This window comes from Phoenix dactylifera, chromosome 5 (assembly GCF_009389715.1).
Source record: "Phoenix dactylifera cultivar Barhee BC4 chromosome 5, palm_55x_up_171113_PBpolish2nd_filt_p, whole genome shotgun sequence".
Classification (NCBI taxonomy): Eukaryota; Viridiplantae; Streptophyta; class Magnoliopsida; order Arecales; family Arecaceae; genus Phoenix; species Phoenix dactylifera.
The window spans coordinates 13,993,051-14,061,043 of NC_052396.1; the positions used below are offsets into that span (position 1 = coordinate 13,993,051).

Consider the following 67,993-nt stretch of genomic DNA (forward strand, 5'->3'; position numbering starts at 1 on the left):
ACAATGTGACAGGATGGCACCAAAAGTAAGGCATTATTTGTTTTCGCTAACAAGTGGTTAAAATAGGTCCCCTGCAGTTCAAGGCGGTGTGATTCCACGAGGCTCCCATTAGATCTCCATTCCACTTGGGAGTGGCAATCGAGCCTGATCGGATTGGAACAAATTATATACAGCTGGATTCGATACAAATCAGACCATAAAGTTTCATATCTGAACTCAATCTATTTATTAAGTAGATTAGAAATAGAAATCTGAGCTTGTCATATTTAAAAAATAAATAATTCGATCCGACTTGTTTAACTTATTTAAGAAATAAATAATTAACCTATTAATCTATCTGTAAAACTTATATAATCTGTTAACCAACTTAATTCAATCCGATCGAATTATTAAATAGATTAAATATATCAAAATATTAAAATCTGAATCCGGTCTAATTATTAAGTGTTTTAAACAAATCAACTTGTTTCCAACCGAACTTATTTGGCTCCAATTGAAATCGGCTTATTGCACGTCGAACATAGGTGGAACATAGTTTGCCGGCCGTAATTCCACTATTACCCTTTGAACTCCCGAAGGAAGGAATCCCAAAGGCCAAAACCAACTGGTCTCACGTGAGAACCCTTTCCACTTCCCCGCGGACCACCGCGACTCTCGCATACCGCAAATCCCTCCCCAAAATAAAGTCCACAAACGTGTCGTGCACTGAGCCGCGTAAACAGGTGGTGTAACTCATCCGCGAGGAATCACACCGAGGCTAATGACTTCGATAAGCGTGACACATGGGGCCGGCGATGTGCCATCACCGACTTCGAGATCCGTCCACCCGAGGGTAAGCGCTGGGGGGCCCACCAGTGACCACCTCCCTACGTACGAACTCCTACGTGGTCGATTGTTACTGGATGTTCGGAAAGGCGAGGCCGCTCCGTGGCCCCCACCTTTAATGTTTATTTCTTTTCCTTTAGTCCTCCGACACAAAAAATTCATCAGGAACTCAAAATATCACTCAAAAGTCGCTCGACTGATGTGGCGCATACTCATTGGTTCGCTCCCAAGAGTTCGTATCGGGAAGTGCGCCATTAAGTAAAGTAAAGCGAATGGTGCAATGCATCTGAGTGACTCTTAATAATTCCCATCCTTCATCGCGTCGGTAACGCGTTACTACGTCTGTATATGGACCCCACCATCCACCAAAGCAGCAAAGCTCTATATGACACCTTGGCTTTCGCCATCCTCCCTTCATCTCGAATCCAAAGAGGAGAAGAAGCGAGAAGAGGCTTCCAGCAGAAAGCCACCGAATTAGCTTTATTTGTTTCATAGTTATCAGTTGGTGTTTGTGAGTGAAAGTTGGGAGGGATGGCGGAGGAGCAGAAGCAGGAGGTGGAGGTGAAAGACCGGGGCCTGTTCGACTTCATGGGGAGGAAGAAGGAGGAGGAGCAGGAGGTTCTGGTCGCCGGAGTGGAAAAGGTTCACATAGAGGAGGGGAAGAAGGAAGAGAAAGAGGAGGAAAAGAAGGAGAGCTTGCTTGAGAAGCTCCACCGGTCTCACAGCTCCAGCTCTAGCTCGGTAAGTCCACCGCATCGTGGAACCCTTCTTGCTTTCTTTTGCCCTTCTCTTTTTTTTTTTTCTTTATCTCACCGCATATTTAGTGTTCGTGTTGTGATCTTGCCAACCATGAAGTTTTCTGATCTAATCTAAGTATAAAATTCCCTTTTGTTGTTGTTATGGTATACATGCAGTCAAGTGAGGAGGAAGGAGGTGAGGGAGAGAACAAAGAGAAGAAGAAGAAGAAGAAAAAGAAGGGATTGGTGGAGAAGATCAAGGGGAAGATCGGCGGCGAAGAAGAGGAGAAGCCGGCCGTGGTCGAGCAGGAGGTGGCGATCGCCGCTGTGTCCTCCGAAAGCGAGGACTCCACAGTCAAGGTGGAGGTGGTGGACGAGAGTCTCAAAGTGGAGGGAGTCCCGGAGGAGGAGAAGAAAGGTTTCTTAGAAAAGATCAAGGAGAAGCTCCCCGGCCACCACAAGAAGCCAGAGGAGGCCGCCGCCCCGGCCGCAGAGTGCGCCGGCCAGGGGACGAAGGAGCACGAAACCGATCATGGACATGAGGGGAAAGAGAAGAAGGGCATACTAGGGAAGCTCATGGAGAAGCTGCCCGGCTATCACAAGAATGGTGGCGAGGAGAGTGAGAAGGCCGGTGCTACCCACTAGAAGGAAAGCTTGATACATATCCTTCTTAATGTTTGTTTTTGGATGTTTTTCTCTATCATGATGTATGTTGGATTGCCACTGTTTGTTTGTTGGTATTCTTAAGTTGTTTGTTTGTTGGTCCATCTTGGATGTGATATGATTAGGTATGCTCTTGCTTTTTGTTGTTATTTTTTGCCGCTAGGCAAGAAGGATACCCAAGTATTGATATATATATATATATGTACTTGTTTCATGGTGCATAAATGCCTACTAGTGATATAATTGTTTGGTATTGTTTTTGTTCTAGTCTAAACATATATAGACTGTGACAAGTTAATTAATGTGTCTTTTTCTTCCTTACCATGTTTCATGTTCTAAAGTGGGCGTCTTTTGAAGCATACTCAGCTAGCCAGTGGTCAAGATACTAGGCTTTGGTTGCAAGCAAGAGGAAAGGTAATTTGATTTTAACGGGCATAGAAATAGATCTACATTCCCAAAAACTTTATGCATGAATACAACTTTATGTTAGGTACGAACATCGCTGTAGAACAAATAAAACTTTATGAACATATGTCCTTAAAATTATTAAAATTTTCTATTTAATTATGTTTTCCTTGAGGGAGTATATACATTAATCAGTCAGGACAAGCGAACAACCATAGCATGAATAAAATTAAATCACCAAGAACCTTCGTTATTGATCACTATGAAGAAGACTAATTTACCTGCTGGGGAAACGGTTATAGATAAAATCTAGGGTGGAGAAATGCTATAATATATCATAAAATCGGGGGTTAAGCACCTTGTTCAGGAGAGCTTTGGCTTGGTAATCAAACATGATGCCTTGCTACAGCATGGCCAACCTTGAGAGCACAAGAGCACATTGAAATAAGATTCCGAACCAGATACTCAAACATGATATCCAAAGCTTGGGAACAGATGCATCTCAATGATCACTGCTACATCTGTGTCGGTTCCATACTCACTAGATGTAACAATTCAGGACCTCACCCAAAATGGCTAGCCGGAAGTTATTATTTGGGTTTCTTGATCCTGTATAAGTATTCAAGATCTACCTAGCGAATAACCGATGTGGGACTAAACACATGCCCGTGCGAGTCCTCACATACTTTTCCGTTCAAGTCCTGACGTTCTCGTCAGGCTAAGGGTTTAAATCTATTCAAATCTAATCACAAACACCACGATTGACCCGTGATCAGCTTCGATGGATCCGTGCTGCAGTGTCCCCTAGTCCACATAGGTTATGGGCTGGATTTTCTCTGATACCATTTGTAACAATCCAGGACCTCACCCAAAATGGCTATCCGGAAGATATTATTTGGGTTCCTTGATCCTGTATAAGTATTCAAGATCTACCTAGTGAATAACCGATGTGAGACTAAACACACGCCCGCACGGATCGTCACACTAGATTTATTGGCATATTTGGTTAGGAGGAGTTGGGCTGGAAATAGGAATAAGAGACTTCTATTTTAGCTATGTGATTGGGGGGATCTTATTCTGTATCTGATTCTGATTTCAAGAGGGAATGTCCCAATCTCTTATCCGACTTTTTCTTAGTACTGAGATTTCATTTCGATTCTGATTTTGATTCTGGTTACAGACTAAACGCATTCATTCTGATCTCGTAGACTTGGGATGTGAGGAAAGGAAGAGTTGGAGTACGATCAGTGGGATTCTTTAGTCAAATACGACCATTGCTTTTTTAAGGTAGAGTAGGTTAGGAGTAGAAGCAACGGTTGGCAACAAGAATAGCGTAGCCAATGTAGTCTTGTAACTCCAAAAACAGTGAAAGTAAAATAATAAAACATGGACAGAATTCTAGGGCTCGTTTGGTTCGCGGGAAGCATTTTCCTTCCTAGGAATATGATTCCTGGAAAACAAATTCCTAGGAAGAGGATGCCTAGGAAAGTACTTTTGGCATGTTTGGTTGACCATGGGAAAGTGACAAATTTTCAAGGTGCTTATGTTTGGTTGGCCATCCACTTTCCTAGAAAAGTTATATATAATTCCTATTATGCCCTTAATAAAAATTAGGTTTTTAATGCCTCTTTAATGCTTCTTTAATGCTGAAGGGACTTTTTGGGAAAAAGTAAAAATGGAGTGATTCCCGCCTCATGGGAAAGTAACTTTTCCATGTTTCTCATGGGAAAGACTTTCCCATGAAATGTGGGAATCACATTCCCATGGGAATACAACTTTCCCTTCTCTCTCCTTTGAAAACTCCAACCAAACAAGAGGCATCTTATTACTTTCCCGTTGACCACACTTTCCCCCCTCCTTTTCCTGCGAACCAAACAAGCCCCTAATGTCATCTGTTGTGATGGTAACAAGATAGAAAGGCTGCTTATAAGAGTCGATCTGTCGATGTCACTCTGTCGAGCTTTGGCATGCTTTCTGAAAAATATCACAAAAGACAAAACCATCATCAACTAGAATCCGAGGAAGAAAAATGGATTAAAAAAAGAGAAAATTACACGAAGCATGAGAATCAAAACAAATCCAAGATTGCTGCAAACTTATGTCCACAGTGGAATCTCCCACTCTTCTCATCTACTCGCACGAGAAGCCTAAGTCCATCTTTCCAATTTAGTTAGGGTTGGCAATCAAGTTAGACCCGATCAGATACGGATCGGGTCAAATGTCGGTCAGATCAAAAATTCAACCACCCAAACTTAACTTGTTTATTAGATAGATTAAAAATTCATATCTAAATTCGGCTTGTTTATTAAACAAGTTAAATTAGGTTAAATGGATTAAATAGGCTAAGTAGATTTTTAATAGATTAAATAGATTTAAACAGATCAAATAGATTTAAACAGATCAAATAGATTAAGCAGTTCGAGTTAAATAGGATAAAAATAGGTTAAGTAAAATTTAAACATGTTAAATAAATTTTAAATAGATTAAATGAATTGGGTTATAATTCGATCTAATTATTAAATAGATCAAAATAGGTTAAATGGGTCAAAGATCTAAATCTGAATCCAATTCATTTAATAAATAGGTTTAGATAAGTTGACCTGGCTACGACACAAACCTATTTATATTAAATCCGAAATGGATCGTTCATAGATCGGATTGATGGATTAAGTCATAAATTGTCCTCCTAAATTTAGTATGTTTTAATACAGAAAAAGATGGATGCGGAAATAGTTTTTTTTTCCTACAACAAATGAATATATTCAAAAAAAAGTCAAAAAGTAACAAGTCTCAAAGAACAAGATGGAGGATTCGAGAGACAGTGCAGTATTGGGTGGGAAAAGGGATGGATGCGCGGTCAATAAGCTGTTTGTTAACTTAGTATTGAGTAAAAAGAGCATGAGATCGAGGCTAAACTGTGCTACCGCTCATTGGATCTTGGATCCGACAATTCTGATAAAACCAATTGCTTAAAGCTTCCAGCGGCATCACCTCAAGCTATCTCAGCCCTTCCTATCACCTTAGTCAAAAAAGTGAGATTAAAGGTGGGATGACGGTACAACCGAGGTGGTAGCACAAATGGAACGGGGTTTTGTTTTCACCGATGTGGCCCAGGTTCGAAACACGCGGACGTTGATTAAATATGGAGACCGGATACCCTTTGCTTGGACGCGCTCAATGGGAGCGCTTCTGGTACACGTGGGTAACCACGGGTCGGGAAGGGTATGAGTGTATTGTCTACCCGCATCAGACATTCTCTGGTGGAAAGATGGCCCAGTGGGGGCTGCTATGCGAGTGGGGTTAATTCTCCTCCTCTTTTTTTTAGCCAAAAAAAAAAGGAGGTGAAATTTTGATAACAAGCGACATGTGAGATTAAAGAAGTGGCTAAAAATTTTAAATTTTTTATGATAATTTCACAAAAAATTGAAGCATAAAAATATAATTACATAAATTACAATAATATACGTCAGGTATATCATCGAGTTTTAGAGAGCCGAGTCGAATATGTTTTTATCATACATGCATTTGGACCTGGAACTTTTATGAGTATATCTTCGGACCTGACATTCTGACAAAAAAAAATCTATGAGTTGGAAAATAAATTAAGTTTAAAAGAATGGTACGAGGTCAACTCAAGTATAGAGTGTTGCTAGGGTTTATTTCAAACTCTCTAATCTAATATTTTAACTTTTAAAATTAAAAAAATAAAAATAACTTAGATGATGTAATAATTTGGCTGTCAAGTGAAAATAATCTTCTTTATTAAAGTTGCTGGTTGAAAGGATTAGATCAAGCTACTTTCATTAAACTACCAAAAATTATTAGACTCTCCCTTTCTGTAGTTTGACTTCTAAATGAATTGACTCTGTTCGACTTCTAAACATATTGTTTCATCATTTTTTTCTCTTTTCTCTCTTCTCTCAAATATGTCATGTCTAGTTACTAATAAATATTACAATACAATAATTTTTCAAAATCTTTGGATAATTAATTATCGCAACATGGTAGGAGCAAAACGATGCTTGGAACATCATACGAAACTGATGGGAGGCAAAATGGATCGTCCAGCCCACAACTAAAAAGCCGCCTAGTTTCGGCCCAATAAGCGTCAAAGCTAATCGACTGAATCTTCACTTCGGCCCAGAGTCAGCTCAACTTCGGGACTCCGCCAAAAGCCCCACCAACTTCAGTATTCGCAGACTCCTCCGACCAAGTTCGGGATGCCTCCAGTATTTGCCGACCCACCCCGACCAAGCTCGGGGCGCCTACCTCAGTAGTACGCCCCGACTCTCGAGCTCGGGGCACTCCACCGAGCATACCTCGAAACCTGAAAAGCCGAGCTACTCTCAGCACTCATCAAGCCGACCTCGCCAAACGCATGATGCGACCTTTCAACGAGCTCGGCCTCGCCAACGACCGCACCCACATGCGCACCTACGCCCATATACGTGGCCGTACATTACCACACTACCGTGCCATGTTTCCATAATCGGCCTTTAACAGTTAGACGACACCTTGACTACTCCGGCCATACCCTGTTATGACTGTCAACACCCTACCATTCTCAAGAACGGGCAGTACTACACGCCACCAACCAGCCTAAGCTGCGCGCCATCCGGCTCAGAGCCACGCTCCCTCATGATGAGGGCCGACAGTGCCTCTGCCATCTGAACCTCTCCACCGGAACTATAAATAGCTCGGTCAGGTAACTTCTAAACAACCTTTTTTTTGGCTGGACCAAATTGATCCCACTCTAACTGGATTGTCGGAGTGTCCTCACCGGAAACACCGGTAAGGCTTTGTGCAGGTCTGCGGCCGTCACACAGGAGGTAGCTCCCGTCTTCTTCTTTCATCCAATGGCGGCTTCCTCGACTCTACCAGCGTGGTTACCCTCAGGCTAAATTTGAACCACAACAGAAACAAAAGCAAATGCAAACATGCAAGAGCTATTTACCCATGTAGCTAATGACCATTTAAGATGCTGGTGCCCTTAATTTCATCCCGAATGCTAGTGTTATATTGGCTATTAGTTAAAATTTGATTCACCTCACTTAAGAGGACTTAAAATTCATAGTGTAACCAGTGCTTGCAGCCACAATAATAACCCTAATCTGATTCTTAAGTCTTTCCATATCAATCTCATCTCATCACATATCCTTCCTCATAAAGGAAGCATGGTTCCAAATAATTATAATCTAATTTAAAATCAATTAATATACGCATTAAAAGATTAGAAGTTTACATCCAAAATGACATAAAAGAAACCCTAAAGACACAATATGATCAGAAAGACCATGTCAAATTAAAGGAACCTATAAGTTGTAACAAAATTATAAAATTAGGAGATAAAGAACATGTAGAAATCCTCTAGCGGAGAGGTCTCCCGTCTGATAGCCTCCTCTACACTTATAGGAGAAATCCTTGTGGTTTCTTTCATAAAAACCACCTATTTCCAGCGAAAATTCTCTTTTCGATAGTTATTTTTATGCAATGGTAGGTTTCTCTGAGAGAAACTACTTCCAGGTATTGTTGGGGGAATACGGCTTCCCCCCCCAGCAATATAGTAACCCCGCCTCTAAAAGGCCGCATAGCCGCCGACCTTGGACGTCCGACCTCGGAACGTCCGACCTCAGAACCTCCGACCTGGAGAATTCCCGACCCCAGAGGTCTGTCCTTGTCGACCACCTACTACGGCCGTACCCTTCCGAGGTCCGGCCGAGGGCCATATCTTGCCACTGCCCCAGCATTTATTACGCATGACCTCTGCAAACCCCCGGTTCACTCAACGATTAATGCGAATCTCCGGCCTACTCAACAATTAATGCGAATCTCCGGCTTACTCAACAATTAATGCGCACCTCCAGCTTACTCAACAATTAATGCGCATGGCTCCTATTATCTACGGACCCACGGCTCTCCACGGCAAATCAGCTCAGCGGAGTCCAGTCAACCGTGATAAGTCTTTGATCTCGGCCTTATCTCCGACATCAATGCAATGATTCACCCGATCGTGTGCCAGTCCAAGCAACATGCCGAGCCGTACGACGGTCTCGCCCCATCACATCACAGGTAAACCGACCCCCCTATAAAAGGGAACCCTTGCTTCTCAAAGGGGGGTTGGACATAGAGAACTCTAAAAATACTGTTCTCCTCTTTCTCCTTTAAACACAGATTGCCCCCCTCTGACTTAAGCATCGGAGGGCCGGCGCCGGAAAACCCGGCCACCGGCTTTTCTGCAGGCACCCCGACGGAGGACGCCGCCCGCCGATGGATCGCCACTCCCCTGTGTCCACCTGCCGCTCCCCCTCCTCGACCGACGACCGCCCCCGGGTCCAATTTCCAGCAACAGGTATCATTTTCACTTCTTTACAAATTAAAGACCATGTATCATATTCAGGTTGCCTGGAAAAGTGATCGTAACACTGGTTAAGAATCTATAGACAGAATAATGGGTTAATTTTAACTGATCAATCTATTAATTAGACAGAATCCCTATAAATAAATGATCAACATAAATATATAATATGTATTAAATATAATTGAAATTGAAGAGGCACGATATTGAACATGGCAAATCAAAGGCAGGCCATCAGAGAGAATCATCCACAGTGCGACATACACTCATGCCTAATCCAAATTGAAGTCAGGGTGATAGTTTTCAACTCAAGCTTGACCCAAGCTCCCATGCTTGCTAGGGTTCGAGTGAGGCCTTATAGGGAAATTATTCCCTACACCATTTGCAGCAATTCCTTACTTGTCAGATATTATTGTTTACACTGGGTGCACCACATGGTTGTGCATGCAACCAATAGCAGCTGTTGGTTTCTATAGGCAATATTCATTAAGCGTGTATCTTAATGCACTACAATAGAAATTGGCGGTTGTGATTGGTTGCATGTACAGCCATGCTGGTGTATAAAATGTAGGTAATAATTTATTCTCATTTATTTTTATGTGCGTCGTTTATGTGATGCATGTGGTGTAGGATATAATTTCTTATTTAGATGAACCAAGCAATTGCACCTTCATTTCTGTCATGGTAAGGATCTTAAAAATTTATTAGGTCGATCAAATTTACAGCAGATATATTTCATCCTAGATTCATGGACAATAGGGCCCAATGGTTGGAAACCCCAAAACCCTCCCATCCTCTTCTGCTCGGTTGCACCCTTATCCTATTCTATCACACTGGCCATAAACAACAAAAACCTCTCTCTCTCTCTCTCTCGCTCGCTCGCTCGCTCTCTCCCTCCCCCCCCCTCATGGAGGCAATGCTCATAAACCCCTCTCTTTCCCACCTCAAGCTCCCTCTTCCAAAACCGAAATCCCTTCCTTACTTCCAATTCATCGCCGCAACCTATCTCCGCCGAGGCCACCAGCGCCACGGCGGCGTCCGGTCCTTCGCCTTCCAAGACCAATTCCCGCAGCCCGCATCTCCAATCCAACCACGAGAACAGGACAAGGAAGAAGAGGACTACGGAGACGTCAGCCGGATCATCGGTAGCCGAACCGTCCGATCACCTCTCTATGGCGACGATGGCTCCGTCTCAACCTCCACCTCCACCGAGTACCTGATCGAGTGGAAGGATGGCCACGCCCCCTCCTGGGTCCGCGCCTCCGCCATCGCTGCCGACGTGGTGGCGGAGTACGAGACACCCTGGTGGACCGCCGCCAGGAAGGCCGACGCCGCCGCCCTCTCGGCCCTCCTCGCCGACGAGTCGGCTGCCCGGGATCCCGACGCGGAGGACGCCGACGGCCGGACGGCGCTCCACTTCGCGGCGGGGCTGGGGTCGGAGGAGTGCATCCGGTTGCTGGCGGCAGCGGGGGCGGACGTGGGGCGGCCGGAGCGGGCCGGCGGGGGGCTGACGCCGCTGCACGCGGCTGCGGGGTACGGGCAGGCGGTGGCGGTGCGGGCGCTACTGGAGGTTGGAGCGGACCCAGGGGCGGTGGACGGCCGCGGGAGGACGGCGCTGGAGCTGGCGAGGGAGGTGCTGGCGGCGACACCAGCGGTGGCGTTGGGGAGGCGGGCGGGGCTGGCTGCGGCGGCGGCGGAGCTGGAGGGGGCGGTGTACGAGTGGGCGGAGGTGGAAAGGGTGCTTGAGGGGAGGGGGGAGGGGAAGAAGAGGGAGTACCTGGTGGAGTGGAAGGATGGGGGAAGGGAGTGGGTGGGGAAGGAATGGGTGGCGGAGGATTTGGTGGCGGACTTCGAGGCCGGGCTGGAGTACGGGGTGGCTGAGGCGGTGGTGGGGAGGAGGGAGGCGGCGGAGGGAGTTGGGAAGGAGTATTTGGTGAAGTGGGTGGATATTGAGGAGGCGACGTGGGAGCCGGAGGCTAATGTGGATCCAGAGCTGGTGCAGGAGTTCGAGCGGCGGCGGACGGAGGCGGAGTTGCCGGCGGAGCTATCGGCGGCTGCGGTAGCCGTGAAAAAGGAGGAGGAGGAGGACGGGAAGGAATCTGGTGCACCGCAAGAGACGGCTGTAGGGTGAAAGGTTCTGTATTCCCGATTCTTCTCTCATATTTCTAGTGTAGTTTAATGGCATAACTTTGGTGAAAAGTCAAAAACTACATTTGATCAGATTCAATTCTTGTTGGTACGTGAGTGAGAATTTACAAAATCTTCCCGCATGTCATGTTGTGAATCTACCTCTTTTTTTTTTTTTGATAAATTGGATATATTGTGCCATTTTAATATAAAAAAATTCATAGAAATTAGAGAATAAAATCTCCAAAATTTATGAGGAAACGTATGTCCCATAAGTCCACAATGTGATCCTAATGTGATTAGTTACATATACCACCTCTTTGACGGCCACCACACCACTGTCGATAATTGCCATGCTAATGTCAAGGGTCTCCAAGTCCGAACTCACGGCTAGCACCGGGTCGTCTCCTCTAAGTCGCCCCATGGCTTTCACGACATCCCAAGAGCTTGAAGCCAAGCCAATGAGATGGGAAAACAAAACCTAGGAAGCCCGAGGGTCTAGCCTGGAAGCCCAAGGCTCGATAAGTAGTAGGCTTAGGCCTGAAAAGTAGATCCAAATGCCGGATCAGGATGGGCCTAGGCCTGATTAAATGACATGGTACCTTGGTCCAAACCTGGCTCAACCTGCCCGTTGAGCAAGTCTAACAATGAGGTAGATAGCCATCTAATAATTGTCAAGGAGTTCCTCTCAAAAATGATGTGGAAAGCTCTCAAAGTGATGCCGGACCAAGTTGTAAATGGAAGAAGGAGAAGAGGGGAAGAGAAGGAGGAAGAAGAAGAGAAGAAGGAGAAGGGAGGAGAAGAGAAGAAGAGGAAACGTGGGGAAAGAAATCTTTAATTCTTCATTAAAACCCTAATCAACATAAAGTTCCTTTTAAATAGGGCCCCATAAGAACAATTAAAATAAACCCCTTACATAAAATAATTCTCCACAAATAAGCCCTAAAATGCAAATAAGCCCAGAATAAAATAAACCCCAAATAAATCCTAAAACACAAATAAACCCAGAAATAACAATAAGCAAATATGCAAATAAAATGGGGACCTAGCTGATGTCCCCATCAACTCCTCCCGGGTGAGAAAAACTCGACCCCGTCGAGTGTAAATCGGGTCGGCTGTCGTACTGCTCCAGAAGATCCGGGTCAAGTGCTACAACTCAGCTCGCGAAATCCACGACACATCTGATTCGGGTCGACCTTTCCACCGAACAAGGTAACGTTGGTAGCTTCCTCTCCTGGTAGATATAACCTGCTCATCTAATATATGTTCTATGTGTTCTCTGCGTGCATGAAACTGTGGAGGTGGAGGCTCACTAGCAGGTGCTAGAGCAGGGTGATCAACAACAGTGGATGTATCAACAAAAGGGTCAGAAGGAATGAATGTTGATTTCTTGTATGGGACTAAATCTTCAATATTAAATGTCGCACTAATCCCATAGTCTTCAGGAAGATCTACAACATACGCATTCGAACTGATTTTCTTTAGGACTTTGAACGGTCCCGCACTACGAGATTGCAACTTTTTGAACGTCCCCGAAGGAAGTCGTTCAGGTCTAATTCTTACCATGACTGAATCACCTACATTTAATTCTTTATAACGGCGGTGCAAATCAGCAAAGGATTTATATTTTAAGTTATTAGAGTGAATAAGTTTGCTGATCTCCTGATGCAATGAATGCAGGTGTGAAGCAAATGATTGTGCAGACTCAGAGACTCTATGTTGATGAGACATGGGAATCAAGTCTATAGGTTGCCGAGGTTTATAGCCATTCACCACGTCAAAAGGACTCATGCCTATGGTCCTATTGACCGAACTATTATATGCAAACTCGGCAGTTGGTAACACGAGATCCCAAGTCCTAGTATGCTCACCTACCAGACATCTGAGAAGACTCCCTAGACTTCGGTTGACCACTTCGGTCTGGCCATCAGTTTGGGGATGATAGGCAGAGGAAAATTTTAATTTGGTACCCATCATGTGCCAAAGAGTTTTCCAAAAATAGCTCATAAATTTAACATCCCTATCGGACACAATAGATTTAGGAAGACCATGGAGTCTAACGACTTCGTCAAAATAGAGTTTCGCAATCCTAGAAGCATCAGAAGTCTTAGAACATGGAAGAAAATGAGCCATTTTAGAGAATCGGTCCACTACTACAAAAATGGAATCGTGTTTGGTCGAGGTACGTGGAAGCCCTAACACAAAATCCATGCTAACATCTTGCCACGCACAATCAGGAACAGGTAGTGGAGTGTAAAGCCCAGTGTTCTGTTTACGTTGTTTGGCTAATTGACATGTGCGGCACTGAGCGACGATCTTGGCCACGTCTCTCTTGAGACTCGGCCAGAAGAAACGTCTTTCCACCATCTCAATGGTTTTGTCTCTCCCGAAATGCCCAGACAGTCCTCCAGCGTGTATTTCCCATACTAGAAAATCTCTCAAAGAAGTTCGAGGAATACACAAACGGTCGGAGCGAAAGAGATAATCATCGTGTAAAAAGAAATCATCGTGCTCTCTCTCTACTCCATCTCGTAAGGTCAGGTATACATTACTAAAATCAGGACAGGTGGTATATTGTTCCCTGATCCTTTCAAAACCAATTACTTCAGTGCTTATCATGGATAGGAGGAAGATCCGTCGACTGAGTGCATCAGCAGCCTTATTCTCAACTCCAGCTTTATGTTTCAGCACAAAAGTATAGGCTTGTAGAAACTCAATCCATCGGCCATGTCGAAGATTTAATTTCTTTTGAGAATTGAGATACTTTAAAACCTCATGGTCTGAATACAGAACAAATTCTTGCGGTAGCAAATAGTGTCGCAAAGTTTGCACTACCGCATAGAATTCCTTATCATAGGTGGAATAACGCAACCTGCCATCACTTAACTTTTCGCTAAAGAACGCGACAGGGTGACCTTCTTGGCTTAACACACCACCTATGCCAACGCCAGAGGCATCACATGCGACCTCGAATACCTTAGTGAAATCAGGGAGGCGCAAGACAGGTGCTTCGGTCATCCTATGCTTAATATCTTTAAATGCTTGGGATGCCGACTTAGTCCAGATAAAGTCTCCTTTCTTCATGCAATCTGTGATGGGAGACATTATTGAACTAAAATTCTTAATGAAGCGACGATAGAAAGTAGCCAGACCATGAAAACTACGTACCTCGGCTAAGATCTTGGGCTCAGGCCAATCGACTATCGCGCTTACTTTTTCTGGATCAGCGGAGACACCCTTGGAAGACACTATGAATCCTAAGAAAATGACGTGATCAGTCAGGAAGGCACACTTCTTAGGGTTTGCAAAAAAGCTTTCTTTCCGCAGGACTTCACAAACCTGCCTCAGGTGTGAGAGATGGAGCTCTTGAGTTTGACTATAAATGAGGATGTCATCAAAGTATACAACGACAAATTTATTCAAAAAAGGTCGAAAGATCTGTGTCATCACCCTCATAAAAGTACTTGGAGCATTTGTTAATCCGAAAGGCATTACTAACCATTCGTAGAGTCCATCTTTGGTTTTGAATGCAGTTTTCCATTCATCCCCAGGACGAATCCGAATCTGGTGGTACCCACTCTTTAGGTCGATCTTGGAAAAAACTGTAGCACCAGACATATAGTCTAAAAGGTCGTCCAGCCTAGGAATAGGAAAACGATACTTAACCGTGATTTTATTGATAGCACGGCTATCGACGCACATCCTCCAAGAGCCATCTTTCTTGGGAGTGAGGAGTGCAGGTACAGCACACGGACTCAAACTCTCACGAATATACCCTCGAGTGACTAGTTCGTCAACTTGGCGTTTCAGTTCAGTGTGCTCGTTTGGATTGAGTCTATGGTGGGGAAGATTTGGCAGTGACGCTCCAGGAATGAGATCAATTACGTGCTGAATATCACGCATTGGAGGGAGTGCCTCTGGAAGATCAGTGGGGAAGACAGAGTGAAACTCCTCCAACAGAGGAACTACGGCGGCCGGATGTTCGGCATTTGACTCCACATTGATAACTCTAGCCACAAGGGCGAACACAGATGAGTGGCTTTCGATATCTTTCATTACCTCTCTCGAAGTAATGATGTGAAGTGACTCATCTTTTTGTGGTGTAGCACCCTTCTTCTCAGGGCCGGGCTCTTTAGGAGGCAATGAGTTCAGTATAATTTTCCGACCCTCGAACATAAAACTACACGAATTTGACCGACCATGAAGTGTGACGTCCCTATCGTATAACCAAGGTCTTCCTAGAATGACTTGACCTACGTCCATCGGGAGGCAGTCGCACCAAATCTCGTCTTTGTAGGATAGGAATTGAATCGGGACAAGGCATCTTTCTGAAACTGAAATGGACGTCTTATCTACCCAGGCTACTTTATATGGATTAGGATGATGGGTAGATTTCAGGCCAAGGCGAGAAACAACTCCAGACGCAATGGCATTGATGCAACTCCCGCTATCAAATAAGATTTTGCATGTTTTACCATTGATCTTGATAAGTGTATAAAACAGGGAGGTTCTTCGCCAGTCTTGTTCGATCTTTGTTTGGGCTAGTGTGCACCTAACCACATGGAGCCTATGGTTTTGGTCATTCCTATCAGTGGGCTCATTTTGGTATTCAGTCTGAACAAACTCTAACCCAGTCTTTTCGTCTCCAAAGTCATCTATAAAATCCTCAATATTTGGTTCATAGACTTCTTCGACACATTCAGTATCCTGGGTTCCTGCTTCCAATTCAGTCATTAAATAGGTCTTGGCGTTATATTGGGACGCAATATGGCCAAACTTTTGGCACCTGAAACACTGGGTTTGGTTTCTTAAAGGCGGGTTGGACCCTAATATGCCTTTTCCTTTATCAGTTGATGTACTTTGAGCAGGCACCGGGAACGTCCTAGTCGGTGTTTGGCTAGAACCGGGCTGGGAAGGATGGTTGGAGAGTGGTCTGGGTTGTGGAAGATGGCTTTGATTAGGTCGGGCTCCTGGGGGTAAGAACCGAGAGTCGGTACGTCTCACCACAGGGACTCGTAAAAAACTATCCACATCTTGAGCCAATTGGTATGCCTGGCCAAGGGTAGTAATCTCTCGGAGGATCAATTCTTTCTGGATCTCCTCGTGGAGTCCTGCTCGAAACCTAGAAAGAGTAACAGTCTCCTCTTCGATTACACCGCACCTCATGTGAAACTCCTCAAATCGTGCAATGTAATCGGCAACAGTTGAGGTTCCTTGAGTTAGTTTCTGCCACCTATCCATAAGACGTTGTCGGTAAGAGAATGGCAGATACTTCTTATTCAGTTTTTCTTTCATATCCTCCCAAGTGGTGATACGTGGAAGCCTTTGGGTCTCACGCCGATGTTCAACGTTATGCCAGTACCAGTGAGCTTGCCCAATAAGCTTCATTTTGGCAAACCGTACTCTTCTATCATCGGTCATATCGTACCACTCAAAATAATTATCCATGGCTGCTCTCCAATCAAGGTACACGCTCGGCTCTAATTGACCAGCAAATGTGGGGGCTTCTACTCGCACGATACGAAGTAGTCGCTCGTCAAGATCGCGCTGGTGATCAGGATGATGTTGGTTCCTAGGGGGATGGGGAAAAGCTACAGGTGGTGTGGTCAAACCAAACTCGGGATAAGCTGCGATTGGGGATGATGGTTCCGGAGTCCTAGAGTGTTGTACTAGAGCACGGATCTCACGTTTGAATTCGTCATGATCAGCTCGTATTGCAGCTAATTGTTCCAGAATATCTTGTATAACTCTGGGGTCCATGGTGGATAAAGGGGTCTGAGAGTCAGTGAGGAGGTACTCTCTACCACTACGGGTGGGCATATAGGAACTACTCTAGTTGGTGATATGATATGCAATGCTACTAATGAACCCTAATTGTCCAAATGTAATGCAGGACAACCTACTGATGCAACCCACTAATGCAACCTACTATGAATTCGGAAATCAGCAACTTTTCACAAAAATAACTTAAAATTAAATGTTACTAATTTGTACTTTGGTTATTTCAGAATTAAAGTAGAAAATTAGTCACTATAAGAAGTTAGGTTGCAAACACGTTTTACAGTCATTCAAAGTCTGAAAGTAATCTGATCTATGGATGTTGATGATGTCCTGACACTAAAGTGTGCTAATTTAATATTTAGATTTAATTGGTGGGTAGGATGGGTGTGGTGGAAAATGTTCTAGGTTTTGCAGTTTGACAAGAAAATAAGTTTCAAAATAGGGCTGTCATGCAAGAGAACTAGAACATATTTAGATAAGCAAGCCCAAAGGAGGAAGAACCTATTACCTGTGGTGAATGCAGTGGACCAGAATCGTCTGCTCGTGGAGTCTCGAACACGAAGTTGGCGCCGGGCAGAGTTAGCTGGAGTTTTGGACCTGTATCTACAACACAAGGCTTCATGGGCTGTTGAAATGGGCTGAAGAACACCCTGGCTTGGGCCTGAAACAGGGCCTGCGGCCAAGGGCCTTGGGCTGACGGACAGAATCAGGCCGTAGAGACGGACTGGGCTGGTGGCCTGCTGGACAAGTGGCAACAGGGCCAGACGGGAGGGTTTGGTGGAAGGCGGGCCAAGGAAGCCCGCGATGGTGGCTTGGATGACTGCAACAGGGGGTGGGGAAAAATGGAGTTAGGGGAAGGGGCTCGGTGCCTCTCGGCGAAAGGAGAAAACGGCAGGCGGCGGTCGGCAGTGGTAAGGAGGAGGGGCGGAGCTGCGGTGGCGTGCGACGGCGATGGAGAGGCGGTGAGCAGAGGGGCAGCGGCGAAGCAAGGAGGGTAGGATGCAGTGGTGGTGGCAATCGGGCGGTCGCGGGAGCGGCGGGGACGACGACGGCAAGGCGGTGCAGCTCGGTGGGGAGGGAGAACACGAGAATCGGGCGATGGCGGATCTCGGCGGCGGCAAGAGGCGGCACGGGCGGAGACGGCGAAGACGGAGCGAGGCCGGCGGAGACGGCACGGACACAGGGGCGGCGCGGCTCGGTTGACGGAGGAGAGGGCGTCGGCAGCAGAGACGGCACGGCAGGGGGCGGCGGCAATGGCGTCGGCGGCGGAAACCCTAGGGTTTCCGTTCGAAAGAAACAGAGGTTAGTTTTTTTTTTTTTTTTTTGAACCTTAACGGGTTCGGGTTATCGGTTTCGGGTTTCGAATGAAACCCGCTCCGATAACTGTAAAACCGGCACGTGCAGATCACGTGATTTTTTTTTTTTTTTTGTTGGAGACCCGGGTTATCGGGTTGGGTAACGGGTTTAGAACTGACCCGTTACCGTAACTCCTTCTTCAACCTCCCGATCGATTCGGGAGGGCGTTCCGGCCGCTTCGGCGGTGGTTGCGGAGCGGTCGAACGGAACGGTGACAGTGGCTCCGTTGTCGGCGGCGACAGGCGGCGGCTGGTCGTGGTGGTGGCCGGGATTTCCTTGTGCACGGTGGTCGGCGGGTGCGTCGACAGGGCCGAGGGACAAGGTCGAGAACAGGTCGGCGACGCTCTTCCTCTTTCCGGCAGCGGGAGTCACATGTGGCCCTTCGACGCGCTCCGGTGTCCGTGGTCGACGTACGGCGTAATATTCGTGCGGCCACAGGAATCCGGGAATCCGTCGACGATCGGCCATACACCGGCTGCCGGTGGTTGCAGGTGGTGGGGCAACGGCGACGACGGAGGGATCAAGTCAGATGGACGCGAGGGGGAAATCCGGCGCAGGGACTGTGGCTCTTTCTTCTCTCTCGGCTGCAGACTTTTTTTTTTTTTTTTTTTTTTGCTGTTTGCCTGTGACGCTTGATCCCGGACGGCTACGGCTTAACTTCTGGGAGACCGCAAAAGAACCACCGGTGGTCTGGCGGTGGGTGGTAGAGGTGTTCACGGTGGTGACGGCTGGTGGGAAGGGCACGCAGACAGGGTTTCCCTTTGCCTCTGGTGAGAATCGAGAGAGAGAGAAGCTAGACCCCGGGCGTTGGCAGATAATCTGGCTCGTGGCTTTGGCAGCAGGGGCAAAGCCGACGGCTCTGATACCAAGTTGATGCCGGACCAAGTTGTAAATGGAAGAAGGAGAAGAGGGGAAGAGAAGGAGGAAGAAGAAGAGAAGAAGGAGAAGGGAGGAGAAGAGAAGAAGAGGAAACGTGGGGAAAGAAATCTTTAATTCTTCATTAAAACCCTAATCAACATAAAGTTCCCTTTAAATAGGGCCCCATAAGAACAATTAAAATAAACCCCTTACATAAAATAATTCTCCACAAATAAGCCCTAAAATGCAAATAAGCCCAGAATAAAATAAACCCCAAATAAATCCTAAAACACAAATAAACCCAGAAATAACAATAAGCAAATATGCAAATAAAATGGGGACCTAGCTGATGTCCCCATCACAAAGTTTTTGTAGCATATGTCAGTCCTTCTGATGCAGCACATAATTCCACCATCAGCACCATAATATCAAGTACTCTGCCTTCACCTGCTACAATCAGCACACCACTAGCACTTCTAATGATGAAGCTCGCCTCACCAAAGCAGATTTATTCTAAACATTATTATCGGAGTTGACCTTGAGGAAAAATGATTCCACCACTTTTAATGGATAAATATAGTGCAGCTCTTGGTGTAAGAGAGAGTTTATGATGCAAACTATGGAGGCTCTGTATGTAATCTAATCTTCAGCCTTTTCTAAAGGACAGATAATACCACCCAACCGGGCAATGATATAATAAGATAGGATTTTTCTCGCAAATTAAAATGTTGTTACATAAATGATAACCAATAATAAAATTTTACTGCATTTTTCACTAATAGACAGTTCGTGACAAGGTACTCATTGCCATTCAAAGATAAAAATGTCAACAGAGAAAGATGCCTGAATATTTTATCCATCTCCAAACTGAATGGGATGGTTTTAGACAAAATTAAATCGGAATGGTTCCAGTGATGTATTTACAAACTAAAAACTATTCAGTTTCTTTTGTTATAATTTTTGTGATTTTTCGATCCGAAATTGAATTTGACACTAAATCCTAACCGAACCCGACGTCGAACCCAACACCAAACTCAAAACCAAATACACCCGATATTTAATACCTCATTATCTTTTATATTTAGTATAAATCCAAATTACTAATTCTCTAAGAATGGCCATCAGATAATCCTAGCCCTCTATCCTACTTAATTTGGATCATCCATAGCCCCATTGCACAAACCAAGAAAGACGATTTTTGATTTTTTAGTTTTGGTTTCGGTTTTACAATTTTTTAGGGAGAGTTATAATTTTTTATTTCAAAAATCAATCGATTTCAAAGGGCAGTAATTTCAATTTTCATTAACTATACCAAATCCACCCTTTTGACATCCCCATATGGCTACTGGAATATGTGAATGCTAACTAGCTGTTAAGAATATTTTGCTGTTTTGTTTGATTTTTTCTTAAAACTTTAATCTTCTTTCCATTTCTTAACATTGTTTGTTGAGAAATTCTTGTTCAAATTCTTTGTTCTTATATTTACTAATTATTAAACAGTGTTTATTTATTTTTTAAATACTTTTAAGATTTGTGAAAAGTTAAAGATTATATATTTATACAAAATAGATTTTTGGAAAAATGGACGAAAAAACTGTTAAATAGAAAATTACTCAACAAACATTTTAAAAATATTTTCATATTTTCCTTATTATAATTTAAAAATAAAAAAAGAAATTGCATGTGGCATTTTTTTTTTTCTTATCATGCCTCTCCATTCAATTTCTTCTTCGTCAAGTTATCTCTTGCATCCGTGAGGTCTTCCATTTTCTTTTCTAATCCCTTTCTTCTTCTTCTTCAAATTTCTCTCTTTTTTAAGAACTTTGTACTTGAGAATTCATAAAATCTAAAGAATTTTCTTACATGATAGAGCTAGAAACTCTGTACTATGTATTAGTATTGATGAACCACATATTTTAAAAATTGTGTATTGATTTATCTAGAGGTATGTATTAGTTTGCTAGATTATTAATTTACTTGGTGTATATCACCTAGCAATGTAGCGTATACTGATAAAAAGTATGTTCTGAAAACTGCATATCGATTTATTTAAAATTATGTATTAGATCATTGCTAGGTGTGTATCAAAAAAACTTGCAGCATATATCAGAAAGTCGTTGAGTATGTATCAGTTGGCCATATAATATATACTGATGAATATGCTATCCTGAAAACTATATATCGATTTATTTGGATGTGTGTATTGAGTTGCTATATGACTAATTTAGTAAGTATGTATTATCTGGTTGTATATTGTGTATTATGAACATCATATTCTGTAATCTATGTATCGATTTATCTAGAGATATGTATTGGCTTGTTATATCACTAATCTATTTGACATGTATACTCTAGTCATATAATATGTATTGATAAAAAATACTTTAAAAATAAAAAAAAATGATGGATTTTTTTTAAGATGATCACTAAAATAATATGATAAATGTGTCTGTCCCATATAATTTTTGTCCTTCCTTTTTTTAGTACAACGATGGATCGCACGCAACAAGTATGGGTGCAACAAACAAAATCAGAAAAGAAAAGATAGTGCAAAGGATAAGGCACAGATGCGTGGTCTTTCTTGGTGAAGCCTCTAGAGTGGTGAGCCACGAAGCAAACCACTTAGTCAGCATTGTTGGGTTATTCCTCCTATATTGGAGGAGACTTAGCCCGACAAATATAGGCTAAATTAATTAGTTTTAGCCTATTTGGTTGGACTTTTTTTGGCCCAAAACGTAAGGCCCATTAGGGCAACCTTTTATGTTGAGAAGGCAGGGTATGTGAGCCGTCTTCCACGAGTTAAAAAATAGAGCGAGGTAGGGGAGAAGATGCAGAATTGATATTCAACGCACAGTCTTGATCAAACAACGATCGGGAGGCGATCCGTGGTCCGATCGAGCTGAAATTTTGGCAGCAAGCTCGCAACACGTGGTTCTTCAATCTGTACGGTGTGATCGCTATTTACAGTCTTCTATCATAGTCAGAGTTTTTAGAAACGTGGCTGCTGTTTATGTGAGATCTTCTCAATTTTTCTCTCTTATTATTGATGTTTGCTAAGAATATTGTTTTTGAGATTATGTGGTGATATATGTCTCTAGTTTTGGCTAGAGAGAACAGATTGTATACCCATTATTTGTTGATAGTGGAAGATATTTGGGTGGATTACGGTCCCGTGGTTTTTACTCTCCACATTGGGAAGGTTTTTCTCATAAAATTTGGTGTTCCTTTTGTGTTTTTTGTTTTTTTGATCAGTTAAGTATTTGTGAACGCCTTGATATATATATTAGGTGGATTGGCTCTAGTTGTTTGTTTTATAACATGTTTATACAAGGTGGGAGAGTTGTTGATTCCGTTGTGTTTTAATTATCTTGTTTGTTGTTATCTCCCAATCCCAACAAGCATTTCTATTCACCTCCCTGTAGACAGTATGGTCTGATAGAAATCATACTCATCTAAGAGTCTGCGGATATCATGGAGTAGTAGCCTACAACCATCAGTGTGTTTCTAACTCTGAATCCACTCGATCACTATAGCCGAATTTTTTTCGAAAAGGATGTAGTTCGCCCCCAGCATATGCCTCGTATAGATGATGCTCTTTTATATGGCTCTGAGTTTGACAACGATGATAATTATATCGAAGATCTGTGATCCCTTATCGTTGCATTATAGTCTCTGACAAGGAATCCTACACCCTCCACCTCCTCCCCTGCGATGCCGCGGTGGAGGCCCTCTGCTCCCATTCTTTAATCACACCGCACTGCAAAACGACAGGTTGCGTTGCTTCAAAACAATGCGGTATCATTCATCTCCTTCCGTCCTCGCCACGCACGGCACATGGTTTCTCCGTGTGCGGCCCCTCGAAGTTCGCGCCTTCACGGGACCGACTCCAAGACGGAAACGCAAGCCAACCGTGTCCATGTGAGCCGTCTCACGATAAGCCACCGGCCCCCTGCCTTCGCAGAGAAAATCTTTAGCGAGACAAAGAAAATAGTGGGGCCCGCCCACCACCCTTCTCACGCCTTTGAGAGACGCCCATCATCCTAGGTTCGTTCCAAAATCCAAAACCAATTTACTTCTCAAATGCACCCCATGTACCACCAATTTACTCCATGAACTTGCTAGACTTCTATTTGGCTAGTCTTACATGGAGCCCATTGTGAAACAAATGGTAGGGAAAGGCTCAATGTAACGCTGTCCCTCTCATGCTCTTTCCGCACTCCTTCCTCTCTGGACCGCACTGCGATTGTATAAGAGCACAAGCAAAGCCTTCATCATTTGTTTCCATCACCAACACCACCATAGTTGCAAGCCCATTTAAATTCCTTCCTTTCCCTACCCCGTATCTCTCCTCACCATACACCCCATGGAGAGGTGAGAGAGAATAAAAGATAAAGGAAAGAAGAGGCCAGAGAGATCGGAGTTTAGGACAAGCTTGAAGCAATCCTTGAACTGCACATATTTTTCTCTCTTGCACCTCTCGATCTCCGTCCCCCTAGTCCATCCTTTTCACCAAGATGACTTTAGACACCGCAGCCTTTGCTCTCTTATGTTGTCTTTCAATCTCCATCTTCGTTGGTGCCGAGAGTCCGTATAGATTTTTCACTTGGAATGTTACTTTTGGAGACATATACCCCCTTGGTGTAAGGCAGCAGGTATTCTCGCTACTCTCTCTCTCTCTCTCTCACTCTCTTCTGTTTCTTTCTTCTTTCAAGGAGATCTTTTTTGTGGCACTGTCATGATCTTTTCTTTGGTGAATTTGGTGTAGGGGATACTGATCAATGGGCAATTCCCGGGACCAGATATCTACTCGGTCTCCAACGACAATCTCATCATCAACGTGCACAATAGCTTGACCGAGCCCTTCCTCATCTCATGGTTAAGTGTTGATTCCTACTTTTCCCTTATTCGTTTGTTTTTCTCCTTGTGTTTTAGTGGTTAAGTTTTGTCATTTAAAATGTTCAACTTCGCAACTTAGTACATTATTATACGTGGTTTATTGCTATTACGTACGCAGTATTGAGTATATTGAGATTTTAGATGTGAAAACTGGACTTGTTCCCCTAGGTATCCATTATGGCGTACATTGTTCCCACGTTACTTTTATGAGTTCATTCTTCCCCTCCACTTCTACACGTTCCTGTGGCTACGGGAACAAACCGTGCTCGTTAAAAATAATTACTATGATTAGGAAAAAATAATTCTGGGATTACTTTGGGCGTTTTTGAAGTATGAAACAGACTCGATCAGAGATCCGCATTGTTTAATGTTTACTTCCTCAAAAGCTGGATTTAAAGCAACACGATGGTTTACCATGCATTGGAGTTTGTTATGGTGGATCTCGTCAGTTAGATGGTTGTTGGTTAAAATCTATAAGACAAAATTATTTGTGTTGTTCATGCTTCCATGACATGATCATCTGTAAAAGTTGATATCTCTTGCCACCGGAAATCAGCCTAACCAAGATGCCAAACTGGTTGAGTTGCTAGAGGGCTCGAATGATTTGCTATTCAGACTGTAAAGATCGGTTGAAGGTCACGATGTGCTTTCGAGATGGAGAGACGGTGGTTGCTGTACTTGAGTGGCTATAGCTCCAATACTAGTTGCTGCTGATCAGATGATGCTGGAAAGTGGAGATCATGCTTGAATCTTCTCTCCAATCCAATATAAAGCAAAAATGAAGAAATCCTCTTGAGGGAGAATATCGAACAAACACTCTCCAATGCCTAAGACAGAATTTTAGAAAACAGTGGAGTTATTGTAAGAGTGGCAGAGTGGCAGAGTGGCAACATAAAGGTGTAAAAGGGCTTTAGAGCACTTACCTGGACAACCACTTGGAAATGATTAGTGTAGGCGAGGGTTGGTGCTCGTCGTCGAGAAATTCAGGCATATGGATTGGCCATCTTAGGTAGCCCATCGCATATTCCGAAGGTCACGCGCAGGCATTTCACTTGTATATCATGCTTTGTGCATCTCACCTATGCAGTTAAAGAAACCGTTCACAATCGTGGCCGAGACGTCGCCAATTGGAAAGAGAATTTGAAATTCAAAGGACTCCATGCGCCTATGAGTTAGCCACATAGTGGGCTTTGACCGGTTGATTGGGAGCTTCGACTGGTTGATTGGGAGCTTCGTGGTGAGCTTTGATTGATCGATTTGCTATATCGACTGTGGTTGGTTCCGAAGGATGTCAATATTTAAATATAGAATTTTCTGCATAACATCTTTTTAAAAATTTAAATTTGCGTGAATACCCTCTTAAAATATATATTTATTTCTGTATCCTTATAAAATACTTTTTTTAACAAATGCTCATAATATAATGATTCTTCTAATATCGTTAATAAAAACCATATTTATTTTAATTAAAAAAATAAAAATTTAAAATTACTTTTTTTGTCCCCCATTATGATCGCCTTATAAATGTTTCTTTTTGTACATCTACTCATTAAGGATATTTTAATCATTTTAATTTAAAATTGTTAATTTTTTGACTGTGTTAGATGATGTGGGTACATATGCAAAAATAAAAATTAAAAAAAGGACAGAATAGCAAACAAATATTTTACGAGGGTATATATGCAAATATCAATTTTGGAAGGAATATATGCACAATTTGATATTTAGGAGAATATGTATGTAAAAAATTCTTAAATATAAGTATAAAACACTTCAAAAATATATGTGGGTGGAATGAATGCACTCTTTCTTAAGTTCAAAGAATATTGCTAATATCCAAGATTGATGCTGGGCAATTGTGACACGAAGCTTCCTGCCACAGTATTTTTTCCAGCATCAAATCTATACTTTCTATTCACCAAAGTATTAGTTGACGTTTCCTTCTCTTTTCATTTTGTGGTTATCTCATAAAATTAGTAAAAAAAAAAAAGTAGACCATAGATGCCAGATTTCGGCCGGGTGAGATCATCAATTTTTTTGTTAAAAAATATTTTTGTTGATATTTTCGATGATAATTATGAAAACTATGGGTAATATGTATGTAATCTAATCTTCAGCCTCTTTTGAACGACAGATAACACCATCCAACTGGGCAATGCTACAATAAGATATAATATCTTTTGAAAAAAAAAATATTACATAAATGATGACCAGTAACAAAATTTTTACTGCACAAAGACAATACATGACAAGGTGCTTGTTGCCATGCAAAAGAGCAACCAAAAGGCTTAAACACAAGGTTTTAAATAATTATTCCATTATAATGGTCTCCTATTAAATCTGTTATTGATTGTTATAATGGCTATTATATTAAAATGATCACTAAATAATGGCTATTATAGTGATTTTATAATAGAAATAAAAAAAATAATAGCATTATCTTACCTTTTATCTTTTATGAAATAATATAATATAATGTTTTGCATCGTACATTCATTTTAAGGTAAATTTGAGGGGAAAAAATAAAATTTGAAAATAATATTTTGTGTACAAGAAAGTATAAGTAAAATAATAGCCATTATTTATGTCATAATAGTGCTGTAATGGAAAATAATAGAAACTGATGGAAAATAGCAGTCGTTATTATTTTTTTTAGTGTTACTAATCTCAATAACGTAAAATGGGTGGATAAAATTGCTATAATGCTGTTATAATGATTGTAATACCGTTATTTAAAACCATACTTATCCTTATACACCACTATATTGAAAAACAAAACCGTTCCACTATTTATTGAAGCTATAAATATTTAAAATTTATGAATGTTTTAATAATTAATAATATTTTTTCAAGGTTTCACTTTGAATATTACTTGTTTTACTTTTTAGTCCTTTTAATTGTTTACAACTTTCTCTTGCTATCATAATACTTTCATTTACCGAATGAAAGAAATTAAATTGTGGCCTAATATTTTCTGAAAAAACAAAAATATAACCTTTTGTCTAAAAAATCTATGCTATTTTAGTATTTCTCATTGCATGGCAACCCTACGTCCCCGAATCTATCCTTCTCAAGGATTATATTTTGTCAGAAGAAAGTAGTTATCCAAGTTCCAAAATCATCATGTAAGTAAATGGATTCTAATGCAATCTTGGGAGCAGGAATGGAGTGCAGCAAAGGAGAAACTCATGGGAGGATGGGGTCTCAGGAACCAACTGCCCAATTCCACCAGGGAAGAACTTCACCTACATTTTGCAGGCGAAGGACCAAATTGGCAGCTTCTTCTACTTCCCCTCACTCTACTTCCACAAGGCGGCCGGCGGCTTCGGCGGTTTTCGAATCCTCAGCCGGCCTCTCATCCCTGTCCCCTTTCCGGAGCCCGCCGGTGACTACACCGTCCTCATCGGCGATTGGTACAAGGCCAATCATAAAGTAAGTCTCTCTCTCTTTGTACCCTATGCATTAAGCATTTGCATTCCGATTCTTCATGAACCAGCGAAAAGAGTAAGGTCTCTAGGGTTTAGGATGAAGTCCAATCTTCCATGAACAAATCTTGGAATCCAGGCTTTCACCTTTTTTGATAAATAATTTCAAATTTAGATATAAATATATATAATTATTTAAATGAGTTCTGAAGTAATGATTTATTTTTTTGGAGTCACAATGGACCAATCTTACCGTTGTGCTAAAACTCATTCTTGAAGCCAGGTATAAACTTATTTTCATAATTTGCCTACAAATATTAATTTCCAAGTCTCAACTTCAAATTGCTGAAAACTGGAATAAGATTGAGTGGACCATTCCTTTCAAAAAAGAAAAAAGAAAAAAAAAGTTTGAGAGGACCCAATTTAACAGTGAAATTTATCTGTTGGTAGCTGAACTGCAGATCAGTGCAAGGCAGGTATAATGCCTAATTTAGGTAGAAGCTGACATAAATGTCTGCCCCCACCTGAAAGTGTGTACGTGGCAGCAGTTGGTTTGCCAACTATATTTGTAACGAGTTCTGTGGTCCGTTTGGAAGGTGGCCTAAAGATTGGAAAAAGGTTGTAGAAAAGTTACCACGTATCTGATAATAGCTTTTACTCCAGGTTTTGAGAGCCAGGCTAGACCGTGGCAAGAAGCTTGCTTTCCCGGATGGCATTCTCATTAACGGCCGTGGCCCCAACGGCGCTTCTTTTACAGTTGATCAAGGTACTTTTAAGTATAAAATTAATCTTTTTCCATACCTTTTCCTATATTATAGGTGGTCTTCAGCAACAATATAGTCAATGAGTGCATATAATGTTATACATGGTGTGCATTATTTGATGGTCGTCCATCTTCTGATGGTGGCCATTAAGAGCTGAACAACACTCTGCAGCGTAGTTGCACCCATAACCCGGCACTGAAAACCTGTTATAGATCAAATGCCGCTAAATATAGCCAAACTTTGTATCTGTAATGTTATTGGAGCCTTTGATGGTTTTGGAGGCCATTCCTTTTCATTATGCAAAAATATAATTGGATCTAAATAATAACCATTATTTAGCTTTTATTTTTTACAATAGTTTTTAGTTTATATTTTTTTTACTTTATCATAAAGAATAATAGTTTTTTTTTAAAATTCAGATATGCGTAAAAACCTGTTTGGTGAACAATGATTTGAAAAAAATCCCCCTAATATTCTGTTGTGATCCATTAATTTACATAATAATGGTTAATAGTAGCGTTAGTTATTGCTAGTATTTTATTCAAAAAAAAGATCCAGACTGAAAAATGCTCAATCCATTGGTGTGAAAAAATTTTAATGATTGATCGAGTAGTAGATTGATTAATTGACACTACTTTCTTCCATATACTGCGCTAGTCCCCGACTACGACGTCAGTTTGTGACCAAGTGATAAATGGATAGGTGATCGATAGCAATACTCAGTTGATCATGGATGCATGCCAAAGACTTGATAGAGTACATGTAAAGCTTTGCCTAGACTCAATTTGATATCAATACTCATTGGTTGATCATGGATGGATGCCAATAAGCATGACTTGATGGAGTACATGAAAAGCTTTAACTAGACTCAACCTTGTAGCTTGTCCTAAGAACTAATGGCTGTTATTTTTAATGGCTGTTATTTTTATTATTAACAAATATCATGATGTAAATACATTGAAAATGTTATTGAAACCTAGATTTTTAAGCAAATGCAATAGTATAGCTAATCCGATGAATCATATAAACTTTTTGTGCAGGCAAGATTTACAGGCTTCGGATCTCAAATGTTGGGCTCCAACATTCACTCAACATTCGAATCCAAGGTCATAAAATGAAGCTGGTGGAGGTGGAGGGCACTCACACTCTCCAGAACACATACTCCTCCATCGACATCCATGTTGGCCAGTCGGTATCGGTTCTCATCACCGCCGACCAGCCGCCTAAGGATTACTATGTCGCCGTCTCCACTCGTTTCACCACCACCACCCTAACAACCACTGCTGTTCTTCATTACAGCAACTCCAGGGAGAAAGTTTCTGGCCCAATTCCAGGTGGGCCCACCACCCAGATCGACTGGTCTCTTAATCAGGGCCGTTCATTCCGGTATCACTCCTTTGATCACTTGCTTCTTTTTTTTATTTTTATTTTTTTCTCCCTTAGAGTTCTATCAAGAAAATTAGCCATTCCATCTGAATAGAAATAATCTTTTCAAATATAGTCTTGGACATCAAGTTCTGCTTTGGTTATTATCTCTGGCCCAACATCAAGCTCATGAGTCCACTAACTGCACCGACCATGGAATGCCTCCATTTGGAATTTTAGATGTCTGGGCTAGTTAGTTGATTAGGCTTATAATGGGGTTGGGTCAGTTTGGGTTTCAAGATTAGGGTTCGGACTGAATCCTGACTGCATGCGGCTCAGTCCAGGTCAAGCTCAATTGATTGGCCTAGCCATGATAAGAGTTGAAAATATTCATTCTATATTTTCTAGGCCATTTTGATCTCTGAATTTAGAGGACTTCAAAATCGGAAGTTTAATCTAAATTGTGGATGCCTTTCCTTTTTTTATCAATCTTCACCTTCTTCTTCTTTTTATTTCTTTGCTTGTTTATTGATTTTGTTTTCTCTTTATAGCTCAAAGATTTGATGTTAGACCACGATTGCCTATCAACTCTATAACATGGATATAAATTTACTTCTCAAAAAAAGAAAAAAATATGTGCATAAATTTTGGCTCTTGTTAAGTTAACAGGTAAGTCATGTTATTATATATATTAACCTTGTATTGCTACTTTTGTTTCGCTTAAGATGCCCTCCCCACAGGATCTCTTCTTATCATGGTGAACAAAGAACTCTCTGATCTACTCTAATGCTTTTTTCTTTTTATTTTTTTGAATAACTTGATTATTTGGAGCTAACTTACTACAGACACAATATCCTCAAGTATCTGATCTTAAACTTATTAGCAACACTGAGGGGCATGACATGCAAGAGTTCATTCAAATACCTTACAATGTCATAGAATTTTGTAACATTTTTAAGAAAAAACCAGTCTATAGATTCTTGATGCCCCCTACTTATATTGTTGAACTCAAGGCTGATTAACAGTAGCATTCAGACTGATGGTTCTATCTTTGGAATCACAGGACCAACCTCACTGCAAGTGGACCAAGGCCAAACCCCCAAGGTTCATACCACTATGGCATGATCAATGTCACTCGCACCATAAGGCTCGCCAACTCGGCCGCCCAAGTGAACGGCAAGCAACGTTACGCAGTCAACAGCGTGTCCTACGTCGAGCCGGACACCCCCTTAAAACTTGCGGACCACTTCAAGATTGGAGGAGTTTTCCGGCTTGGAAGCATCTCCGACAACCCCACAGGTACAAAGGTGTACCTCGACACCTCGGTCATGGCTGCCGACTTCCGAACATTCGTAGAGATTGTGTTCGAAAACAAGGAGAGCATTGTCCAGAGCTGGCACCTTGATGGCTATAACTTCTGGGTCGTGGGGTATAGAGCCCATTTCTTACAGATTTATAGTTGATCTTAGTGCTCCTTATCTAGGTTTTTGGCATTGGAGATGGTGTTGATTCTCTGTATTTCTGCAGGATGGATGGTGGGAAATGGAGTCCAGCTAGTCGAAAAGGTTACAATCTTAGAGATGCAGTATCTCGCTGCACTGCCCAAGTAAATTAAGCCTGAACCCTTATTATGTTTTCTCATGCAAGAGCATCACCAAAGCAAATGCACCTAGCTGTTGGAATGTCTAGAAAGAAACTTAAAATCTTATTGATTGATGTTTATATATTAGTGCACATGAAACTTTAGCATTGGTCTCTATCCTGTGTCCCAGGTGTTCCCTTGAGTGTAAAACATTATAAGGTCAGTTTCGAACATAAGAACAAGAATTTTTATGACATGAATCAGAAATTTTTTGCAATATTAAACACTAAACTATGAGTATTTCATTGTAGATGAGGATTATTATAGAAGATTGGACGGAAAAAAACTTGGAGAACAAATAAGTCATAAATAACTAAAGAAAATTCATACAATAACAAGAGAATGCTACAACCAAGAGGTGTCTAAAGCTTGACTGCTTATTGTTTAAAACACATGTTAATCTTTTTTTTTGTTTTTTTGAAAGTTGAAAACTAATGGTACATGTATTTTACGTTATAATTTTGTGACTTTTCAGTATAATTTATTTTTAAATGACTTATCTAGTTTGCCTTAAAATTCAGTAACTTATTCTGGTCGGGTTGTTGTTCTTGCAGGTATATCCTAGGTCATGGACTGCAGTGTATGTTATGCTTGACAATGTGGGGATGTGGAACGTGAGGACTGAGTTCTGGTCACGTCGATATCTTGGGCAGCAATTTTATCTACGTGTATACTCTCCACTCGAATCAATAAGGGATGAGTATCCTATCCCCAAGAATGCCCTTCTCTGTGGCAAGGCAACTGGCCGATACACTCGCCCTCTCTAAACTTGGCCATAGAAGATGAGATAATACTCGACTGAAAAGAAAATATATGGACCCCATACATAATTAATCATATGTTTTTTAGCATCAAATCAAAGTATAGATGAGGTGGCTGCCTTCTCTTCCTAAAGGAAATCATGGATACCTATTTCATTACCTTAATGAAATTCTATTTACTTTTCTCAAAAAGAAAAAAAATCTATTGAATTTATTGATAAATTTTTAGATGGATGCATATGAATTCTATCCATTTTTTGTGGTCTTTTCTCCTTACCCAATATATAGATGTGATAGGCACATATATATTTTTAATATCTTTTTCCTTCAGCTATCAAGCCTGCAAAGAGTATTGTGGCAATGCAAGTTATTGGGGAAAGCCAAATATATAAGATACTTTGGGATCCTTTGGTTCGTCGGTTTGCTACTAGAATGTTTTTCATAGAAAACTTATGCCTCGAAAAGTAGTTTTTGTATATTTGGTTGACTCTGAAAAAGTAGTATATTTCATAATAGCTTATATTTGGTTGAGCATTTACCTTTCTAGAAAAAATATGTAAAATACCTGTTATGCCCTAAATAAAGAAAAATATCTTATCATATTTTATCTAAAAGTTTTAGTGGATTTTTTTAAAAAAAATTATTCTAATTTTCAGTCGGTGGGAATTTGACTTTTCCATGTTTGATAAGGATTTCTTTTTTTCATGAAATATGGCAATTTTATTCTTATGGAAAAGCTACTTTTCTATTTCTCTTTTGAAAACTCTAACCAAACATAAAGTATTCTGCAATTTTTTTCGTTGACCCCACTTTTTTCTTGCCTCTTTCCATAAACCAAATGAGTTCTTGCGCCATCCTCCTTCAAACCAGGCTATTGGAATCTTACCATCTGGTTAGGTGCATGTCTTCATATGGCTGGGCCATTTCTTTTAGTCTGACTCCTTTTTGGAGAACTTAATCCAAGAGGGATATTAAACATGATTGCATCGAATCAACGGCCTCGCTCCTGAAAAGGCCCGCATGGAAAGACAGGCAGGACACATTGAAAGAAACAACAAATGAATCAATGGTTCTTGGAAAAATATATAGTAAAAAAGAAGGCAAAGAGCAGAATCCTCAGCAGAACAAGGTTCAAGAGCTAAAACACACCAAACTAAAAGACCACCGCAGCAAGATAAAATGCTGCAGACCTCTATTATTCCTCATGGGAAAAAAGAAAAAAAAAGAAACCAGCAGCTATATATATATATATTTCCTGTTGCATTCGAGTTGGGTAGGGTTGCTCAATACACTTCCCACTACCAGAAAACACGCGTATAGTGACGGACTGTTATCAGTCACTATTTGTGACTGATTAGTGACCGCCAGAAATTTGGTCACCGTGGTGTAAACTTAGTGACCGATTAGTGACAGACCGGTCACAGAATGCGCGGGGAGGATGGGCGCCAAACCTTGGTAACCATCATAGTGACGGGATATCTGTCAGCAAAATGATAACCGAAATTGCAACCCCGCAGTGACAAATTCAGCCGTCACAAATATCGTAACCCAAGTATTTATAAATTTTTAAAAGATTATTTTTGGCGGTGACAGGTTATTGACAAAAATTTCCGTCACCAAATTTAATTTTTAATTCCATAAATATTAAAAATATTATTTTTGAGTAAATCTAAATTAAAAAAAGATAAAAGGAGGAAAATCCAACATGAAACTAAGTATGCCCGCCGTTTCGCCCAAATTTCTTCGATAACTCAAATTCCAAACGCTCTCCAGAAAACTCAAATTCCTTCTCATTTTCAAATCTCATGGTGTTGGCCACGACCCATTTGTACCCCTATTGCAACTTTCCTGCAATGGGATTGGATTTTGGAAGAAGGTCTCAAATTTTTTTTACCATGCTTTATAGTTCAAAAATATTTTTTCCAGCAAGTTCCGTCCAATCAGCCTTCTTCCAATCAACCTTATAGATAAAAAATAGTTCAATATGAAATTTGGCTTGCACACCGACTTAGTCCAAAAATAATTCAATATGAAATTTGGCTTGCAGTCCCGTCCCGATTTGGAGCTGGGTGACAGGGTGAGCCTGGGACTCGAAACATTTGGTCTCGATTAAAAGATTGGCGTGGTTAGGGATTTGGCATCGCGGCTTCCCATCTCCTCTCCTCCCCTCCACCTCTGGCCTCTCCTCTCCGGCTCCCCCTTGCCGACGGCGACCACGGCAACATCACGCCTCCCGATCGCGGCTACATCACCTCGTCAACGCCCCCTCCTTCTTGCTCGTCGGCTAGGATCTCTTCCCGGAGGTAAACCCTAACCTACCGAGGGTTTCATTGTCTCTTTGCTCGGCGCCTGTGTTCATCTCCTTCTCGCCCGGGACGAGATCATCGCAGCTACGTCACCCCGTCGACGCTCCCCTATTTCTTGCTCGTCGGCTAGGGTTTTCAGAACCGGTTCTTCCCGGAGGTAAACCCTAACCCCATTTCCTTTTACCCCATGATAACAAAATAAAAGAAACGAAGAAGAGGAAGAGGAAGGGGGAAGGAACCTACCGAGGGTCTCCCCCTGTGGATCCGGCGCCGCGCTTGATCGCCGTGCCTTTCGATTATATACATGATCCTGTGTTTACATCTCTTTGTGTTCATCTTCATCTAGTCATTATATACATGATCCAAGATTCCAAATGTGGATGTAAATGTATACATTTTAATCTCCTTTCTGAGATGCTGTGGTGAAGCAGGGTTTTTGAGATGCTGTGGTGAAGCAGGGTTTGTTTCCCTTAATTCCCTGTTGATGTTTCGTTTTAGCAGACGAATTTTTTGATTAATAGTGTCTGTTAAGTTTGGAACCGCAAAATCTCATGTTGTGACATGGAGCAGCAACTATTTCTTTTTTTTTTCTTCCCTTTTTTCTTTTTGAGAAATATGAAGCAGCCAGGATTTAGAGAATATATGTTCTTGGGGGTTCTTCTAAATAAACAGATCTCACTCTTTGAAACAACTTCAACTGAAAAACTGATGAAATCATTGACTAAAGGCTTGTGTTTCCAGCTGCCAAGGATTATAGTAGTACTTTGTTTCAAGAGTTTCAACATCAGATATTGTGGTTCCAATGGTCCGATACTATTAGCTCTCAATGATTAATCTCCATTTTTTTATTGTTCATGTGAAAATATTAAGGGAAGAGTTGTGTATCATTGGTGCAATTTTTTTTTCTCCTAAATCTGAATCTACAGTAACCTCTAATTTAATGTAATATAATTGAATGTATTTTATTTACTTGGACCTTTGTAGGAAATCTAATCTTTGTGTATTGTGATATATTTGAGCTTTCCTATGAATATCATTCGTCAAGCACCAAACTTGGGCCCATTAGAGATCTAATACTTAAAAAAGAGTATCAATTATTGATTCTTCATCAACTTGCAAAATTTATTTTCATAATTGTTGAATAGTACTTCAAAGCATGCCAGTCATGCTTCTTATGACATTGGTTTACGTTTTTGAAAATTTTCTCAAAACTTTAACTTGACTCTGTAAAGTTCATGGATTTTAATTTCTTCGTCATGTTATTCATTTCTACAATCATTGTTCATCTGCAAGGAAAAATGAAAAGTGGTGGAAAATGGTGTTGTTTCATGGTTGTGACTTATTTCCAGTGTGCAATCAAGAAGGTGGTCAAAAAAGCTTGCTAAGAAGTGCCATGCTTTCCTAGCATCAGAGGCGATCATGTATATTGACATTTATTCTATGTGAAACAGATAGTATTCCATATGTAAATTTGGATGATTTGACTTGTATTCCTTGTCTTTGTAAAGATTAAATGCTTTTTGAATATTGCTGGTATTAGATGAATGAAGAGATAACTTGTAAAGATTAATTCGTTATGTTCAGCTTTTTATAAAGATTGAATGCTTTTTTAATGTCAATGATGCTAGGACAAGATTGAATGACTTATTTTTATCATTCTTATGATAACTTCTCATCTTCATAAATATCATACCAGTTTTTGTTTCTTTTACATTTTTATGATCTTGCCTTTCGTATTTTTTAATGGCCCGATTTTTAATATTTTCTAGGCTTTCTAATGTTGTTTTATTTTTTTGATTTCTAGAGGAACTATGTCAGTTGATCGTAATTGGATGTACCACCGACTTAGTGAAAATGGTTATATAAGAGCTAAGTTCTGTGATGGAGTTAAAGGGTTCCTTGAGTTTGCATTTACTCAGTTAGAGTATTGTAGTGGTGATAAGATTAGATGCCCTTGTATGAGATGTGACAACCAGAAATTTCTTAACCGTGATACGGTCAATGTTCATCTGTTGAGAAAGGGGTTTACACCGGGGTATTCAACATGGTTTGCACATGGAGAGTTACTTGGTGCAGTTGCTCCTGTAAGTACAAGTGCAGTAGAAGCATCCACATCAATGGATGTTGGTTGTGAACATGGTCAGCAATATAGAACCATGGTGATGGAAGCTATGGGTCCAGAAGAGGAACTCCATTTGAGTAGTGCACTTGAAGTTAATCATGAGGAAGAGCCAAATAAGGATGCTGCAGATTTTTATTCTTTGTTGAAAGATGCAGAAGTACCTTTATGGGAAGGGTGTAAAAAACACTCTAAGTTATCTGCTATTACTCAATTATTAAATTGCAAGTCTGAATTTAATATGAGTATATCTTGCTATGATCGAATCATGAAAATAGTGAAGAATATGTTGCCAGAAAGTGAGAAGCTGCCCCTTGATTTCTATCAATCAAAGAAGATGCTTCGGAAGTTGGGGTTGGAGTATACAAGTATTGATGTTTGTGAGAATAATTGTATGCTATTCTATAAGGAAACAGAGAATTTGATTGAGTGTACTATTTGTGGTCATCCTCGATATAAACTCAGAAGAAATGATGGTGGTGGTAGGAGAAAAGATGTTCCTTATAGAAGGTTGCGATATCTTCCAATAACACCAAGACTTCAGAGGCTTTTTATGTCAAGCAGAACGGCTGAAAACATGTCATGGCATGTAAAGGAAGGTGATTCAGATGAGATGGTGCATCCTGCTTGTGGGGAGGCTTGGAAGCACTTTGACCGCATTCATCCATCCTTTTCTACCGAGCCTCGTAATGTGAGACTTGGGTTATGTACAGATGGTTTTAACCCTTTTAGCCAATCAGCTCGTTCTTATTCTTGTTGGCCAGTTTTCGTAACAGTTTACAATCTTCCACCATCAATATATATGAAACGACCCTACATTTTTCTAAGTTTAGTCATTTCTGGACCTAAGAGCCCCGGCAAAAGTATCGACGTCTTGCTTAGGCCTTTGATTGATGAACTTAAAATATTGTGGGAAGTAGGGGTCACCACTTATGACATTTTTAGAAAAGAGAATTTTCAAATGAAGGCAGCTTTATTGTGGACTATCAACAATTTTCCTGCATATGGCATGCTTTCAGGATGGAGTACACATGAAAAGTTGGCATGTCCGTATTGTATGGAGAACTCAAAAACTTTTACACTACAACATGGTGGGAAGACTTCTTTTTTTGACTGCCATCGTCAATTCTTGCCCATGGACCATGCATACAGATACCAAGTTGATGGTTTCTTCAATGGTAGAATAGAGACAGACCCCCCACCTCCTCGACTGTCTGGTGAGGAGTTGAAAAATAGGGTCTCTGCCTTGCCTAATGTAACTTTTGGTTTGAAAGCTCCTAAGCACACCATTCTTGGATTCGGTAAAGATCATAATTGGGTGAAAAGGAGCATATTTTGGGAGTTGCCCTATTGGCATACACTACTTATTCGACACAATTTAGATGTCATGCATATTGTTCGAAATGTGTTTCTCAATATATTTTACACTTGCATGGATGCAAAAGGGAAGACTAAAGATAATGTGAAAGCAAGGCAAGATTTAGAGCTGTATTGCAAGCGTCCCAAGTTGAGGATTCAATTTGTTAATGGAAAGCTAGTTAAGCCTCCAGCTTCCTATGTATTGTCCAAAGACCAAGCAATGGAGGTCTGCGAGTGGGTGAAAGGGTTAAGACTCCCTGATCGATATGCTTCAAACATATCGAAGTGTGTTAACCTGGATGATTATAAGTTTTACGGGTTAAAAAGTCACGATTGTCATGTTTTCATGCTGAGATTGCTTCCAATTGCATTCCGTGAAGTATTCCCAGCACCAGTGTGGGATGCATTGACAGAATTAAGCTGTTACTTTAGAGATTTATGCAACACAACTTTGCGTGTCCAAGATATGGAGGTTCTTGAGAAAAATATTGTGGTAACTCTCTGCAAACTTGAGAAGATATTTCCTCCTGCATTTTTTGACTCAATGGAGCACTTACCTATTCATTTAGCTTATGAAGCTAAGATTGGGGGGCCCGTGCAGTACAGATGGATGTACCCCTTTGAAAGGTAACAATTTCTATAATTTTATTAAATAGTTTTTTTGTATCCATTAAATTTGAGAAATTAACATATTAATTTTATTTATAGGCTTATGCATGATATAAAGCAGAAGGTAAAGAATCGAGCATCGATTGAAGGTTCTATTGTCGAGGCTTACATCATAGAAGAAATATCAACTTTCTGTTCGCATTATTTTGAGCCTTCTATACAAACGAGGTTAAATCAAGTTCCCCGTAATGAAGACGAAGGGGAGTTTGATCTCGTGGATCGTCTATCAATTTTTGCTCATCAAGGTCGGCCTTTTGGGAAACCTTTTGGAAGGCATTTAACTACTCAGGAGTTTAATGCTGCTGAATTATATGTTCTTCTGAATTGTGAGGAGGTTCAACCTTTTGAAAAGTAAGTTACACAAGTACTTAATTATAATCATCCTTAAAAATGCATATGGAGTACAATATATGTGATTCTAGCTTTTGTGTTGTAGGTATTTTGATGATTATATCCGGCAATCTTGTCCAAATATAAGCCAAATAGATTTGGAAAGACGACGCGAAATGGAGTTTCCGGCTTGGTTTAGGTCATATGTGAGTACATAATTCATAAATATAATAATAAATTAGACTTTCTCTTGATTTATTCTTACGATATTATTTTTATCATGCTAGGTTAATGACAGCAAAAATCATGTTGATGGGCGCTTAAAGGACCTATCATATGGCCCTGGAAATAAAGTTAAATGTTATAAAGGCTACTTTGTGAATGGGTACAGATTTCACACTAAAGAATATGGAAAGGATAAAAGAACCTTCAACAGTGGTGTGTGCATTAAGGGAAGCAGTTACAATGACTTTGAGAGTGACTATTATGGGATGTTGGTTGACATTATCGAGTTAGACTATTTTGGGGTTGGTAATAAAGTAGTGTTATTCAAATGTGACTGGTATGATAGAGACAAGGGTATGAAAGTGCACCCTCAACATGGCCTCGTTGAGATCAATTACAAACTAAGACTTCCAACCAATGATCCTTTTGTATTAGCTCAACAAGCACATCAGGTGTTCTATACTGGTTACCCAGGTAAGAAGAAGAATCGAAGATTGTGGTGGGCAGTAATTAAGACAAAAGCTAGAGGTAGGTTCACTCCTAGTGTGCCAGAAGAAAATTTTCTTGATTTTTATCAAGAAGAAAACCACAGGATTCCTACCCCAATCTCGATGACAGATGAGCTTGATGATCCAGACATTTTGGTTGGTGTTAACAGAGATGCAGAAGATATTGATGCAGCAGAAATTGAGTTGACAACTAACCAAATGGAAGAGGACTTTGAGGATGAAGAAGAAGATTTTGAAGATGAACAAACCGAGGAAGAGGAGCATGAGGCTGAGGAAGATTAAAATACAACATGCAACTTTGTGAATGCTAATATAACTAATTTTAGACTTATAAATTATAATTGTGCAGACATGAGAAAGAGCAAAGGGAAAGCAACAGGTCCACTGATTGTTCTTTACTTTGATTGGATTTGTTGACATTTACATTGTGAACTAACTACAACTTTTTATTGTTGTGCAGTTATGGCCAAGAAAAAAGGGAAACCAAGAGGTAATGGAAAAGCAGCTTTAATACTGGCTGCTACTCAAGTTCCTTCTCAACCTTCTAGGTTGCCTGAGCGTGTCGAGGATTGTCATGATGATGATGATTACATTCCTGATGGGGACATGATTGAAGAGGTGGATACAAATGAAGAAATAAACGATGAAGAAATGAATGGTGCTGTGCAAAATCATGAGGATACAATGAATGAGGATCAGATGAATGATGAACTTGGGATTGATCTACGACAAAGCAATGGCCGAGAACCAACCCTTAAAGCCCCTGTTGATGCAAATGGAAAAGTGATTGTTAGGTGCACAAGAGGAATGTATGAAAATATCACTTTCTTACATCACTAATTTGAATTTATGTGTTTGTTGCATTTAAAGTATTTAATTTATTTTCTAATGAATATTTTTTAAATTGCAGGTTTCTTGATTATGAGGTCAGTCACAAAGCTGTTGCTATCATGCGCCAATTTTTCAATGGTCCGTGGTTGTCATGGAGGGAGGTCCCTACACATGCTAAAGTTGGAATGTGGAACAAATTTGAGGTGATGTAATTAATTTATATTTCTTATCATTAACTTTTGCCCTTGTTACACATGCCAATTAATAAGTCTGATTACTTGCGACCTTTTTTTTGTTAGGAGATACACACAATTCTTCCAGGACAATTGCATCATGTGCATCAAGTTTGGGACAAGCATTGTCAGCGACGGTTGACAACCTCATTAGGGAGGGTCAGAAGCCAAAAGCTTTTGGAAGCAAAAGGAGATTTAAATAAAGCCCGTGATAAACCCTCTAATTGGATCTCTAGAGAAAATTGGAATAAGCTAATTGATATTTGGATCTCCCCAAAATGGAAGAAGAAATCAGAAGCCAACAAAAATAATAGAAACACTATGAAGAATGGTAGCATCTCTAAACACTGTGGAGGATCAATCGCATTTGTCAATCATGACGAACGACTGGTACATATCTTTATTCAATTAGATTTCTATAATAATTTTTATATTATTGTTCAATCATCTTAAATTAGCCCATTATATGTTAATAATTTTTTTCTTTTCTCTTTTGTAGAAATTAAAGTTAGGTAGGGAGCCAACAATAGTTGAATCTTTTAATCGGACGCATAAGACAAAGCAAGGCATGGGAGGATATGTAGATAAGAGAAGTGAAGCTGTCATGGTAAGTATAATTTTTTTATGATTCATAAATATTATTGAGCTTGCTCATGTTTATCTCTTGTTTGATCCACCATAATGTTTTTCTCTTCTTTTAAATCAACTGGCAGGCAAAGTATTCAGCTGAATACTCCAAAAAATATGGTGATGCCTCCACCTCAGATGCTCCTCCACGTGATTATGACTTGTGGTTTGAGGCAACTGGTGTCCCAACTCATGGCCATGTCTATGACTTTAGTCCCCTAGAGGATCTCACTGGAATTATTGGGCAATCATCATCCTCTTCCACCTCTACAAGTCAAGCTCCAGAGCTGTACACTCATGAAGACCTTCTACGTATTCTTGAGCAGGAAAAGAAAAAATGGCAAGAGGAGGTTCTTCAAAAGATGAGAGAAGAGATTGGCTTTGGAACAAGGCATGCAGATCGGGGGTGTAATGGTGATTATGGTTCTGCTGATCATGCTTCATTATGATTCTTTTTGCCTTAGATGATAGGTCCTTGCATTCCTAGGAGGAATGAAATCTCTGTTGATCTTTATGACATATTTTTAGACTTTGATTTTGATGGATTCAGGACATGTTGATGCCAATTTTGAATGACATTTAAAATGACTTTTGCGTAATGTTGAATGCCTTTGCTATTAATGATATTATTATTATTATTATTATTATGAGCCAATCAATGTACCAAATGTACCAGGTTATTAGATTGTGATCGGTGACCAAATTTTGGTTACTAAATTGTTTACCAAGTATTGTGACGAGCAGTCATAAACTTAGTGACAGGATTTTGGTTAATAAAAATTGATTTTGCTCAGCGCGTTTGTAACCAATTAGTGACGGTAAACTTATCACTAGGTCAGTGACGGGATTAATGACAAATGTAGTGACAAAATGTGTGACCATGTCTGTGACGACTAAATCTGTCACTAAAGGTTGTGACAGATCAGTGACCAAACTTGTGACCGCATTCTGTGACAAAATCAGTGACCAAGTTACCTTCGTCACTAACTCCGCAACTAGATAGTGACGGAAAATACATAATTTCTTAAATTTTTAATTCTTGAATTTGTAACGGCTTAGTGACGGCGGTTCTGTCACGGGGGTTAGTGACGGGAATCTCCGCCGTCACTGATAATTTAGTGACGCGTGTTTTTGTAACCAAGTCAGTGATGGGAGCTCCGGTCACCAATTCCATATTAGTAACCGGAAACACGGTATAGTGACGGGAATCTCCATCACTATACGCGTGTTTTCTGGTAGTGTCCGAGATTGACCTGAATTCAGGTCAGGTTGTGCTTTGCCAACCCAACTGCCACTAGACCCACCCTCGTGTACTAATCCACCACCATGGAAACACTTTGTTTTCATCACCAGAAGACCCATACAATAGAATGAAACTGGCTTGCATGTAGATGGTTTGTCAGAACTTCACTGGATGCGGTATTCAAAATCCGAGGTAAATGATATCTCTAGTCTGCAGGAAGTTTTACTCATGAATTTCTTGTGAAAGTTGGCTCTTGGGTCTGGCATATTCTGAATATCATATCACCCAGCCGCTTAGAATTTGTCGTTTGGGAATGGCCACGAAGTCAATTATAACAGACCAAAAGCAACTTTGTAAAAGCTGCCGTCCAAACTGGTTTAACTGCTGCTTGTTGGTTGCATTGTCCGTCCACTGACCGGCCTCCTTTTTCATATCTAATAAAACCATGTCCTTGGAGCCATCAGAAGTTTCAGAGCGCCTATAAATAAATTGGTGTTGCCCATAAAACTGAGAAGCCATGAGAAGAACATAGGAATATAGAAGCTTCATTGTAGAAGTTCCACTCTCTGCCTCCAATGGAAGGAAAAATTGCTCAGCTTCTCACATTTATCTCTGCGATTGTTTTAGTTCTGGGAGCAGTGGATGCCAGTGTTCCGGCAGTGTTCATATTTGGGGACTCCACTGCTGATGTTGGGAACAATAACTTCTTGCCTGCTAGTCAGGCAAAGGCCGACTTTCTGCCCAATGGCATAGATTTTGTGCGAAGTAGAGCTACGGGCAGGTTCAGTAATGGACTGAACAGTGCCGACTTCTTAGGTATATTATCTTCAATCAATGTCTTCTATTCCTTTTTTGACTTATATTCAAGTAGTTGTATCATGCTGAGAATAATGGATTGGTTACATGATGCAAAAAATCGTAATTAACTAGGAGGATATCTAGATTCACACAGGAATAAGTTTTGGTATTCAAATAGCGAGCGTTACTTTTTTATTTTCCAATTTGTCCTAACGGAGTTTCAAGCATGTCATCGATTCACACGATGACAAAATTTCACGTATACCAACTACATATTATGAAAAAAATGCTGCTAGCAAGGTTGACAGATGATGTGATTTTGCCCTTTACAATAGCATAACATTAGCTTCCATTTAACAGCTACTAATTAAGTACCATATTAGTTATGAGTGAAGGTTATATTACCATATCATAAAAAATAGAAATTAATTAGTTAGCCTTATAAGTCTATTATGATAACATAAATTACTACTCCAAACACATATACAGCGAGATCTTGCATCAATAGGATGCTTTGTGTGTACTACTTAAATATAATACATTCGATAGTTTGAGATAAACAAGATGAATGCATTGGCTAAAAATTAGAGTGCATCAATTAAATAACGGATCACGGTCATCAATGCTTCCTCTCATGTATATCCTTAAGTGTATCACATATGTCCAATACTAGTCTTAATAATACAAACACAAAACATTGATACTTATTTCAAACTTGTATATTTGAATAGACCCCTAACAAAAATTCAAACCAACTATATAGGGCTTTCTTCAGAGCCAATTAAGGTCCACTAAATTCTTCAATCACGGTTAAGATGCCTCATTCCGAGAGGATTCTACCTAAATCTACCATGATTAGTATAAATATGAACATTTGGAAAAATCAAGCTTTGGATGACCGAGTTCTTCCCCCTTCAATTGTTAAAATGGCAGCCAAGATGCTAGGATTTAAGAGGAGTCCGCCACCTTTTCTCTCTCTTACCAGTAATACATTGCTGAAGCAAGCCAAGCGAGGGATCAACTTTGCCTCAGGGGGATCTGGGATCCTTGAGATCACAGGGAGAAGATATGTAATAAACTTCTTTCGATGCATTAATTTCTCGTTTACCCTCTTTTATCTTTTACTGATAGCTCCATCAAAACATCACTCTTTTCTTTGGCACCAGGGCCAGGTCATCTCCATGGCGAAGCAAGTACAATACTTTGAGACAGTGCGTTCAAATCTCATAGCACACATGGGAATGACCGCAACGGAAAAGCTGCTCGAGAACTCTGTGTTCTTCGTTAGCACTGGAAGCAACGATATTTTGGATTATTTCGCAGCCAATGGTCCTGTTAGCCGTGCTCAGATGATTGCCTTCCTTTCCAATGTTTCCGTTACTTACAAAGGCCACCTAAGGGTAACTTCTTTTAATTTCCTTGTTTTTCCCACTCAGTAAATTATACAAAGAGTATACAATTCATGTTTCAGTGGTCTGTTAGAGTAAAAGTAGTTCCATGGTTGTAGCAGCAACTATACAACCTTGGTGCAAGAAAGATTGGGGTAATCAGTATCCCACCCATTGGATGCTGCCCATCTCAAAGAAGCTTAAATGGCACCAGTGGTTGCCTCGAGGAATTGAACGAGTCAGCTCGGGCATTCTACATGGCCACAGAAGCCATCATGAAGGATCTAAGCTGTGAACTCAAAGGGTTGAAGTACTCTCTTGGAAATGCATACGAGATGGTTACCAATTTTTTCAGAAATGCACCTCAATTGGGTAAGTTCTTTTTCCTTAAAAAAAGAATTACTGCATATTTCTGCACCAATTTGGTAGGATGCATGCGAAGATTACTTATTGAAAGAACTAGACATTGGAGTTATTTGAAGAGCATCTTTCTTTCTTCTTCTTTTTTTTTTCGGTGCAATTAATGAAGGATTTACGGAGCTCGAGAGTGCATGTTGTGGAGCTGGCAAGTTCAATGGAGAATCTCCCTGTCTTCCATCTTCTTCCTTGTGCTCGAACCGCAACAAGTACCTGTTCTGGGATTTGTTTCACCCTACGCAAGCCGCCTCTAAGTTGGCAGCCCTAACTCTGTTCCAAGGCTCTGAGGAGTTCGTAACACCAATCAATTTTGGCCAACTAGCTAGCTGAGAGTTGCTCTTAGAAACAACTAAAGATCCACTCCTTCATGGAGAGTAGTGTTCCGAGACTTCGTGAGGGTGAGCAAAATGTCCTTAATATTTCTAGCAGAGAATCAGATTATTGCCATGAAGAAATTGAGTTGTCCACTGCATTTCATTTTCTTAGTAACTTGACCGTAATGTCTAGCCCGGCATCAAATGCAAAGAAAGGGAGACATTTATAATGGTTGTGTTTTCAGTTGAGAATACTTTGATGTTGCAAATTGTGTTTCGAAAAACATCATACGCCTTCTGTTTTGGATGATAAAGAATGTCTGTGTCAGCCATGCGGCTAACATACCATGATTAATTTATCCTGCCTAAGAAAAATAATTAGCAGGCATTTTTAAAGGACAAGCTGAACCAATCTTTATCATATTTTGAAATTTTCGTCAATGCATGATGTTCTAGAGGACATGTTGATAACCAATCTTGATCAGATTTCAGAAATCTCCTCAAGGCATCATGATGGTTGGGTTAATTTATCAAATAAATGGTTTGAAAGAGATTTGAATTCATAATCATTAGCAAATTTGGCTTTCATACTATATTAATTAACCAATTGGTCCTAAAAATTCCAAGCTATTAGAAAATGAGTAAATAATGTATATCAAGCTTAACATAGTGGGAATTATAACTTTATAAGAACTATAAAGCATTTATAAGAACTATAAAATCAACAATCAGATATCTTGTTCCAGGAGGATCTAGAGCCGTTGTGGACCATCCTAGCCACTTTGGATAATATTGGATGGTATTTTGGAGCAAGATCTGCCATATCTAGGATTCAATCGCAGACCTCAATTTTTGGATCACTTGGCACGCCCATTGTCAGTATGCTAGAACCAAAACGAAGCTCTTAACAAGTACTACAAGTATGCAACTACCTCTAAACACTACAGGAAAATAGGCCTTTTCCGGCGTTTTTTATAGCCTATGCCGACGCTTATAAGCGTCGGTGAAAATCCGGCCGACGCTAAGGAAAGCGTCGGCGATACCTGAGTGGAAAAAGTTTTTGCCGACGCTATAAAAAAGCATCGGCAAAAGTCTAGCTTTATCGACGCTAACTAAAGCGTCGGTGTATGGTGTTTTTCCGACGCAAAAGCGCGTCGGCATAAACTAGAATTTGGGCATGGCGGATAGTGGCGGGATTTTTTTCCGACGGTTATGGCAAGTTTTTACCGACGCTTTGTGGCGTCGCTTAAACATTTTTACCGATGTTTTCAGAGCGTCGGCGAAAGCGTGCCAGCCCGTGCCAGAGGGGTTTTTTAACGACGTTTTAAAGCGTCGGGAGTGAAATTTTTAAAGAAAAAAATTGGAAAAACAAATACATATTAAGAAACATATTATAACAATATGAATCTGCATTATATTTACATCAAAACAAACATTCAGATCATTCAAAAAATTCATATTGTCATATATGAAGAAATTTACATAATAAGTCTAGAATTACAATGTATTTTGAAAAATATAAGAAAGATACATATAAAACTTCTTAAATAACAGTCTAAAAAGTATCACGGACCGAATTTAGCGCCATGATCATCTCTACGAGTTGTTGAAGTATCAGGAATCTACAAAAAAAAGAAAAAAAACTTTAAAAGTTAGAAATATGAAAATCATTAACTCATGCAAAATAAGTGATAATTATGTAAAGTCATCAAATACATATAGTTATTTACCTGAGGAGGGAGAAATCGCTGTAACATAAATGCAATATGCTCAAGCTGAGACTGCAAAGTTTGTTGGTTCTGCTTCAACTCTGCCAACTCTGCCTGATGGCGATCCTTCATATCTTCAATTGTTGCCCGAAGTCTACTAACTTCTGCATTGCTACTGCCTTCTCCAGCATTTCTTGTATACATGCCCACCGTAGACAACTGAGTGGGGGTAACTCTAACGCCATAACCCCTCACTCTACCATAATGCTCTGGGCCCAATAATTCAGCGAGCACCTGAGCTTCGATATGTCTGGTCGCGTCGGATGATGATGACTCCTCGACGCGCTTTGAAATAAGAGTTGTTGCTCTGTCCTATATCTCTCAAAAGAAAAAGTCATATTAATGTATGCCAATAATAGAACTAATAAAAATATCGTTGAAAGATTCAAAGATGAATACATACAACTATATCTCTTGACTCCTCCCGAACAAAACTGCCATCTCGGTGGGTGTGAGTCATCTTATAAAACTCCACCTTATCAGGCTCCATCCCATTATCATCCATCTACAACAAAAGGTATATTGGCAAGCTAGTTATCATAATACATACTATATAATAGAACAGTTTAAAATAGTTTCAAAGAGTCTCAAAAAAACTTACGAATTCAACTTTACGTCGAGTATAACTCATCGAGCCTGAAGTATGAGGAACAGTCTGAGAGGCTCGTGCAGCTCTACCAATGTTGGAATATGTCTTCCCAAAAATAGAATAAACAATATAAATTTGTAATCTAAATTATTAGTGAATACAATCTAAGGTATTGAAAAAATATACACAATCTGAGCTTTCTCGGAAAACCAATAGTGGACAAGCTCCCTCCACTGATGAGGGATTACATCAGGAGGACAAACATGGGCAACCTCCTCTTCTGTCATACCATCGTGCTTCCAGTCCGCCTTTAACTTGGCCCTATATTCTTTCCACTTGCGGTTGACGGACTTCAGCACCCAATCATGGCTCTCTTTAGGAAGCAAATTTTTTTCTACACCAAAGTAATTAAAGAATGTTATAACAATGTTAAATCAAAAAATAAAATTGTGATAGTAAGCAAATTCAATTCTTTACCTCAATAACTTTAAGAAGCTCAACCTTATACGAAGGAAGCATTTCATTTCATTTTGTATAGTTGAGCGGACACAACTGACCCTTTCGCGCAACTGATCCTAGAAAAGTCGATAAATGCTTGCAGCCCTCTTGATGGGCTGTATTGCAATGTACCACGATCTTCTCATCCTCGCGTAGGCTCCACACGTCCCATGCTCGAGTGGGTCCTCGTGTCCTCCTCACTCTCCCCAGTCCATCTATAAAAATAAAATAAAATATCCATTAATTAAAACATTAAAGATGAATGATTTAATATAATTAGATTATAAGAAAAATTAATATATAAAATGTAAATCAAATTACCCTGGATGTGCACGTCATCCATGTCTGGACAATCAGCAGGTGGCAAGTGCTCAGACTGAGACTCGTGCTGAGTATGGGACTCATACTGAGAATAATACTCGTGCTGCTGGGGCTCGTCGGGTTGCTGGGACTGCTAGGACTGATCGAAAAAAGATCCCACAGATGTGTGCTGAAACTCAACATCTCTGAATCGTTTTCCTCGCGGCATGTTGTTACCTAGTATGCACAAAAAGAAGCAATATTAGTTAAATAATAAATAAAATCTAAATAAATTGCTAATTAATTCAATGCGATCAGCTGAGCAATGTGATCAGCTGATTGCGGTGCTCACCAATTCTTTGGTAAGATTGTTTCTGATGCTGAGCTGCTCGATACACTACCCATTATTTACTCATGATATATTAACAATTCATGCAACTCTGAATCACAACTCATTCTTGCATAAGAGCTTTTATTTCTCAGAAAGAAGGGTTGGAAAGAGATGTTAAAAGGAATGAAAGATTTTATTAATGTTATAAATCTTTCTAAATGATTTTCTCAAAAATCATTACCTAATGAAACAGAGGAAACATATCAGTAATCACATAACTGTCAAAATTGCCACGAGAGAGAAAGAGAGATGTAATTCATAAGTGCGGGAACAATATATGTATACCGATTACAAGTAGGGCAAGTATCACTCCTTTCATCCACTGAAGAATACACTGTATGTGTTGATCTTCATTGTTTCTGTTCCTAAAGCATTCAGAATAGGGGATAAAGCAAGTCTCCAATATACAACTAAAGATAAGGCATGCTGTAGGTTTATGAGAACCCCGTTTCCACACAGACTTTTGTTCCATTTCTACATTGGATGCTTTGTTGGAACCATTTCTCTTTATAAGAAAAAGAAGAAGAAAATTTAACAAATCTTGTGGAGCTAACAGGTTTGAACCATGAAATGGCGCCATACTTTGCTAATTTTTTTAACCAAAAACCTCTCAAAATATTAAAACTTATTTATGAAAAGAATGTTTTTTAAAGAATTAGACATCCCCTTGGAGATTGAAAATATTTTTACAATAGACTAAATATTTTTAAGTCAATGATATGCACTTAATAAACCATCACCTGTTGTTCAGTTGGCTTTCCAATGGCTGCCTTCCCCATTCTCCTCAAGAAACAAAATGTCAAAGAATTAAAGAGATAAGTGCATAAATATGGAGATATCATAAAAATTGACATAGTTCTAAGCATTTATATCATATTAGGGATTGCAAGCGCTGCCCCAATCATACACGAGTGAAGCATTCCCAGGACATTTTAAGCAAGTGTAAGATCTTCGAAACATCACAAAAGAAGTTACATGAATTGGCATTCTGTAAAGTTACATGTCTTAAAGTTAAAAGTATATTACAGCCTCATGAACCAAGAGGAACAAGACTATAAAAGAAGAATAAATAATGGGAAAATAAAAACTCTTTAATCCATCTGAATAGCTAGCATAGCACTTAAAGAAATGGGAGGAAGGGAGAAATTAAAATCATATAATGCATATTTGATACTTTTTGTTTTTAATGGTTGCAAGTGCATTGACATATCTATCAATTTCCTCTCACAACCTATTCCCTGTCCAAAGCCTGAAATGGAAGGACAGCAACAAAAAGTCTCGTGACGGCCCCCACCAAGCCTCTCTCTCTCTCTTTCTCTCTCTCTCTCTCTCTCTCATATTCTCTTATACTGGGATTAAATTGGCTTCCGGGCCTGAACAGCATCCTTAAACGAAAAAGAGAAGAAATGGCATAAAGAGCTTTGATCTCTTTAATGAGCTCGCTACCAAATACCAATGTACTCGCTACTCGGTGTGACCCCCCACCCCAACAACACCCCCCCCCCCCCCCCCCCCCCCTCTCCTTCCTGGAAGTACAAAAAAAGAACACCAGTTCAAAGACACAGAGGCCAAAGAACCTAAGAACATGACGAAAAGAAAAACACAGCCTAAAATCAGGGGCGGCCCAATACATTTGGGGGGCGAATCCAATGAATGAGACCTCTTTTTTTTTAATAATATTTTTTTTAATAAATATAAAATATTTAAAAAAATGATATTATTTTTGAATGAAAGTACAGAAAAGTAATTATCCTAAAAGATGGACCATAAAATTGATTAAATAACTAAGATATGGCACTTCATGGTCAAGGTAAAGAAAGAATTTGTCGAAAAAGGAGCCTCTCTATAAGAGAAAGTAGGGGCATTATGGGAAATTGACTCCATCTAATTAATAAAAGTCCCATCTCACCATCTCCCCTTCAAGTGAGTACCCAAGCAGCAACCGCAACATCACAGCACAGCAGCCATTCAACCCCCTCCCTCCTCTCTCTACCACCCAAGAGGGGAGAAGAAACCGAGAGGAGAAAATTAAAAGAATCTCCACCCTCCAAGAAGTCCATTTTCAATCCCCCTTTCTTCCTGATGGCCCAGCTGGATCAGGAGTAATGTGAGGGAAGGAAAACCAAGACCAAAACCAAACAAGAGAAGGGATGAAAGATAAGAGTGGCTTCAGGCTTGTATCAAGCCAACCAAATCCCTAATCTCTCTCTCTCCATCCAAAACAAAACTACCGTCCCCAACTTCCTAAATTTTCCCTTTGCAGGCCAGGAAACTCTCCACCTCCCTTCCATCAAGGGGGAAGACCCGTAGCCAGCTCCTATTCCCGTTTTATATGGGGCCTTTGCTTCCTTTTGGTCAGACCCAAGAAACTTTCCCTCCCTCCCTCCCCCCCCTCTCTCTCTCTCTCTCTCTCTCTCTCTCTCCACCTCCCGGGAGCCTTCCATTGGCCCGGGGCCTTAGGTGACCGCCTCGGTCGCCTAAGGCTCGGGCCGGCCCTGCCTAAAATGCATCTAACCCTGCTTTGTTTCTAATCCCAACCTTTTGTGAGATTTGATTGTCTTTGCTAGCATACTTCCATTAGCATTACTCATATTCAAGAAATGCAGTAATACCCGGTAGAAACAAATAGAAACTGTCTCCAAAATCGTTAATTTCATAAGCACACTATAAATTCCTTCTAAAATAAGCATTCAGCATACGAATCATTAATATGTAAGGCTTCATTTTTGTAACCTATATTTGCCTCTAAAAAACTTTTGAATTACCTCTTTCTTAGGCGGAGGGAGATGGGGTCGGCCGGTCGGCGCCGCAGAGGAGAGAGGAGGATAGGAGGATGCGGACGGTCGCTCGGCGCCGGAGAGGAGGGAGGAGGAGAGGAGCTTACCGTCGTATATCGCTCGGCGCCGGAGAGGACAAGGCCGGTCGCTTGTCGTCGGAGAGAAGGGAGGAGGAGAGGACTTAGGGCTTGATCAATCGGGATGCAAAATGAGGAGGAAATGCTTATACGGCTCATTTTCCCGACGCAAAATGAACGGGATGCAAATGTTGGCGGTATTCCCTTTTTTCCCGACGCTTCTCCCTAGCGTCGGAAAAAAAGCGTCGGGAAAGACCCATTTTCCTGTAGTGAAAGGTTTCAATGCGCGCTAGGGATATACAAATTGTGGGTCTAGAAATTAGCTAATTAAAGAAGTTAAGTTAGCATATTAAATAAACTAGTTAAAATATATTGCCATCACCCTTTATTTCTCTTGTACTGAGGCATTTCACTAGTAAATTCTTGTATATATCGAACCCTTTTGCACAAGATATCAAGAGAGTAGTTTTTCTTATCGGATCTACCATTGCTTTCATCCATTAATCCTTTAACAATTTGATGGTTGGAGGAATTAATTCACTTGCCTCGTCACCTTCTTAAAAGTTCCTGCAGAGCCCAGTGGGACAACAATCTCAAATCGTTATCACACCAGCCAAGAAATGAACCATGGTGGTGGGAGCATTGGACCAGGATACGTTTTCTGCTCTTGCCACATTTATCAGGCATAATTTATTTAAAAAGGTTTTGATGAATGTTTTCAAACTTAAAATTAATTTAAAAATATGTCACTAAAATTTCTGTACAGGTAGAAAAAGAGAAGTACCATTTATGAAAATATTATGTTTACATGATGTCATGTAGACCATACACATTAACCAATAAATTCAACATAATAGCTACCACCAACATACATTTTCTACCTCCATCAATCTGTTGTATGATTGAGTGGACACTTTTGCCCTTCCCTTGGATGGAGCCATTTGCGCCTAAGAGGAGCGGTAGTTTAAAGTGGAATTTTTTTTTGGACTTGCTGAGCGTGAGAAAAAAACATGGGTATTAATATTTGTTACTACTGAATCCAGATCGAGGTCGGAGCGCAGTTCGGATGATCCTAATTAGGTCGGCAGAAATCGAGTTGAATGAGCTGGCTGAGGTGGGGATAGTTGGTCTCCTCTGGGGATGGCTTGCAAAAAGTCTGCTTGTTGGAGAGTTTTCGGCAGGAGACCCTTTGATGTCTAAGTTAGGATAAAGAAGCAGCAGCATGGAAGAAAGAGACTTCAATAGAGTTCTCTGTGAATGATATTGCATACCTGAAGTCCTTCGGACTATCCCTTTATATGGGAGAATCTATTTTGTTGTTTATTTAGACTGATATGACGTGCACCAGTGGCTAGGTGTATGTCTACAGCATGGGCGTCGCTCTATGTAGGCAGCATGAGACCTTGACTGCGCGCCGACTGTAGTGCTACCACAACCACAGGCTATCAGAACTGTTAGTTGTCGTCAGCACGTGTCGATTGGCTCCTCAGTTGGTTGGCTCCTCGGCAAGGGCTGAAGTTATTCGGTCCAAAGTATTGTCAGTCTTCGTCGACATGCATCGAATAACTCCTCAGCTAGATTTGAAGTTGCCTCAGTTTATATCGAGATCAGAGAGTTCGCCTTTTGCTACTGGACTTGAGCTCCTTGGAAAGCTCGAGTCTGGTGATGAGCGCTTCATATACAACCTCATTATTTGAGGTCGAGAACTCAAAATGCAGAGTGTACTTTATGATTACTCCATCCGGATTAGTAAGTATGAGCCCAGCCCCATTGCCCCGTGGGCCTGATGAACCGTCTACATGTAGGATCCACGGCCGCTCTGTGGTCTTCATTTTTGGAAGCTTGGCAGAATCTTCATCAAAGCTGGTTCATTCCACCAAAAAGTCTACAAACACTTGTGCCTTGATGGACGGCTGGGGTTGGTACTCTAGGTCAAATTCTCCATGCTCCACTGCCCACTTCGCCAACCGACTTGCATTTTTGGGCTTTTTTACAATATGCCTCACTGGTTGGTCGGTCAGGATTGTGACGAATGGGTTTGGAAATATGGTCGGAGTTTCTGAGTTGAGATGATGCGAGCGTAGACCTCCTTCTCAAACTAGAAATATCTGGTCTCGGTATCTTGCAGGATCCAACTTGTGTAGTATATTGGTTTCGGGCATCTTTCTTCTTCTTGCGCCAGGATCGAACTCACAGTAGAAGAAGAAATGGCTAAATACAAGCAAAGCATTCCTATGTGCTACTCCGCGGCTTGGCTTTTCACGAGCATATCATCCTCATACACCTCCATGTTTTGGCCGATCTGTTCCTTGTTGATCTTGTTGTCGAGGCGCTGGTAAGTTGCCCCTACATTCTTTAAGTCAAAAGGCATTACTTTGTAGCAATAGAGGCTTTTATTGGTAAGAAAGGCTATGTTCTTCTTATCCTCGGGGGCCATTTGAATGTGGTTATACCCAAAGAATGCATCCATGAAGGTCATAGCTGGTGCCCTGAGGTTGCATCTATGAGCCAATCAATCATCGAAAGTGGAAAGCTGTCTTTTGGGTAGTCTTTATTCAGGTAGGTGTAGTTGATATAAATTCGCCATTTTTTGTTATTTTTTTTACAAGTATAACATTGGCCAACTAATCAGGATAGTTCATCTCGCGAATAAAGCCGACCTCCAAGAGTTTGTCAACTTCTTGGCCCATAACTTGTTGTCTTTCTACGGCAAAGTTTCACTTCTTCTGTCATACAGGTCGGTGAGTTAGGTCCACGTTGAGCTAATGAACTGGAGCTTACACCTGGCATGTTGGCAACCGACCAGGTGAAGACATCCATGTTGGCTTGGAGAAAGTTGATTACTTCAGCTCGTTTCTTCACTTAAGTTGGAGCTAATATGAACAGTTTGGTCAGGCACATCTTCTTTTAAGGGAACCTGCACCAACTCTTTGGCCGATTCTCCTTGCTACTCCTTTAGTTCATCCCTTGTGTCCAGTCCTTCTATCGACAGATTTTCTGTTGGTTTTTTTTTTCTTGAGGGTGGTCATGTAGCATTGACAAGCTTTCTTCTAGTCACGTCAGATTTCTCCCACTCTTCTCCTTATGGGGAATCACATAAGCAAGTGGTAGGTAGATACCATAGCTCAAAAATCATTCAAACTAGGTCGGCCCAAAATTGTGTTGTATGCCAAGGAGACTCGAACCACCAGAAAGTCTAACCTCAAAGTGTTATTTCGAGGCTCTTGCCCTATGGTGACCGATAGATTGATGATGCCCTCTATGGAGACAGAATCTCCCGAGAAGCCGATTAGGGGTGCACTAACCTTCCAGAGTTGTTCAATAGGCAACTTCATTCATTGGAAAGCATTGTAGAACAACATGTCAGCTAAACTTCCATTATCAACAAGTATTCTTTTTACATCATATTCACCAATGGTAAGAGAAATGACTACAACATTGTCATGAGGAGTTTGAACTCCTCCCAGGTCGGCGTTGGAGAAGGAATTGACATCTCCCGTACACTGCCTCTTTGGGGCAGCTTCGGCTTCTTGAAGAGCTCGATTGCTCAAGGTGCTTGGGACCTCGGTAGGACCGCCATCAATTGTGTTGATGACTCTAGCTGTCGGATGATTGTTGATCGGCTCTGGGAGAAGTAGAATAGAGGTTGAAGCAGGCACTTCTCAATCACGTCAAGCAAGGACGTATCAGTCTTACCATCCACGTTAGATGAGTGCCACAATCTCATCATTGAGCTAGAGGGACTCCTCAATGTCATGGCTATGATTTTGGTCTTCTTATCTCTCTTGGTCGCTGGGGCCTTTATTTGATGCGGAAGGCACAGGTAGCCTTGGACTTCAATCTCTATGAGGATCTAGATCCTCTGGGCAGTGAGAGGGGTGCACCTTTTAAATTTTCGAGAAGGGCTCTTGGGATGGCTGGGCTTCTTTCATGCCGAGGTGAAATATTCCTCAGCGTGCCTTGCTCCCGTGCCCTCTTTTGCCTCCTCAGGGAGTTCTTTCACCTGCGAACTCGCGATAGGAGGCCATGGCTTCCTCCATATTGGCATACTTATCAGTTCGTGCCAACATTTTGGCAAAGTCGGTGGGGAAGCACTTCTCCAAGAAGAAGAGGAGGCATGACAACCGTAATCCGCTGTTCATTGACCGACATTGCGTCCAATTGATTTAGGTCACGGACTTCCAGTGTCATTGCATTGATGTGGTTGACATAGCATCTGAGGAACTTTTTCTTCCTTTGCTTGATGTCGAACAGCACGTCTAAGCCACGATGCTATCTTCAGCTAAAGACTAAGACCCTGTTTGGGGGAGCTATTGGCAGTAGAGCTTTTAGAAGTAGGACTATTGGAAGTAGAGCTATCTGAAGTAGAACTTTTATAAAAAGTTGTTTACTATTTGGTAACTACATTTCTAGTATTATACAACAAAGTATAATAAAATATAATATGTATTAATTCATAAATATATGATATAGTATAATATTAATGTAATATAATATTATTATAGTACTATAACGTTGTGTACTATAGAATAACAATTTAATATTATATTAAATTATTTAACATAACATATCAATGTATTAAGATATAATGTAATATAATATTATATTTATAGTATAATACAATAATAAATGTATAAAATATTATAATTATTAGTGTAAATTCATTTTTCACCATTTCGATGACCATTTATCTCTCTGACAAATTTTCTAGCTAGGTGATAAAATTGGTAAAATAATTATTAATATTTTTATTTATTTATTTATTTATATATCATTTTATTTTATTAAAATATATTTATTTATTATCTTATTTATTTATTTATTCGTTCATTTATATACATATTTATTTATGCATTTATTTATTTATTTATGTATTTTTTTCTTTTATTTTTCTTTTCTTTTTTTTCTTCTTTTTGTTTTCTTTCCTTTTATTCTTTTTCTTTCCTTTTCTTCTTTTTTTTCTTTTTCTTTTATTTTTTCTTCTCTTCTTCTCCTTATTTATTTATTTATTTATTTATTTATTTATTCTTTCTTTTTCTTTTTCTTTTCTTCTCTTTTTTTTCTTTTTCTTCTTTTTCTTTCCTTTCCTTCTTTTTCTTTTCTTTTCTTTTTCCTTTCTTTTTTTCTTCTCTTCTTCTCCTTCCTTCCTCTCTTCCCTTCTTCTCCTTTCTTCTCCTCCCGTGAGACCAGCGGCGCCATGGCTGGCCGACAACAGTCTCAGCGGAAGAGAGCCAAGGCGGCTCGCTCGCCACCACCATGGGCGCACGTCGCTGCCGGCGGATGCTGCCGCCCAAAAGAGCACCCCATGGCCGGCCACCATGGGAGCTTTTGCTACGGCTCGCCTCCCCGGTCCCGCAACTGGGACACTGTGGTCCCACGACTGGCAGAGGCCTGACTACCCCATGGTCGAGCTCGATCGCTGCACGGGCCGGCTGCGCGCCACGGGTGGTGTCGCGATGACCTACGGAGGGGTCGCCGGCCATGGGTGGTGAGCGGCGTGGTGGCTACCACAGTGGGCAGCCATGGTTTCACCAAAAAAAAAAGAAAAAGAAATGGGCGGCGACATTGAGAAGAAGAAGGAGATAGAGAGGGAGAGAGAGAGGGAAAGGTGAGAGAGCAAGAGGCGGTGGCATGGAGGATTTTGGAAGAAAAAATGGACTTTTAAATAGGGGTGTTTTGGTCAAAAAATAGCTTTCTAACAAAGCTGAAAACAACGTTTTCGGAAAGCTCCATTTTGGAGCTTCTTCTAAAAAACTATTTTCAGCTTTCTGGAAAAGCTAAAATAACTTTCCAAAATTTTTACCAAACATCTTTTTTCATCCAAAAGTACTTTTGGAGGACCAGAAAGTGCTTTTTCGCCCTCTAAAATCTCTCCCAAATGGGCCTAAACGCACTGCGAAGAGGTGGGCGAGCTACTTGAAGGGGTGGATGGATTCGGGCCAAACCTCTGCAAACCAAAATTAATCTGCCTTGCAAAGGGTTACAGGGAAGGCCTTGCAAAGCACAGTACCGGTAGCTTTGTGCAACATCATGAGAGCTTTGAAGCTCTCTAGATGATCCAGAGGATTTGAACTAGTTTTGACGGTGCAGCTTGCTGTTGTAAGCCCTGGATTGCTGCGGTCAGAGCTTGCACCTGTTGTATGAGTAGGTTGAAATGTTCATTATCCACGGGCATAGGGGGTTGCGCCAGCAGAGTGGATTTTAGGCTTTGCAGAGATTTTCGCAAAGGTGGAGCATGGCGTTGCGAGGCATAACATGCCAAATGCGGTAATCTTAAATTATCAAAAATATAATTATCTTGAAAATCGGTGATCTAAGATCACTTGGGAGTAAATTATTTTCTCACTGCAATGGGATGAGTACCACTCTAAACTAAACCCGCATGCCAATGATTCTATCTTCATTAAGGCTGCAAATGGGTCAGGTTGACCCGTGACTTGGCCTGACCCGACCCGCTTAGACGCGACCCGACTCGAATGTTAGGACCCGCGGAGCCAGTTGGGTCTTAAATTTGGACTCGTTCTATTTTTCAGATCGGGTTCAATCCGACCCAACCCAGATTTGATACGACCTAACCCATTTTTTTAAGTCAATTTTACATTGTTTATCAAAAAATCCGATTCGATCTGATCTAGACCCAGATAATCTATTAGGCCCATGGGCCATAGCCGCAGGCCTGCAACCTCCTAGGAGAAAGCGATCCCCATTTGACCCTCAGCTCCGAAATCTCACCTACCCCTACCAAAATCCATAAAAATTAAAACAGTTTCACCCAGACCCAATTCCCCCCCTCTCCTTTTCCCCTCTCGAGCTTCTCACTCCTCCAACATTTAGCTAGGAAATCTTTCTTTCCCATCGACGCGTTCTCTGGAAAAATTCAATATGTGAGACCCTGGAACTAGGCCCAGTCCACTTGACCGGCCCAGTCCCACGTTTTGGCCTCACGTGCAACGGGATGGAAGGAATCCATCCCGAAGAAGAAGGAAGCCCTATTTTTAGGGCTTCTTCCTCCTTCCTTTGAGGCCACCCAAGGTAGAGCCGCCGTACCCTAGTTCCCCTTGGGTTGGAGCTCCTTCTTCTTCTTGTTGCTGCCGAAAAAGAGAGGGAGAGAGAGGGCCATTGGGTCGGTCTTCTTTGGTACGGGGGTCTTCTTTTTCCTTGCCACCGGAGAGAAAGAAAGCCACCGGACTTTCGTCGGGGCTAAGGTAAGCCTTCTCCTCCTCCTCGCTTGGTGATTACCCATGGTGTATGGTGGTTTTGAGCTGGCTGATCGCCCGAAATTGGGCCTGGAAGCTCTTGTTGTTCGCCTTTTTCGCCGTCGCCAGCCGCGGAGGTGGTCGGGCTTGCTCCGCCGCCTCCTGCCACCGCCGAGGCCGGCCACCATGGCTGCCCGTGGGCTCGACCGAGGAGAAAGAAAAAGAAAGAAGAAAGAAAGGGGGGAAGGAAGAAAGAAGTCGGGAGAAGTTTCTGGAGAAGAAGAGAAGAAAAGAAAAAGAATTGGAAAGGAAAGAAAAGAAAAAGAAAAGAAGAAAAAGTCAAAGGAAAGAAGAAGGAAAAAAAAAAGAAAAAAAAATAAATGAATAAAGAGAGGGGGTGGTTTACTGGTATGAACCCAAACTCGGGGTGCTAGGTATTTCTATAGGGTCAGCCATGGAAGGATATTAAAATTTAAGTTTTTGTATACATATGTTGTGATGAATTTTAAAAGAAGAATATGATTTTTGGATATTAGGTTCTGCGAGAAATTTGTAGAATTAATTAGATTTGTTGTGGATGGCGTTTGCAAGGTAAGTATTGCGACCTCTTTACTAGATTTATCGGCAAACTATATATATTTTACGAATCAAATTATTCGTGATTACGAATTTGATGCATGGGTTGTATGCATATTTTTAGAATATTGTATGACTCTGATTGAACGTATTTGCTTCTGATTTGGATTGTGTTTGATTGCTCTGACATTGTACCTTTCGGTTTGGAACAATAAATATAATGTGAGAAAAGATAACAACATGAAATAGATTCAGACTCGCAGTCAGGCTATGTTGAGGACCCTGCCAATGGAGGCTAATACGTTAGTACCGCAAGAAGATTAGTTGGTGATATGACCCTACCACTGGAAACAAGTGGTCATGGTTCCGGGCTGTGGAGTTGAATCTGATAAATTGAAAGAAATTAAGATATGAACGATATTTGGTTTTGACATTGCATGTTTTCATGACTGAAATATGAAATAGAGAACTAATTGAATTTTAATCTGGCTATGTTGAGGACCTCTCCAATGGGGGCAAATACGTTGGTAATTGACTGTCCTGAAGGACTCACCGAAGAAGATTAGTCGGTGTTAGTGACCCTGCCATAGGGAACATGTGGTCATAGTCCAGGATCGACAAGATAAATTGAATATGTGAAAGAATCTCGAAACCGTAAAAAGACTCTTAAGAATTTAAAAAATATTTGACTTATACCTTGGAACTGTATATATATTTGTTTTCTAGATATTATTGCTTGATTTATCTAGCTAGAATGTTCATTACTTACTGGGATGTTTAGCTCATTATACAATTTTTTGTTATTTTACAGATTTCCAGAACTAGTCTATTGGGGTTCCAAAATGGAAGAGCGACTAGAAGGATTGTGTCACAAGTTATCTTAGATTATGGTTATTTAAGTTGATCTATTATTTTGGACATTTTGCTGAACATTGCAAGGTTTTGCTATTTTATGTACTAAGTTTGTATGTTGCTAAATTATTGTTCCGCTGCGTATTTAGAACTGTGAGACTTTATGACTTGAGTTAGTCAATGGAATAAGATTGCATTTATTTAGTTCAATTATTTTATATATTGAGATATTTAGTTAAAATGTCTTGCATGCTCGTGAGGAGAGTTTCCTACGGGTGTGCGGCGGTTGGCGCGACACCCCAGCTTGCGATCTCGGGCCGATGGCATGACAACTTAAGTGGTATCATGTGGAGTGATTGATTAAAATCCTATTTGATTTTGATGAGCTCAAAGCATTTGAGTATATTTCTTGTTTACTAATGAATTCAATTAAGTGTTTCAGTGAAAATCTTGTCTAAGTGTCTCAAGACTTGGTTCATAATTTTTGGATAAGTTAAGATGTCAGCTTGAACCAAAGTCTGAGACTCGAGTCGACTCCAGAGTATCACGAGTCGACTCCAAGCGTATCAAGTTCACTGGCACGAGCTCGAGTCGACTCCGGATCAGTACGAGTCGACTCCGACTGAGAACAGACAGACGAACAGAAAGCTTCAACTCAGAACCTGTCAACGAGTCGACTCCCGAAGTGTGCGAGTCGACTCCGATGTTCACCGAGTCGACTCCAGGGTAGTAAGAGTCGACTCCAAGAGGAATACAAAGAAAAAGTCAGAGAGCAGTTTACGGGTCTGAGATTCGAGTCGACTCCAGTGGAACGCGAGTCGACTCCGATGGTTGGCAGGTCGACTCCAAAGACAGCAAGAGTCGACTCTCAGCAGTACACAAAGAAAAAGTCAGAGGGCAGATTCTGGACTCTGAGATTCGAGTCGACTCCCGCATTACGTGAGTCGACTCCGAGACTCCGCGACCACAAAGAAGACAGAAGACCAAGTTACTGCCTCTGAGATTCGAGTCGACTCTCAGACAGCTAGAGTCGACTCCAAGGCAGCTTCACATCAAAAGGGCAGAAGACCAAGTTTCGGAAACTGAGAGCCGAGTCGACTCCGAGGAAGCTCGAGTCGACTCCAAGACTGGACGAGCCAAAAGACAGAAGATAGGGAGTTCGGGCTCTGAGCGCCGAGTCGACTCCCAGGACAGTCGAGTCGACTCGAGTGGACCAAATTCAAAAATACGTCCACGGACTTCATGGGATGAGCCGACTCCGAGAAAGCCAAGTCAGCTCCAGAAGTTGGCGAGTCGACTCTGGGTCAAGACGAGTCGACTCCCAGTCGCGAAGGCAACTTTAATTCAAATCTGGAACAGTTGCAGAGTCGACTCCGGAAAAGTATGAGTCGACTCCCGCTACAGACGAGTCGACTCCTGATCGCGCGAGTCGACTCCAACCCACCAACGGACACATTGTCAGACTGTACAGAGTGTGCAGAACGGGCAGAAAAAGCTCTCTAACGGCTAGTTTCCGTGGGGGTTGGTTTAAATAGCCACAGTGGACTGTAGCAAGGTAGAGAACAACCATTCCACTCCAAGTATTCAAGCATTCAACTCTGCAACTTGTTCTTCAATGAGAAAAAGGGAAGATCTGCATTTACTGCATCCACCTACATCTTCCCAGCAATTAAAGAAGCTCCTCCTGCATTCAAGTCGACTACACATTCAAGAGGAGACCGAAGTTTAAGAAGCCATTTCTTTTCTCCAACTTAAAAGCGTTTGAGGGCTTCTAAACTCCTTTTAGATTATATTGTCTTTCATCTGCTTTTGAGAAGCTTGTTTTTCTGTTTGTCTATTCTATTTACAACTTGTATTTGCTTGATTCAATCGGAGGATTGAATCAAGGGTATAGAGGTTAGTTGGTGAGCCTAGTTATTAAAACCAACGTGTGTAAGGGTTTGATTGTGATCCCGGAAAAACAATCGGGGTGGTTCTAGTCGGTGAGCCTGGGAAAACCGACCGAGTTCATTGTGAGCTCGTAAAACAACAAGTTTGGTTGTGAGCTTGGAAAACAACCGGCTGTAATCCAAGGGGGTTATAATGAATTCCCAAGTGAGACTTGGGGAGTGGACGTAGGAGCAAGGGTTAGCTCCGAACCACTATAAAACTTGGTATTTGTGTTTGATTGTCTCTCTTCTTCTTCCTCTCTTATCACTCACAGCACATAGCATTTAATTAAACAACTTGCAATAGTTTTAATTAGTCATCCACAACGTTTTAAATATCCAAATTATTTTAAAACCCAATTCACCCCCCCCCCCTCTTGGGTTGTCTATCTGGGCAACAAGTGGTATCAGAGCCTAAACTCTTTCACCCAAGAGTAAAAGATCAAAATGACAACCCCATTTGGATCTTCCCACATTGAGGGTCAGTCCACCCAAAGACCCCCATTCTTTAATGGATCCGACTACTCATATTGGAAGGCTAGGATGAGAATATTCATCCAAGCCCAAGACTATGAGATGTGGACCATTGTAGTAAATGGGCCATACATCCCATCCATATATGTAGAGGGTGTCACGGTACCCAAACTAGAAAAGGATTGGGATGAACATGACATGAGAAAGGCACAACTAAACTCTAAAGCTATGAATGTGCTTTATTGTGCCTTAGATAGAAATGAATTCAATAGGGTCTCTACTTGCAATTCTGCAAAAGAGATTTGGGACAGACTTGAAGTGACCCATGAGGGCACGAATCAAGTCAAAGAATCCAAAATAAATATTTTGGTTCATAAATATGAACTATTTAAAATGGATTCTAATGAAACAATTACATGCATGTTTACTAGGTTTACTGACATTGTCAATGGCCTAAAAAGCCTTGGCAAGAACTATACTAACAGTGAGCTTGTCAGGAAAAATCCTTCGGTGTCTACCAAGGTCATGGGAAGCTAAAGTGACCGCAATCCAAGAAGCCAAGGACCTGAACAAATTACCACTTGAGGAGCTTCTTAGATCCCTAATGACGCACGAGCTAACCATGAAACAACACAACGAGGAAGAGTCCTCCCATAAGAAAAAGGTAATAGCTCTAAAATCTACTTCATCTAACAAGGACTTATCTTGCAGTAGAAGCAGTGAAGAAGAAGAACATGAGGAAGATGATGGTGAGGCACTTCTTGTGCGCAAATTCAGAAAATTCATCAACCACAAGAAGTCCTATCATCAAAGGAGAGGCCCCTCTAATTCCTACCGCAAGGACAAAGGTAAGGAAAGGGAAAATGAGGGGATTGGGTGTTACGAGTGCAAGAAGCCGGGTCACATAAGAGCTGAGTGCCCTTTACTGAAAAAGGGGAGCAAGTACAAGAAAAAGAAGGCTCTTGTCACAACACTATCCGACTCCGACTCATCATCCTCTTCATCGGATGATGAACAAGAAGAAAAGGCCAATTTCTGCTTCATGGCCAATGAAAATGAGGTAACTTCCGAATCGCATCTTGATTTTTCTTTTGATGAACTTTATGATGCATTTAATGAATTAATGATAGAATATAAGGCCATAAATCTTAAGAATAAAGAACTAAAAACCGCTAATCAATCATACCTACATAAATACGATAAATTAGTTAAGGATAAGGATTTAATCACCAAAGAAAATATAGAACTTAAGACAAGCAACCAACTTTTAACTCAAAAGACTAATACCTTAACTAAAGATAATGAAAAACTAACTAAGGAATTTTCAGAACTTAAAAAACATAAACTAATCTTAAATAAGGATCTCACAAAAGAACTTAATGATCTAAAAGCAGAAAATCAAACACTAACTAAAGAACTTAACAAATACAAACTCTTAGTTGAAAAATTTACATATAGCTCTGAAAAGTTTAATATGATACTCAATAGTCAACGAGCAGTATTTAATAAAGCGGGTTTAGGGTATAAACCAAGAAATAAATAAAAACTTCTTAGCAACTTCTTTGTTAAAGCTGGAGAAACTAAAACTAAGAAAATAACCTGCTTTTGTTGTGGGACTATAGGACATAAGGCAAATGTATGTGACTATAGGAAAAGTAAAACAAAAAGAAAAATTAAAAGGGTATGGGTTCCAAAAGGAACCAACTTGACTAACCATGAAGGATCCAAGAAAACTTGGGTACCTAAGATTATATGATCTACTTGTGTAGGAGTGTCTTGCAGCCAAGGTCAACAAAAACTGCTGGTACTTGGACAGTGGCTGCTCAAGACACATGACGGGTGACAAGGATCAATTTTTCACCCTTGAAGCTAAGAAGGGATGTGCTGTGACTTTTGGAGACAACAACCAAGGTCACATCATTGGTATTGGTAAAGTTCAAATCACCCCTTCTACTTATATTGATAATGTTAGATATGTTGATGGTCTTAAGCATAACTTATTAAGCATTAGTCAATTATGTGATAAAGGGTATGATGTTATGTTTAAACCATCACTATGCATTATAACAAACCCTAATGATAATAGTTTAGTTTTTAAAGGAATTAGACGAGGAAATGTATATGTTGTAGACCTTGAAGATCTTGCAAAACATAACCAATGTCTAGTTGTTAATGAAACTAAGGATAATGATGCTAGTTGGTTGTGGCACCGTAAGTTAGGTCATGCAAGCATGGACACAATAACTAAACTAGTTAAAAGAGATTCCGTGATAGGTTTGCCAAAATTAAAATTTGAAAAGAACAAAATATGTGAAGCATGTCAATTTGGCAAATAATCTAGGAACTCATTTAAATCCATAAAATGTGTCTCTACCTCTAGGCCTCTAGAATTATTACACATGGACCTATTCGGACCAACTAGAACAACAAGCCTAGGTGGAAATAAATATGGTCTAGTTATTGTAGATGATTATTCTAGGTACACATGGGTCATGTTCCTAGCACATAAGGATCAAGCATTTTCTGTTTTTAAGAAATTCCATAAAGAAGTAACCAATGCTAAAGATACCTCAGTAATAGCTATTAGAAGTGACCATGGTACCGAATTCGAAAATCAGTCGTTTGAGGAATTTTGTAGTAAAAAGGGGATAACCCATAATTTTTCTGCACCTAGGACACCACAACAAAATGGAGTTGTGAAGAGGAAAAATAGAACTCTAGAGGAAATGGCTAGAACTATGTTATGTGGCTTTCATCACAATTCTCCATGAAGGATTTGGGAGAAGCATCCTACATCCTTGGGATGAAGATCTATAGAGATAGATCTAGGAGGTTGCTCGGTCTGTCCCAATCCATGAACATTAAAACCATGCTGAAAAGGTTCAGCATGACAAATTCCAAGAAGGGTTATCTTCCGATAGCTTCTGAAATTTTCCTCTCTAAAAGAGATTGTCCGACAACTCCGCTAGAGAGAGACCGTATGCATCGGATTTCCTATGCTTCGGCTGTGGGGTCCATCATGTACACCATGATATGTACACGACCGGATGTGGCACACTCGTTAGGGATAGTGAATAGGCACCAGTCTGACCCAGGAGAGAGCCACTGGACCATTGTAAAATCTATCCTCAAGTATTTGAGAAATACTAAGAATTAGTGGCTGGTCTATGGAGATTCTAACTTGAAACTTATGGGATATACTGATTCCAGTTTCCAGTCAGATCGTGATGATAACAAGAGTGTGTCTGGATTTGTTTTTACCCTATATGGTGGGGCTGTCTGTTGGAAGAGTTCCAAGCATACTACTATAGCAAACTCTGTGTGCGAGGCGAAGGAAGCTGTGTAGCTACGGAAGTTCATTGCTGAGCTAGAAGTTGCACCCTCCGCTGATGAACCAGTCCCACTATACTGTGATAGCACTGGGGCCATCTCTCAAGCTAAGGAACCAAAGGCACACCAGCGCACCAAGCATATTCTGCGCCGGTATCACCTTGTTCGTGAGATAGTAGAACGAGGTGATGTTGATCTTCAAAAGATTGACGGAAAGGATAACTTAGCCGACCCCTTCACTAAGGCCCTCAGTTTAAAGGAGTTTGACCATCATTACTTGAAGATAGGTATACGATATTGTACCAATTGGCTTTAGTTTAAGTGGGAGTTGTTAGAAATTGTATCCTAAATTCAATCAATTGTTGATTGTAAATGTATTTGAATCAATTATAAATAACATGGTATTTATTCATCACTAGAACATCTTCACAAACTCCGATGTGATGAAGTCCTTAGGACTGCTTTGTGTAATGAAATATGATTTTGTCACACAGGTCCTTAAATGTTCATGACCGTATGATATACTATTAACAGGACGATAGTATCATCGGGCGTAGGTCATTGTGTATCATATTTGTTGGTTGTCTTCCAAACCAAAGAGTATAGAGATACTAGTATGGTATACAGGTGAATGGTAGTGTACGTTCACTGAACGTGACCAATTGACAGACTCTCTCTTGTCAAGAGTTGTTCCGAGTGGATATAGGTATATGTATCCTTTAGACCTGAGATTGCAACCGGTGGCTTGCAAGCAACTCATTGTACTTTGGTGCCGGACTACCTAGATTTCTAATCCAGCGATGGAAGGTTTCTGGGTTTAGTCAAGTACTTGTGGTAGTCAGTTGCAGATCAAGATGGGATTGACCTCCCTTAGAAATAAGGATGAATGCCTTGTATTTTCAATTAAGTAGTGCCCTGGCCAGGAAAAATCAGATCACTATCACTTGACTTATTGAATTGAAACATATTTTCGGATAGATCGTTTCAGGGTAGACAGACTCTGAACCCACCTTGGGCATTTTCTGGTCAAGAGGATGAATTATGCGGAAACCATAGTCCATAGGTTCCAGAATGTTGCTTTGCATCTATTCGGCCTATCCGATCGTCGGGTCCCATTGCTAGATGGTTACTTCAATTAGTGCAGGAAGTGTTCTTGTACTACCGGCTTAGGTTCGAACCTGTGAGGTCACACGCTTAGAAGTTTCTAGATTGATCAAATGGCTGATTGACGATTGAGAATCGTCTAAAGGTAAAATAGTCAATGTGATTGACCGATTGCCCTAAGCAATTGTTGCTTGAAAAAGTTAATTGGTGATTGGATCACTGATTAGACTTAATTTGATTGAGTAATAGAGATTGGGCTTGACCAAATTTAAATATGATTTGAAATTGGTAAAATCGTAATTGACACCAAAATTGGTTTGGTGAAAATATCTAATTTGCCCCCAACCAAATCAGATTTGCCTTGAGTCAAATTGGATTAAAATCAATTATGATCCTAATATGACTAGGACTCCCTTCTCTTTGTGGAACCCACGTCCTGCCTAGGTGGGACCCACATACTATATATGGGACCCACGTCCTGCATTTATGGGACCCACATATTGTATGCAGGACCCACATTCCGGCTACCTCACCCCTTTGCTTGCGTGACACGTGGTGGAGCAGGACACCTCTTTTGCTTCCATGTGTGACATGTGGCGGGCCTGGACACCTCACACTCCTCCTGATGTCATCCATGACCTCATCTTCCTCATGAGGTCATCCATGACATCGCCCTTCAGGCCACCTCATCCCTTTGCATGCATGACACGTGGCGGAGCAAGACACCTCTTTTCTTTGCATGTGTGACATGTGTCCTGGCAGGACACCTTATAGGGACACCTCACCTTCTTCTTGGCCTATAAA

General features: G+C 40.8%; 5 protein-coding genes across 5 annotated transcripts; all 5 read left to right on the top strand.

Annotated features, from left to right (window-relative positions):
• The first annotated feature begins 1,135 nt into the window (after window positions 1–1,135).
• Window positions 1,136–2,478, top strand: LOC103713175 (dehydrin DHN1-like). The gene is made up of 2 exons (XM_008800003.2): window positions 1,136–1,566; window positions 1,740–2,478. Exons 1-2 carry the CDS (start codon window positions 1,357–1,359, stop codon window positions 2,205–2,207), a joined length of 678 nt encoding a protein of 225 aa, XP_008798225.1. The 5' UTR covers window positions 1,136–1,356; the 3' UTR covers window positions 2,208–2,478.
• A 7,225-nt stretch (window positions 2,479–9,703) lies between these two features.
• LOC103713174 (probable signal recognition particle 43 kDa protein, chloroplastic) lies at window positions 9,704–11,371 on the top strand. Its single transcript, XM_008800002.4, has one exon. It carries the CDS (start codon window positions 9,734–9,736, stop codon window positions 11,114–11,116), a length of 1,383 nt encoding a protein of 460 aa, XP_008798224.4. The 5' UTR covers window positions 9,704–9,733; the 3' UTR covers window positions 11,117–11,371.
• Window positions 11,372–23,286: 11,915 nt separating this feature from the next.
• LOC103713173 (L-ascorbate oxidase homolog) lies at window positions 23,287–32,174 on the top strand. The gene is made up of 8 exons (XM_008800000.4): window positions 23,287–23,759; window positions 23,873–23,982; window positions 27,165–27,435; window positions 28,092–28,194; window positions 29,233–29,578; window positions 30,621–30,986; window positions 31,085–31,163; window positions 31,754–32,174. Exons 1-8 carry the CDS (start codon window positions 23,622–23,624, stop codon window positions 31,964–31,966), a joined length of 1,626 nt encoding a protein of 541 aa, XP_008798222.2. The 5' UTR covers window positions 23,287–23,621; the 3' UTR covers window positions 31,967–32,174.
• A 3,903-nt stretch (window positions 32,175–36,077) lies between these two features.
• Window positions 36,078–38,176, top strand: LOC120110752. Its single transcript, XM_039126307.1, has 2 exons — window positions 36,078–38,029; window positions 38,125–38,176. The coding sequence occupies exons 1-2, from the start codon at window positions 36,078–36,080 to the stop codon at window positions 38,174–38,176; spliced, it is 2,004 nt and encodes a 667-aa protein (XP_038982235.1).
• A 4,810-nt stretch (window positions 38,177–42,986) lies between these two features.
• Window positions 42,987–45,344, top strand: LOC103713190 (GDSL esterase/lipase At4g16230-like). The gene is made up of 4 exons (XM_039126308.1): window positions 42,987–43,227; window positions 44,341–44,609; window positions 44,720–44,969; window positions 45,127–45,344. The coding sequence occupies exons 1-4, from the start codon at window positions 42,987–42,989 to the stop codon at window positions 45,342–45,344; spliced, it is 978 nt and encodes a 325-aa protein (XP_038982236.1).
• The last annotated feature ends 22,649 nt before the right edge of the window (window positions 45,345–67,993 follow it).

What these genes read in the sequence shown, in the direction of transcription:
- LOC103713174 (XM_008800002.4), top strand. Translation starts at nt 9,734, where the DNA reads ATGGACAATAGGGCCCAATGGTTGGAAACCCCAAAACCCTCCCATCCT.
- LOC103713173 (XM_008800000.4), top strand. Translation starts at nt 23,622, where the DNA reads ATGACTTTAGACACCGCAGCCTTTGCTCTCTTATGTTGTCTTTCAATC. An exon ending in CCCTTGGTGTAAGGCAGCAG is followed by an intron (nt 23,760 to 23,872) that starts GTATTCTCGCTA and finishes AATTTGGTGTAG; the next exon opens with GGGATACTGATCAATGGGCA. An exon ending in TATAACTTCTGGGTCGTGGG is followed by an intron (nt 30,987 to 31,084) that starts GTATAGAGCCCA and finishes GTATTTCTGCAG; the next exon opens with GATGGATGGTGGGAAATGGA.
- LOC103713190 (XM_039126308.1), top strand. Translation starts at nt 42,987, where the DNA reads ATGGAAGGAAAAATTGCTCAGCTTCTCACATTTATCTCTGCGATTGTT. An exon ending in CTTACAAAGGCCACCTAAGG is followed by an intron (nt 44,610 to 44,719) that starts GTAACTTCTTTT and finishes TGGTTGTAGCAG; the next exon opens with CAACTATACAACCTTGGTGC. An exon ending in CAGAAATGCACCTCAATTGG is followed by an intron (nt 44,970 to 45,126) that starts GTAAGTTCTTTT and finishes CAATTAATGAAG; the next exon opens with GATTTACGGAGCTCGAGAGT.
- LOC120110752 (XM_039126307.1), top strand. Translation starts at nt 36,078, where the DNA reads ATGTCAGTTGATCGTAATTGGATGTACCACCGACTTAGTGAAAATGGT. An exon ending in TATGCTTCAAACATATCGAA is followed by an intron (nt 38,030 to 38,124) that starts GTGTGTTAACCT and finishes CATTCCGTGAAG; the next exon opens with TATTCCCAGCACCAGTGTGG.
- LOC103713175 (XM_008800003.2), top strand. Translation starts at nt 1,357, where the DNA reads ATGGCGGAGGAGCAGAAGCAGGAGGTGGAGGTGAAAGACCGGGGCCTG. An exon ending in ACAGCTCCAGCTCTAGCTCG is followed by an intron (nt 1,567 to 1,739) that starts GTAAGTCCACCG and finishes GTATACATGCAG; the next exon opens with TCAAGTGAGGAGGAAGGAGG.